Genomic DNA, 72,089 nt, shown 5'->3' with positions numbered 1-72,089 from the left:
ATTCAAACAAGACTCTTATTCAAATTCCAATTCGAACATCCAAATCTGTATACAAATTCAATCTGGTTCCAACTTGTGGCACTTCATTTGTTAGCAAAGGGTATGAAGGAATACCTGGAAATGAAAGTCAAAAGGGGGTGAGATCAGAAGTAAAAACAACAACAATCACCAGCAGCAACCTAACAGTCCCAGTTTTAATTCAGCTATTAACCCCAGATAGTTCAATGAAACAGTATATGGAAGATGGTTTCAGCCAATTCGAAATTGAAAACCAAAAAATAGAAATCAATGAAACAGTAAATTCCAGTTTTTTTCCAGTATTTTCAGAATGTTTTCTTGTCTCCCTCTCTCAGAATCTCTTCCAAGTTTTCTTAGCTCTCTGCCCCTGTATATCCACTGTATTCAGAGTGTATATCGAGTGTATACCGCGCTCTCCGCCACCTTTTTTTTTTCCTCTCCGAATTTCCTAAACTTCTACCCTCTTTGAATGTTCTCCCCCTCTGACCATGATTTTCAGCCCTTAAATGAGCATTAAGTTAGTACCATTTCCATTACTCATTCCCATTTTTCAATTATCTACACTAGCTTAGTGCTTTTATTTAATTTAGTAGTGCATTTTCTAGACCCTACCATTGTAGAAGCTTCCTAAAGTTAAGTAAACATTACCCTTATTGAACAACCCCTAAACCAAATTATTCTGCCAAATTAACTTAATTATCTCTGAATAATAATTACCACACCTAATTAAATACCAAATTAAAATAAAATTACAAAAATTCGAAATTAAACAATAAAAATGCAAAATACATTTTTGTTTTTGTGATTTTTTCAATTTTGTAAAGTAGATAAATTACTAACTGATTTAAAAATGAAAAAATTAAATCCTAGATGCGAATGCAACATATATTTTGTATTTTCAAGATTATGTAAAGATAAAAAATAAGGTACTATTTTTGTATATTTTTATTTAAATTTATGAAAGATACGTAAGCTAAAATATTTTTTGTAATCTTTCATTTTTATGACGAAAATAAAGTAAAGAAGTCAAAAATAGTTGAAATAGCTATATTAGGCCTACATTAAATATTTACATGCTAAAATATAAAAATCTTGGGTAAGGTCAAAAATCACATGTCTACAGCTGCCCCTCTTTGACTGAAATACAAAGAATGACTAGACATGTTTTTTGACCCGACCCTTTTATTGAGGAGACAAAAAAGCTAAGAGGAAGGAGAATGTGACCGAGCCCTGGTATCTGAGCTGCCTACATATCCTTGGCTATAAAGGAATCAGGTCACATGTAGTTCAGAAAGTTTCGGTAGCTGGGACTACCATGAAGCTGTTGTTTTACTGTTACTGTTGTTGCTGCTGCTGATACTGCCTACTGACCTCCTTATTACACCATGACAAAAAATGAAGAAGCTAGACTAAGCTATAATCTATGCTTTACAAAGATTTATTTCCAAACTTGATCTTGTGACTGATGTTGCCTTGTTGCTTTGTGCTTCCTACGTTGTTTCTTTACTTCCGGCTCGACTTGTGGTCTTCCTTCTGATTTCTGCTGGGGATTTTTGTTGTAACCCTCCGCTTTACTGACTTCAAACTTTAATGTATTCCTCTATTTTATGGGCGGGCTCCCAACTTCAAAACATGAAAAATGTAAAGACTGAAATGTATTCCCTGCTCTCCAGGCGGGCTCCTGACTGCTAAACTTGAACTGCTTCTCCCTGTTCTCCAAGCGGGTATCTGATTGCTAGACTTGAAATATATTCCTTGCTCTCCAGGTGGGCTCCTGACTGCTAACTTGAAATGTATTCCCTGCTCTTCAGGCGGGCTCCTGAATTCAACCAAAATAGACGAAAACAAAGGAAATTTTTCTGCCCCAGTTTGGGTATCTGGGAACATATGTAAGTGTAAAACGAATCACATTACCAAATATCAATAAGAACTTGAAAACTAAAACTTGAATTGTACTCCCTTGTTCTCCAGGCGGGCTCCTGACTGCTGAACTTGAATGTATTCCCTGCTCTCCAGGCGGGCTCCTGACTGCTAACTTGAACTGTTATTCCCTTGCTCTCCAGGTGGAAGCCTGATTGCCAAAACTTGAATTGTATTCCCTTGCTCTCCAGGTGGGCGCCTGATTGCCAAAACTTGAATTGTATTCCCTTGCTCTCCAGGTGGGCGCCTGATTGCTGAAAATTGACTTGCTTCTCCCTGTTCTCCAAGCGGGTCCCTGATTTCAACAAAAATAGACAAAACAAAGAAAATTTTCTGCCCCAGTTTGGTAGTTGGGCGCATATGTGAGTGTTAAACTAAATCATATTAACAAATATTACTAAGAATTTGAAAGTTATGTCCCATTATCCAGGGGGGTCCGGAAAACTCTTAACTAAACGACAATTTTAAATCTAAGCTATATCTTTTAAAGGTATGACTTCCGCTAAATCTTGTTATCTAAGAGGGTCTTTAACTACTCCCCATTATCCAGGAGGGTCCTGACAACTCTTAACTAAACGACAATTTTAAATCTAAGTTGTATCTTCTAAAGGTGTTACTTCCGCTAAATCTTGTTATCTAAAAGGGTCAGTCTTAAACTATTCCCCATTATCCAGGAGGGTCCTGACAACTCTTAATTAAACGACAATTTTAAAGCTGAATTATATCTACTGAAGGTATGTCTTATGCTAAATCCTTTTATCCAAGCCAGTTTTAAACTACGTCCCATTATCCAGGAGGGTCCTGACAATCAAAAATCAAGTCTTATCTTAAGAGTGACAATTTTACGGCTAAACTATATTACCCTACAACAAAACTTATGTTAAATCTTGTTATCTAATGGAAATCTTAAAGCTAGGTCCCATTATTCAGGAGGGTACTGAAAACTCTTAATTGAATCCTATCTTAAACATGCAATCTTTGAAACCAACTTATATTCCTTTGGGGTACATTTATGCTAGATTTTTCTATTTATGATTGTTTCGTTTTTTTAAACTAGGTCCGATTTTCTAGGAGGGTCCTGACAACTCCTAGCTGAATTCTATTTACAGAAAAAAAAATTAAACCAACTTATATTCTTTTGGGGTACATTTATGCTAGATGTTACTACTCATGATTGTTTTGAATTTTAAACTAAGTCCCATTTTCCAGGAGGGTCCTGAAAATTTCAAATTAAATCTCACCTTAAGAGTGACAACTTCAAAGCTAAATCATATTTCCTAAAGGTAAAACTTACGCTAAATCTTATTTTCTATGAAGGTCTTAGAACTAAATCCCATTGTCCAGGAGGGTCCTGAACACTTAAAACTAAATCCCATTATCCAGGAGGGTCCTGAAGAGCCGAAAATGAACTTACCTGAGCCATGCTTTCTTTCTGGAGGATCTCTGCATGACGAACAAAATTCCTTGCCTATGAACCATGCTTTTCCTCATGGAGGGTTCCTACAGATCGAACAAATTTTCCTTTCCCCTTCTCAAACCGCCTTTGTGCTGACAAAATTTGGGCACGACATTTGAAAAAAAATTCAATCTTCCAAGATTTGATTTGGACACAATATTTGTCCCTATTTCAAACAAAGAAAACTTGTGAGTTTATAAATATGGTGGTTGCTTTGTGGCATTGACTTTGAAGGCGATTGCTCCTTCACTTCCCATGATAACTTTGGTTTCAACCTGAAAGACCTTGCCTGTTTATTAACTGACCACTTTCTCTGTCACCCTTATCATAGAAAATACCTCTGATCCGTTCAGAGCCAATACCTTCTATCTGTTGCATTGCTCATGAACCGACATCTACCAAACCTTTGTGTTTCACATGATCCCCACGGTACATTGATTATTACTAACTTCAATGTACATATTGTTCTTTCCCGATTTAAATCACTGGCCTTGGTCTTGAGGTCTATTGCTCCATTGCTTGCCATGATAGCTTTGATTTCTGCATGGAAGATCTTGCTTGTCACTGGTTTACCACCATTTTTTTTCCTTGTATTTCACATGGATCCCAACGCATGTTGATTGTTACTAACTCAGTGTATATGTTGTTCTTCCTTGACTTAAACCACTGGCTCTGGACTTGAGGTCTACTGCTCTCTCGCTTGCCATGATAACTTTGATTTCTGCTTGGAAGACCTCGCTTGCCACTAGTTAACCACTTTTGTCAATCTTAACACAGAAGATACATTTGATCCGTTCACCTAATACCCTCTATTTGTTGCATTGTCTATGGATTGATATGTACCAAAGCTTTGTATTTCACAAGGATTCCAAAGCAAGTAGATTGTTACCAGTTCGGTGCGTTTGTTGTTCTTTACTGACTTATGATGTTTTGATGTGCTAGCCAGATCTCATTTTGTGCACTTGGAAAGCTGGTGGAAAATTTTGAAGTCATTTCTCACTTGTTTGGACCAAACAGACTCAGAAAAAGGAAGTAAACACGACAAAAGAAACAGAGTAAAGGACAAGGGAAATAGATGATTCCTAACAAGAAAACTACAAATGAGAAACCTATCAGATTGGATACCAACTCTAACGACCATGACATGCACCTGTGGCCTATTCTGTCAAGCAAGTCTGATGTTCAACTATTGTTGTACCCTCTAAGCCGTGAAACTGGGCTTCAATGCTCCGATTATCCAATCTGATTTACAATCCTTATTCGACTTGTAGTGCCCAAAGGGTTTTCACCATCAAGCCTCTCTCATTTGATTCTTTCTATCAACTTTTGTTGCCTCAAGGTGCCCGTGAAGGTTTTCACCAATAAGACTCTCTCATTTTTATTTATCTCAACTCCCATAGCCTTACGGTGCCTGTGAGGGTTTTCACCGATAAGACTCTTTCATTTTCATTACTTTTCCTTCTTGGACCAGTTTTTCACCCTGATATGAATCACCTCTATTTTCTCGACTTGGCATCTCTCGAAGACTGATCGGAAGGTCTTTTTTTGGACTGTAATGTGGGATTTTGGATGGGTTAGAAAGAAAGGGTATCAAAGGCTCAAAACAGTTCGACATGAGTTTAAAATTACAACTTTTGGAATCAGATTTCTTACAGCAAACACAACTTCTGCCCCAGTTTCTTTGCTTGGGGACTTTTGGATTTTTATTTTGATGGGACCGAACCGTGAGGCTGCCTACGTATCCTTAAAAGGAATCAGGTCGAACGTAGTTCATGACATAGGAAATTACTTTGTTATTGTGTTTTCTCTTTTCTCTTTCTTCTCTTTTTTTTTCTTTTTGCTTTTTTCTTTTTCTTTTTATTGTTTTTCTTCTTCTTTTCTCTTTTCTTCTTTTTCTTTTTTTTTCCTTTTCTTTCTTTCTCTTTCCTTTTCTTTCTCTTTTTCTTTCTTCCTTTTCTTATCTTTCATGCTTGTGTTTCTGATATTCGCTACTGATTCCGAAAGAGGGGTATGAAAGAAAATAAATAAGGCTCAAAAGGGGTGACGAGGGATAAAGTGTTTAGATAGCAGAACAAAATGCCTTCGTCATTCCAACCTTCAAAACATGCCAAGTACAAACAACACAATTGAACAAACCAAGGAAAACATTCGTAATATCTTTTGGTTGCACCAAACTTGATGACCGTACCCACACATTCGCCTTCTACATTTGTTATATACAAAGCGCCATTGGACAACACTCTCACTCTCATTACCACGAACGGCCCCCTACAAATTTGGGACAAACTTGCTTTTATCTTCAAATTGATGCGGTAGGATGCATTTCAATAGGGGTTTTTTATGTTCTATCTGCCCCAGTTTCACACAATTCGGGCTTGAAGTGATCTCAAAATGCCTTTACTTATTTCCCTCAAATGTCCCTACATCTTCAACATTGTTTCATTGCTTCGTGATTAAACCGAATTTTAAAACCAGACTGAGAATTACGCATGCATGTCACATCATTAGAGTCAACAAGAAAAGGACTATAAAAGGAAAAAAGAACTAAACAAAAATGACTAGAAATAATAGAAAATAGAAACTTGCATTAGACAGATGGTGAAAGGGTTTGGACAACATAACAAACAAACTAGACAGGGGTTACAAACCTAGAACAAACCTAGAAAACACTAAGTGAGATAATATGACCAAAGGAACTAGACAAAATAAAGGATAGAAGGATTTGAGTCACAAGACGATGTACGGATTACAACCCTGCAATAACCCGGACAACAAAAGTGACAACAAACTAAACCACCAAAAGCTCCTCTCCAGCTGATCAAGAACTGGAGCGTCTTTCCAATTACCAAGCATGGTATCTTAGCTACTGAATTCTGCATCAGCAATACTAGGACTTCCACAAGTCTTCATCACATTATTCTTAACAAATTGCTTTTGGGTTCCTTTTGCCGGTTCGTTCTTAAGATCAACCCCTGATAGCGCTGAGATCTTAGTAGCACGTGGACCTCCAAGGCTCCTAGAAGAATTATCACATTCCTTTTCAGAATAAACCATACCCACCATATGCGTCTCATTATGCACAGGCGATGGACTTTGGCTAGTGTTTGCTGCATCTGGATTTTGTATGACAATGTCGCCTACATCAATAAGCTTCTGAATTGCTTTCTTCAGATTTCAACACTTCTCTATGTCATGCCCCGGGGAATCTGAGCAATATGCGCACGTTTGAGAAAAATCAAACTTCTTTGACAGAGGGTTTGACATTTTTATATGAATCGGTTTCAACATGTCCAATTGCTTCAACTTTTGGAACAAACTGGCATATGATTCTCCAATAGGGGTGAAAGCCTTTTCTTTTTTCAGCAACCTCTCATTCTTAAATGCTTGATTGGGCCGGAAACCTGATCCAGGGGGTTTTTGGCAGGCTCGTGGGGGCGAGTAAGACATTTGGAGAAGTGGTGTGGGCCATTGCGGGCCTTGTGGTTGTGGAGCATATGGTGGTGCATTGTGGACAGGGTACTGGGAAAGTGATGTACGACTTTGGGAGTTCTGTGTGGAGAAGTAGCATTGGGGAGGATTACAAGAATATCCACGAGGTCGACATGGAGGCTGAAAGCGTTTAGCAAGAACGACTACTAGACTCTGTCATCGGCGGGGCTCACCAACATCTTTTCTATCAATGGGAGGACTATCCTGAGCAATTTGTTCGTTCCATCTGAGCCAAAAATCCCTAAAACCTTTCTTGGGTTTCTTTTCCATTTGAGATAGGGAGGAACGATCTGGGACAACACTTGATCTGTATTGAAAGTATCGGACAAAATCTTGAGCCATGTCACCCAATGTAGGCTACTTACCAACATCTAGACGATTATGCCATTCCAAAGCTGCCCCAGTCAGGCTCTCACTGAAGTACGCCATCAACAAATCATCTTTCTCGCCAACACTTCTCATTTTACTGCAATAATCCCTCAAATGGGATACCGGATCCCCACACCCATCATACAAATTAAACTTTGGCACTTTAAACCCCGCAGGCAGACGAACGTCGGGGGACATAGACAATTCTTTGTAATACATGCTGCCCTGGTATCCCATTCCTTGCTTGTTCTTTAAGGACTGTTCTATGCCTTTCGGCCTCCTGGGTATCCCATCTCGCCCTTTTCTTCCTGTGAACTTTTCATTTTCAACATGAGGTTCATCCCGCGGGCCCTGCTTGTATGAGTTAGGAACCTTGTGGGCAACCTTTGAGGGGTAATATTGAGCACCGTAAGCTTTGAGTGGGTGTTCATTGTTGGGGATGATGGATAAGACAGGAGGCCAATTTTTGGGAAAAGTAATTGGAAGATGAGTGACGGAGCTACTAGGGTGGTTGGGAAAGTCATGATAAGCGGGTGGATCTGGAGAGTATGGGGGATCATCTGGCACTGTGACCGGTGTTTGGGTAAGAGTAGTATTTAGGAAGCTAGGTGGTGGCGGGGGTGGTGCCTTCCCAGTCATCCAGGCCTGATACATGTCCGTCATGTGTTGTCTTAACATCTTTACCTCTTCAGCCAACTCATTGTCCTGTTCAAACAACTGCTTCCGGGCACCAGTATCAACCAACTCAGTTTTGTTGTTGCCTGCCATTGCCTGCCATTGCCTTTTGACCTTATGTTGTAGAGAAGAGCTACCACATTAAAAAATCACAAACCAACTACCCTTCTGCTATGGATATAACAAAATGAAGCCATAATGTTAGTGTTAGGGTATTTAACATAAGATAATCTCACTTTATATGCAATGTACCTAGCCACAGTTATCGGTTCTAAAATGACTTTGATGGTACGAAGGTCAGTTGGCATCATCCCAATTTGTCCATTTCAATCCTCTCTTTTCTTTTCTTTTCTAGCACTTGTTTGATCATTTTCCTTCCTTTTTTTCTAATTTCACTCTTTTCTTTCCTCTCATTTCTCACATCCCACAATTTCATCTTTTTTTTTTCTCTCTTTTTTTTTCCTTTTTTCCTTTTTTTCCTTTTCTTTTAACAGTAAAAAAAAATGATTCGATCGAACCCTAAGTAGGTTGCCTACGTATCATGACACCGCATGAATCAGATCTTTGCGTAGTTCGGGAAGATCGAGAATAAAGTAAACAAACTAACGCTTCCATTTTTCTTTCTTTTCTTTCTTTTTGTTTCTTTTCTTTTTTAAAACAGGTACTCAATGAGAAATTATCAAGGAAAAACCCTAAAAGAGAAAAATATTTTTTGATTCTTTTTTTTCTTTTGAAGGAAATCTAAGGAATAAACCACAGAAAGACATTTTGAATCCTCATTTGATATCCTGACGCAAGATCTCGAAGCAAGCAATGAAAAAGATAAAACAAAATATTTTTGGATTTCAATTTTGATTGCCTAGAGGAAAAATTCCAATGATAAACAAAAGATAATGTATTTTTTTATGTACAATATCCTAAAGTTCTAATGAAAATAAAAGATTTTTTTTCATTTTTTCACTAATTTCCCGAAGAAACACCTCAAAAGAAAATCTTTTTGGATTTTCGAATTAACACTTTAAAGAAAGCTTTTAAAGAAGTACTAAAAGAAATTTTTTCCATTTATAGAATTAGTATTCTAAAGAAAATTTATAACGAAATATAAAATGTAACATCTCTTTTTTTTTGGATTTTTACTTGTAATACATTTCCAAATGCAAAATAAGGAATACAGTAACAAAAGACTATACAAATATAACTAGACAATACAAACTCTAACATCACCTAAAAGACTAAATACTACTATACAGGACTAAAAAAATAAAACAAAAACAATTGACTCAAAAATATTAAATGGCTCCTCGAGCAGCTCCTGAATGCAGTGATTATGGGGTATCTGTCATGTTCAAACTTCGGTAAATAAATTCACACCTGTATGAGAAAACTTTAAATCAACACTATATGAGACAATAACACTCCCTACTGGACACATGCAAGACATGATTGAGGCTATTTTTGCAAAATGACTTATTTGGCCAAAAGGTGGCTAGAAGTGCAAAATTTGGCTATGACCCCGCAAAGCCAAGAACCTAAGATTTACTAGGAATATCGGACCCTATGTGGGTTTCCTACGTATCCCATCCCGAGAGACGAGAATAAGGTTCGTGTAGTTCGGGCTGATAGGATACGGGCGAGAAGTAAAAATAACAACTAATTTAGAGAAAATATGTTTTTTTTCTTTCTCTTTTTTTTTGAAAAAAATGATGAAACATGTAAACTCTTTTTTTTATTTTCTTTTTCCCTTCTTTTTTGATTTTTGAAAAATGATGAAAAAGTATAAAAATCTTTTGAATTTTCCAAGCTCTTTTTTTTCTTTTCTCTTAACAAAATGTAACAGAAAACATAATTAGGCCCCACTCGCTTTATCTTCACACTTCACCCTCTCTTTTTTTCTTTCTTTTTTTTTTATTTTTTTTTCATTTCCCCTCAACAATCATTAGTCCGCCAAATGACCCTTTTACCCTCGAAGAAATGCAACATGTAGCACATAGGATGCATCAAGATGGTCTGTTATTTTGGGTACACCTGACCTAGACGGACCCAACCCCTGTGTTGAGTCCCCAAAGTCAAAATGCACATAATGCAAATAAGCGTTCCTACTAGGGATCCGGCATGAGGTATTGTTATACTAGGTTTAAAAACCTGGGTTTGTTTGTTCTAGACTTGACATACCCGAGCGGACAACTCGAGCCGAGGGGGGGCAGCGTACCGGGAATATAAAAGCTTCACCGGCTTTGCAACTTGTCCGAACCTCGTTCTAAAATTGGGATATGACTCTAACAGAAAAGAAGTCACACGAAGTGCACACTTCCTAGATGATTTAGAAGACTTAGAGAGAGGAGGGTTTTGTAACAATTTATATACAGTCCAACCAAATATCAAAGCGGTAAAAGCAGCATTTAGCATATTAGGCCCAACCATGTAAATAAAACTAGATAATAAATAAAGCCAAATATAACAATTATTCTAAGCTCGAATTCTTGAACACTAAACCAGAGATTCTGGGTTCGATCCCCAGCAGAGTCACCAGAGCTGCACACCTCCTTTTTACCTACACCCGAAGGAGTGTATAAGGGAGTTTTTCCAATCAAAGGACAATCGAAACGGGATTCGTTTATTTAAAGATTCAGAGTCGCCACTTGGGATAATTTATGGTGTCCCAAGTCACCGGTTCGAATCCCAAATCGAGGAAAAGATTGACTCTGTATTGTAGCCTGCGAACCAGAAATCCAGGTAAGGAATTCTGTTAACCCAGGAGAAGGTGTTACGCACTCCCGAATTCCGTGATTCTATCATGGTCGCTTAACCATTTATACTTGGCTTAAATTATTTAATTATATGTTTAGAAACTACATGCATTTTTACCTTTACCATTTTTAATTACGTGATTTACTCGTACTTAACGAATTATTGAGTTACGTATACGTATACTCGTGTGGTTTGGCGTGTCAAGAGTCATGTCACGCGTACGTGTACACAATTCACAACACTTAATTTATTTAAGAACAAAAAAACTTAGTCAATGTCGCGCGGATGCGGACCTTACTTTATTTTTGAAAATTTGTAATTATGTCACGCGAACATGTCCACAATCACGATAATATTTTAAACAGCCCTAAAGGTTTCTCTAGGAATATTTATTATTTTACCTCTACATTATGAAATTAACACAAGAGCCATTTGTTACTAAGTGTCTAACTATGGCTTGCCTCAAATTTCCATTTTTTAAGACCCTAATTATTTAACACTAAAGTACTTGAGAAGTCCCTTCCAAACAACAAGCCTTTATTAAACCATTTTATTAGCGGAAGGGCCTGAATATTTTGGCAACGCCGGCTGCAAGCAAGGACTTCAGGATCAAATCCCTGAAGCCACACCTACCAGTGATCTCTCATAATCTTTTTAACCGTTGAGGAGGGGAGAAAACGAGTCGGGGCATGAATAAGAACTTTATATATATCAATCAACAATAATCCCCTTTTAAACTAAGGCATAAACTATATGGAAACATCAATTGATTACAGTTAAGACCAGGCAATCTATACATACATAGTCAAAATTTCAGTAGAAGCTATTGTTGTATACAATCTATACCTTGAGCATAGTTGGACAACTTAACACATGAATCATAACAAGAAAACAAAAGTATAAACAGCAGAAGCTAATAGAATTTAATATTCAAACAAGACTCTTATTCAAATTCCAATTCGAACATCCAAATCTGTATACAAATTCAATCTGGTTCCAACTTGTGGCACTTCATTTGTTAGCAAAGGGTATAAAGGAATACCTGAAAATGAAAGTCAAAAGGTGGTGAGATCAGAAGTAAAAACAACAGCAATCACCAGCAGCAACAAAACAGTTCCAGTTTTAATCCAGCTATTAACCCCAGATAGTTCAATGAAACAGTATATGGAATATGGTTTCAGCCAATTCGAAATTGAAAATCAGAAAATAGAAATCAATGAAACAGTAAATTCCAGTTTTTTTTTCCAGTATTTTCATAATGTTTTCTTGTCTCCCTCTCTCAGAATCTCTTCCAAGTTTTCTTAGCTCTCTGCCCCTGTATATCCAGTGTATCCAGAGTGTATATCGAGTGTATACCGCTCTCTCCGCCCCCTTCTCTTTTTTTTCTCTCCGAATTTCCTAGCCTTCTACCCTCTTTGAATGTTCACCCCCTCTGACCATGATTTTTAGCCCTTAAATGGGCATTAAGTTAGTGTCATTTCCATTACTCATTCCCATTTTTCAATTATCCACACTAGCTTAGTGCTTTTATTTAATTTAGTAGTGTATTTCCTAGACCCTACCATTGTAGAAGCTTCCTAAAGTTAAGTAAACATTACCCTTATTGAACAACCCCTAAACCAAATTATTCTGCCAAATTAACTTAATTATCTCTGAATAATAATTACCACACCTAATTAAATACCAAATTAAAATAAAATTACAAAAATTCGAAATTAAACAATAAAAATGCAAAATACATTTTTTTTGTGATTTTTTCAATTTTGTAAAGCAGATAAATTACTAACTGATTTAAAAATGCAAAAATTAAATCCTAGATGCGAATGCAACATATTTTTTGTATTTTCAAGATTATGTAAAGATAAAAAATAAGGTACTATTTTTGTATATTTTTATTTAAATTTATGAAAGATACGTAAGCTAAAATATTTTTTGTAATCTTTCATTTTTATGACGAAAATAAAGTAAAGAAGTCAAAAATAGTTGATATAGCTATATTAGGCCTACATTAAATATTTACATGCTAAAATATTAAAATCTTGGGTAAGGTTAAAAATCACATGTCTACAACAGGGAGTATGAGAATCATCTTGGGAACTTGCTGACTGAAGTTAATGATATTGAAACTGGTGAAGGTTCCAATAATTTTTATATGCAATCCAGTGGCTAAGATATCGAGCTTGATAATTGGAAAGACACTCCTTTCTTGGCTAGCCAGGGAGGAGTTTTGGTGGTTTATTTTGTTGTCATTTTTATTTTTCGGGTTATTTCAGGGTTGTAATCCAGATATTGTCTTGTGGCTCAAACCCTTCTTCTTCGTATTTTGCCTAGTTCGTTTAGTTGTAGTAATTCGTCTAGTGTTATCTAGGATTGCTCCAGGGTTGTAACCCATGTTTATTTTGCTTGTTTTGTTCAAACCCTTTTCACCATATGTCTAATGCAATCTCTTGTTTTCTATTAGTTCTAGTCAGTTTTGTTTAGGTCACTTTTCCTTTTATAGTTCTTTCCATGCTGACTCTGGTGACATGACATGCACGCATAATTCTCAGTCTGGTCCTAAAAGTTAGTCTAATCATGAAGTAATGACACAATTTTGAATATGACAAAAGAGGCATTTGAGGAAACAAGTAAAGATTCACGCATTCTGAGATAACCTGAAGCTTGAATTGAGTGAAACTGAGGTAGTTAGTCTGGGAAATCAAGAGGTTGATAAGGGCATACAACAAGGAAATGTCTCTCAAGCAGTTTGAGGTAAATCAGTCAGTGCTTAAATGCATTCCTCCACATCAAGATAAGGTTGAGTCAAGTCTGCTTCGAACTGACAAGGGTCATTCATTGGGACAAAGGTACTGCCCATTGGCACCTTTTGTTTGTATTGATGTCCTCGATAGATATTGTGTATGATTTCTTTGCTTATCTTCAATCGCATGTTTGTATTTGACATTTTTAAAGTTTGGTATGACGAAGGCATTTTATTCTGCTACCCAAACACTTTTATCTTTTGCTACCCCTTTTGAGCCCTAATTTTTTGTTTTATACCCCTCTTTTGAAATCCGAAATAGAGTTAGGAACTAGAAAAAGAAAAGAAAAAGAGAAAAAAGAAGAAAAAAAAAGAGAAAAAGAAGGGAGAAAAGAAAAAAAACAACTTTGTGTTTTGAACTATGTTCGACCTGATTCTTGTCACCTCAAGATACGTAGGCAGCCTTACGGTTCGGTCACACCAAAGAAAATATTTTATAATCCCCCAAAGTCAAAGATTTGGGCAAATTTACTTAGAAATCCCATAAAAAATCCAAAAAAAAATTCCAAGACTCCAAGAAACTGGGGCAGAAGTTTTAATTTGGCCAAAAGAGTTGATTCCAAAAGTTGTAATTTTGAACCCTTTCATCTTAAATTATTTTAAGCCTTCATGCCACCCTTTCTTTCCAACTCTATCCAAAAGCCTACATTATGTTCCAAAGAAAGACCTTCCGACCAATGTTTGAGGATGCCAAATCAAGTGTGTGGTAAAAGTATGATCTTCTTACATCATGGGTAATACCTTGTTCTCAGCACAAAGAGAGAAAATGATAAAATGAGAGAGTCTTATTGTTGAAAACCCTCATGGGCACCGTAAGGCGACGGTGAGTTGAGAAAAAGAGCAAAATGAGAGAGACTTAATGGTGAAAACCCTTTAGGGCACTACAAGTCGACTGAGGATTGTGGATCAAATAGGAAAATTGGAGTGTTGAAGCTCAGTTTCACATCTTAGAGGCATAACAAGAATTGAAAATTAGACTCTCTTGAAAGATCAGGTCGCTTAATCCAAAATGCATGTCATTGTCAGTGGAGATGGCCTTCAAATTAAATTAGTTTCTACTTTGTTATTTTTTCTGAGTAAAAATATTTTCTTGCTAGATGCCATCTCTTCTCGTTTTTTCTCCTTATTTTGTTCCTTTTGTTTTGTTTGAGTCTCTTCTTGAGTCTGTTTGGTCAGAACAAGTGAGAAATAACTTCAAAATTTGCTACTAGCTTTCCAATTGCACAAAACGGATTTGGCTAGCACATCAAAGTGGCCTAAGTCCGGAAAGAACAGTATGCACATTGAGTTGGTAAAAATCAACATGCTTTGGGATTCATGTGAAATGCAAAGGTTTGGTAAATGTCAATTCATGAGCAAAATGCAACAGATAGAGGATATTGGGATCGAATGGAGCAGAGGTATTTTCTGTGATAAGGGTTGAAAGAAAATGGGTAGTCGATAATAGGAAAGGTCTTCCAAGTTGAAATCAAAGTTATCTTGGCAAGTGCAGAAGCAGCCGCCTTCAAGGTCAAGGCCACAAACTAACCACCATGTTTTAAACTCACAAGTTTTCTTTGTCTGAAATAGGGATGAAGGCTATGTTCATAACAAAGCTTGATTTTTTCAGGTGTAATGCCCCAATTCTGCTTGCGCATAGGCTATTGAGAAGATCACACATCACCCCTAGGAGAAGCACATCCTAGTCTGGGCCTTTCAAGTTATATTTTGTTTTAGGAGACGCACTTCCTAAATTGAGATTTTACCCCTAGGAGTTGCACTTCCTAGTCTGGGTATTTCAAGATATATTTTTATTTTAGGAGATGCACTTCCTAATGTTGGTCTTTTAAATTCATCCCTAGGAGACGAACGTCCTAGTTGGAGTCATTGAAGTTTTACCCATTAGGAGACGCACTTCCTAGTAGGGGTCTTTCAGATTATACTTGTTAGGAGACGCACTTCCTAGCTTTGGTCATTTAAATTCATTCCTAGGAGACGCACTTCCTAGTTTTAGTCATTGAAGTTTCACCCCTAGGAGACACACTTCCTAGTCTGGGTCTTTCGGGTTATATTTTTGTTTTAGGAGATGCACTTCCTAAATTGAGTTTCACCCCTAGGAGACGCACTTCCTAGTTTTGGATTATTTAAGTTTATTCCTAGGAGACGCACTTCCTAGCTTGAGTCATTGAAATTTCACCCCTAGGAGACACACTTCCTAGCCTGGGTCGTTCAGGTTATATTTTTATTTTAGGAGACGAACTTCCTAAATTGAGATTTTACCCTAGGAGACGCCCTTCCTAGCTTTGGTCATTTAAATTTATTCCTAGGAGACGTACTTCCTAGTTTTAGTCATTGAAGTTTCACCCCTAGGAGACGCACTTCCTAGTCTGGATCTTTCGGGGTTATATTTTTGTTTTAGGAGATGCACTTCCTAAATTGAGTTTCACCCCTAGGAGACGCACTTCCTAGTTTTTGGGTCATTTAAGTTTATTACTAGGAGACGCACTTCCTAGTTCGAGTCATTAAAGTTTCACCCCTAGGAGACGCACTTCCTAGTCTGTGTCTTTCAAGTTATATTTTTGTTTTAAGAGACGCACTTCCTAAATTGATATTTTACCCCTAGGAGACGCATTTCCTAGTTTGAGTCATTCAAGTTTTATCCTATGAGACGCGCTTCCGAGTTTGGTTCATTCAAGTTTCTTCCTTAGGAGACGTACTTCCTAGTTTGAGTCATTCGAGTTTTATCCCTAGGAGACGCACATCCTAATCGAGTGTTTAGTTTTACTCTCATCATTGCATCAATAGCATATGTGATTTACAGTTTTGCTAACAACTCACAAATCTTCCTAGTGCAAACTGGGGCAGAAATTTTATTTGTTTTGTTGTTTTGATTGCAGGCACCACCTGGAGAAAAAGGGAATTCGTCTCAATTATTTCAAGTTTCAAGTCAGTAGCAGGCGCCCACCTGAAGAACGAGGGAAGTCATTTCAAAATTCAATTCAAGTTAGAAGTGGCAGAAGCTCGCGGTAAGAATGTGAGTCGACAATTCTAGATGACCAACAGAAGTAGTCTCAATCCAGAATAAAAGAAGAAAAAAAAGAGAAAAAAAAGAAGAAAGAAAAGAAAGAAAAAGAAAAAAAGAAAAAAAAAGTATCTGAAATGCAGAATCAGAGATAAGATATGGATTGCTCAAAACATGACCGAGTCACGAGCTTCGCATGTCCCGTCATGATCCAAAAAGCTGAAGAAGAATGAACTAGCACCTGCAACTAGCAAGCGTCAAGGTTCAAATCTAAAGTCTACATGAAGAACCATTCAAGATTCAAGATCAAGCTTCAGAAGACTTATAAATAGGAAATTTGTAACTCATAGTTGATAGACTTAGTTAGTCTTTTTCATTTTTTGACTTTGATGTAATAACAGGATCGCGGACCGGAACCTCGACGGAACGGCACCTCAATCGGCTCTCCACCTCGGTATACTCCATCATTGTTCCTACTTCTGAACTACACGCGGCCTGATTCCTTTATAGCCAAGGATATGTAGGCAGCTCAAATACCAAGACTCGGTCACATTCTCCTTTCTTTTAGTTTTTCATCTCTCTAAATAAGGGTCGGGTCAAAAAACCTGTCTCATCGCTCTTTGTCTGAAAACTCTTCGTGTTTCCAGCCAGAGCGGGGCAGTTGTAGACATGTAATTTTTTACCCTCCTCAAGATTTTACACATTTTAGTATTAAATATTCATTTTAGGTAGAATATCACTATTTTAATTAATTTTGACTATCTTACTTTATTTTATCAGGAAAAAAAATTACAAAAATAGTTTCATTAATGTTTTGTAGCCATACTATTTTACTCGGATTTTTATTTTTATATTATCTTAAAAAATACCAAAAATAATTTTGTTTTAACGGTTAGTTTTATTTTAATAGTTATCTCTATTTAAATCGGGCTAATTAATATTTTAGTAATATTTTTATCTCTGTTTTTATTTTATAAGCAATAATTGATGTGGGGTGGATAGATTTTTAATTAATTAAGCCCATTTTAAGTACAAATCTGGCCATAAAGGCCCAAAGTGAACAACCCATTCTCTCAGCCCATAACCCGATCAGACCTAACTATAACCTAGGGATACTCTTCTTCTTCCTCACCTCTTGAAAAACATACAAGACCTAACAAAAAACCCTAGAGACCAAGACAACTTTAGTCGCCCACCACACCAACGACCCCTGCTTCTCCATCTCCATCTTCATCCGAACCCTAATACTATCTCCTCACTGCCGTCGCCGCCTCATCTCCTCACTGCCACCACCTCCGGAACTGTGATTCCAACCACCCCACTGCTCCTCCTCGCTTCTTCTAACCTAACAACCACAAACCAACCCCCAGTCAGCCATCTCCTCAAAAAGATCGAACGACCTCTTCTTCAAACGCACACTGCCGCAACGCACAAACAGAGAAAGAAACAACTCCAGTTGCATTACTACCTCCTCACACCTCTCACCAGCCCCGACCCTCTCACGACACCACCCACACACACGCACAATGTCGAAAACAGAGGCAGGGAATGAGAAAGCAAACAGGACAGAATCTGGGAGTGAAAGAATGAAAATAATTTGAAATTAGTTCTTGATACAAGTTTTATTTTCCATTTTTTTAAAAAAAAATCAGAAACAAAAAAGGGGGTTCTGTTTCTTTCCTGAATTTCTGCCTGAGATGGAGTTCGTTTGATTGAGCCGAGTTTGTTTGAGGTCGCCATTCGGGTTTTGGTCGAGGTTTCTGTTTGTCGCTTCAATCCCATTTTAAGTCTAAGTTTTTCTTTGTAGTAGATTTATTGTTTGTCCCATTTGATCTTTTAGTGGAAGATGATGTATTAATCGAATTTTGAAAGGAAAATTGCCCATTATGAGATAGCTTTTGTGTTTCCAATATTGCATAAGAAGACTCGGTTATTTATCTTTGTGCTTGAGTTTTCACCAAGTTAAACTTGTTGGTTCAAGCTTTTCCATTAAGCTCGTACTGGAATTTTTAGTCGGACTGTGCTTGGGTTTGGTTGTTCGTGTTGGTTCCGGTTCGAGTTTAAGGATTACGTTCAGCTTAGATCTAATTAATGCCAAAAAGGTCCTCGCTCTCGTTGAGGTTCAACTCTTCAACCCTCTACTCATTTAATTCTAGCTGAATGTTAATTTCTTGTTTGGTAATTTGATTATGTGATTTGTTTAGCTATTGTCTCCGGTTCTGAGTTTGTTCATTTAGTTATCTGCCCGTGTGTTTACTCGAATTGGTTACAGTTAAACATGATTTTATCACAGTAAATAAATTGAATTGCTATCCATCAATAAAACTACCTCAATTTTACATAAGCTAGGTTTGGGTGCTAAAATTTATAAAATCAAGCTTTTGTTGTTTGTTGCTTTATTCTTTGCATATATATATAGCCGCTAGTAGCATGCTTAAGCCGTCATCACTTGGGTAGGCAAGCCTTAGGATTCTTGTTAGTTTTGAGGCAAAAGGTCGTTCCCTTAGATAAATTTATCTGGGGAATGCCCCGTAGACTTTGTATATATTTATCCGGGGTATGTCTCGTAGTATTTGTATTCGGAGACCGAAAATAGAACTTGTAGTATTTTTATTTGATTTTATTTTATTTTTTATTTTTCTTTAATTAAGGTGGGGACGACCTCGAGCCTCTTTTGTGTTTATTTTCCTTTTTTGTTATGTTACCTCAATTTGAATATTTTAAAAGCCAACTAGATTGAGAACGCAACCGTGACCTTCACGGGATTTGGGGAGTGCCTAACACCTTCTCCCCGAGTCAAATGAACCCCCTTACCCAAATCTCTGGTGTGGACGTAGTTTTGGAGTCCAAAGTGTTTTAAAGGAAAAATTATTTTTAAAAACGGTGACCCGGCACACCGAAACCAATGTCAGGTGACGACTCTGAAATATCTTTTACAACACAATCCTTTGTTACTTTCATAATTGAAAACCCTTTTGAGATTTACAAATCTTTTTTTATTTAAGAGGTTTAGTGAGGTTTTAAAAAAGGGTGTGACACTAAGTTTTAATTACATGACTAAATAATAAAACATTAAGTTGTGCATTTTCAGTATCTAAATAATGCAAAACTATTTTAAAAAAATATATATTCAACACTATTGGCATTCCTTGTAATGAATTGAATTCCTTGTAATGATTTTGCTTTCGGCTTTATTTGAGTTACTAACTTTTATGGGCTATACAACATATTTGACTATTCAAAAATACTAAGTTCAAGTTGAAATAATATATTAAAAGAGAGAACTAAGAAAAAAATTAAGAAATATTTATTAATTATACTACAATAAATTTTTATGCATAAAATATTTTTAAAATTTGTATACATGTAATGTCGGATTGGTTTGATTTCGGTTTAACTCTTTTTAGTTAAAACCAAACTGTTTAGGCGTAAACAGTATAGTTGAATTTATACGTTGTTTCTAGACAAGTAAATTAATTTTATCCTGAAATAATAGGAGAATTAAATAAATATGCAATGCTTAGCTTTGAGATAAAGATAAAATAGCAGAAACAGTAATTCCGAGAGCATGGCTTCCGGGTGCAACAACAATGGAATCGAAAAGTAAGAAAATAAAATTGTATAAAACATTGAATAGATTATAGTGTAAGTTTGCCAGAAAAATCGTGCCCTTGTAATGATAATAGAGTTCACTATTTATAGCTGCACCTAGGAAACAAGGTCCTAGGATCATGCCCATCTTTAATGTCAATTATGAGGGCTATTGAAGAATTTATAACAGCGGGCATGGATGACAAATTCTTTATAACAGGCATTGTACTAAATGTTGTAAAATATTCTCCATTAAATACTATCGGGTGGTAGGCATCTATTGGATCTTTATGAGCTCCATTCTTTCCGGTAATAGATGTAGGAATTGTCTTCGGTTTTATGTATCCTCTACATTCGTCTCCATGTGTCACTCCTTTACGGAATCACTTAACATAGCATATTTTACCCTATACATATAGTCCCCCTGCTTTCCGGTGACATAACTTTGTGTCACCGGGAAGTTGGTAGAAATATTCTTTTTGGCGGGAACTTCACTGACCCTCTCTGAAAAGTTTATAACGGTTGATTAGACGCACGTCTCTCCGCATTTAATATCTCGAACATGCGTCATCCCATGATTCAACATAACTTTTGTTGGCTATCGAGGTAATTATGGTCACAAGTTTAGATGCCTAAACCTTTACTTATACTCATCAACTTTTTTAATTTATATTTCATAATACTCTGAATTTTCTAAGACTTTCTTTACTCAACTCATCTTTGGACTTCAGCCTTTCTTTAACTTCCTTCTTTGAGAAAAAACTCTTTCTCTGATAAGAAATGGAATCCTCTTAAATAAAACCTAGTTCTTCAAAGAACAAAAGCAAAGCTGATGATGTCGCTCCCCCTACAGTGAGTACCATTGTCCTAAAGAACCTGATTACCACCAAAGATTTTAAAGAGAAGTTTCCTTATGCTAACTCTCATACATGGGCCATTGCTAGATACGCTTCCTCCATCAGTCATTCCAGTATTCCTGCTATGAAGGAAGATTGTCGCTGCTAGGATTTAGACATTATCGCTCCTGAGCTGGCGGAGCGGATAACCCTACCCAATGAGAGTTTTACATATTTTTATATTTATACCTTTACTTTGGGAGAATTTTCTCTGAGTGGAGAGCTTGAATCCGTCATTGCGGAGTTCTGTTTTCGCTATCAGATCTGTTTAGCCCAAGTAAATCCTTCTGTGTGGATGACAATTGCTTGTCTTCGGCGCTTGTGCCAAGAAACGGGAGAGGAGCTATCCTTTGATCACGTGATTAACCATTATTGCCCAAAAAATTTCCGTAGGGGGATGATAAACTACAGCAAACGCGGCCACCATGCTCTATTATCTAGGATGGATGATGACAACGATCGTGAGTAGGTAGATGGATGGAAAGGATGAGGTCGTTGCTAGAATGATATCATTTGTGTCAACTCGTAAGCTCCTTGTTTAATATTTCTTTCATTAGGAATTTTCTCATATCCTTATTGATCCTCATTCCTTTGCCTGTTTCAGCAACTCGATGGGTTCCACCTAGGGTTGAAGGCTTGGATCAGTGGGTCCAGAAAATCTTGGACGTCACTACGCCCAAAACCTACAGGTGGAAAGAACTTGGCCTTAAATAGAGGGGGAAGGACAAAAATTATAGTAACTTAGACCCATGCCGTCTTTTCTTTTTATGTGATATTGATTGATCCTTTCTCTCTTCGCCGAATTCAGGTCTACCCCAGTGTGAGGCCCCGGAAAATTTTGCCAAGTAATTTAAGATTTTGTGGTGCCAAGGTAGGCTAATTATTTTATTTTGTTTGCAAATAAGGATTTATGATATAATGGATACCAATTGGATATGTTAATAAGCGTATAAGTCATATTATAAGTGAATTAGGGTCTAAAGAGAGGCCTAAGCCTAAGCCAAGTTGGAACATTTCATAATAGACTAAAGTTGTAAATGAGTGCGCATAAGACCTCACTTTGGACAATCATATATCCAGTTATATAAGGACTTGTGTGATTCACAACCTATCAAATTAAATGCCTTTGAGTCTAGTTTCCAACGCATCAAACCGTTCATCATTTGGAGGTGTATACAGAAAGTTACGACCATTTTACTGGGCGTGTATCATTAGCACAGCCTTAGCGCGGCCATTAGCGCGGCCGCGCATATTGCGAAGTATTCTGCCTCGTGAGCGCGGCCTTAGCACGGGCGCGCTAGTAGCAGACCCCTAAATACACCTAAGGACGGGAAAGGAGAGGATTTAAGTCATTTTTCAAGACTAGGGCATCCTCTCCATCACCCGTCCGGTCAAGGCTTCAATTACATACCTAAGGTGAGTTTTTAAGTGTGTTTTCATGGTGATTTTGACCTCTCAATCACTAGTTACAATATGATTTTGATTGGATTTCATAGGATTTCTTCAAAATCTCAAGAACATCCCAAAGTTGTCTTTCAAGATTTGGTCTACAAGAGGTAATCTTTTACCCTTAGACTTACATATATGGAGTTATTATGGAATTATGAGTATAAATCAAGTATTGTAACTCATGGGATGGTGATTGGAAGCCATAGGTGCCTAACCTAGGTTGTGTTGGTGTTGTAGGGATTGTGAGATGGTTTATTGAGGTATGATTCTTAGGTGTAATAGTATTATGTATACATGCATGTACAAATTAGGTTTGTGGGAAGATTGTTGAACATAAATAAGTAAAGATTGGGTTGGGGAAATGAAAGAAATCTTGTTAAAGAGATTTGAAATCAAGATGCTCAACTAGTGTTTGATAAAATTCTCAAATGAGCTAGAATTATGAATATCTTCCTAATTTGTGTTCAATTTTGTTATGTCTCAAAATAGATTGAAGTTGCTAGAATTTCCGAAATATCATAGTAATTAAAGGAAAGCTCAGGAAAGGTATGTAGGCTAAACTTTCTCTCTCGAAAGTGAATTCCATATTGCATCGTAAGTTTAAGTGTGGTTTGTTTACCAAAATGGTATGGCCTTGAGTCACATTTTAAATGGAAGTTAGTATACTTATTGGGTAAGAAAAACTCAATCTGCTTAATGCTCCTAGTTGCTCTTATGTGTACAAAATGTCTTGATTGAATATGTCTTGTTGTTGATAGCCTATAAAGATGCTTGAAAAATGACATAAGTGAATTGGGAATGTGTTAAAGATTATGTAATAGGCCTCGACCCGACAGTTATGAACTAACTTCAAAGATAGAATTGCTTAAGAGCTCTTGTGCTCAATTCACGCCCATAAGTGGCTATTTATCACTATTGCTTTGATTTATAAGTATATCCGGTGTGATTCGAGATCTTACATATCTATGTGTTTAAACTGTGCAACGTCATTTCTGGGAATGACTATTGCAAGATAAAATGGTGTATTGTTGTTAATGATTTCAATGTGAGTTTTTACTGCTTGTTGATGTGCCCCATTCCTTTGGGAAGAATCCTTTGTGTTTAAAGTTCCATTGCTAATAAACTTGAGGTGTATGGTTTCGGAAATACTCTATATGCCCATGATTCATGTTTCCTCTCATGTGTACTTGACATATTGACTTGCATGACTTGTTATTAAAATTGATATCGATGTGAAACATGTGAAATATGAAATACGACCACTATGCCAGGAATAAAGAATCTTGTGAATGGCCGAATGAGCCAAGGAAATACTGTTGTTGTTGGTGACTGGAAATACTAATTGGAATATAAAATGTGAAAGATATCGAGGTAAGCATAATTGTATTCATGCTATATTTGAATCCTTGTATTTATACTACAATTGTGTACAATATCCAATCAAATCAAAAAAATGTTTTTGGGAGTATAATTAGCAAAACCGAGGAAGGGTGGGTCATAAGGCTCATACCTGAAACTACACGTGCCGGTGTAAGGATGAATTGTGGATATTCCCCTTAATTGGGATGAACTTGATAATATTTGTGAATTGGTAACGCCAACCCACACGGCATATGGGGGAAGGCAGCCTAGCCGATCGGTCCGTGATCGGATGCCATGCCGCACACATGGTGGTATTGTGTTGGGAATCAAAAACTGGAAATTTAAAACTAGAAATTGTGATTGTGGTACATGTCTCCAAAGGGATGACCTAGTTGATCGAGCCGTGATCGGACTCCGTGCTAACAAATACGGTGGTATAAATCATATCGATGCTAATGATCTCCCAACCAAAACAATTATATATATTATTTTATTTTATTTTTGTAAACTAGAAGACTTACATGTTGCAAATTGGAAGCTTGTATGTTGTTGACTCGACTTTTTGTTTCATATTTCTTTGTTTGTATGGTTATTCTATTCTGGAAGAGGATTTTTAGCCTTACATACTAGTGCTATTCGACGGCGCTAACGTCCCTTTTGCCGGTGGCGCTGTATCGTTTAATGATACAGGTGGTTCCACAGCAGGCGACATTGTCCAGTGATAGTGGTATTCTCTTCCCAGCAGTCTTGGTGAGCCCCACTCCACTCCAGGGTAATTTCACGTATCTTTTGTTCATTTTCCAATCACGTTTTGAGGTATAGCCGGAGCCTTGTTGCCGGTGTTTCCCTATTACTCGTCTATTGTATTTAGAGGCTCCGTAGACTGTTTGTAGGTGGTGGTTGATGTTGGGAGTACAGACTAGAAATGTTAGTACTTGATAAGCATGTTTCTCATTAAACTTGTAATATTTTTGAAAACTTTAAACGAAGTCATTAACGGAAATGAAATGAAAGTTTCTAATGGAAGATTGCTTAATGTTTTGATAAAGTGGGTTAACATTCCCTCTTTATTCATGAACTAGTTTGGGTAGAATGAAATCTAATAGGCTTGCTCAGTTGGGTTTATTTGGTTGAGCGCCGGTCGCGTTCCACAGTTTTTGGGGCGTGACACACAGGGCTCGATTGTCATCCCCAAGGAGGACGATTTGGTTGATCCTGCTGATGTGGCGAGGCTGCTTCGGGACGCGCTTACTTGAATAGGTGTCTCTGAGCCTGCTTCAGGTACAAGTGTTTCTTCACGGAGTCCCCGGCTGGAGAACAAGCAACCAAAAATGAGGAGGTTTCTCTACATAGAAGACAACGATCCTTATCAACTCAATAGAATGCTCAACCTGTTGAGTTAGTTACACCAACCGAGGATGATGTCTCGGCATGATCCCAGTCGATGCATCCGGTATCGTGAGGCTGAGTACTAGCCCCCTGTCGTCTTCGGCTGGTGAGCAACCAGCAACCAGCACTGCATTTTTTGCAGTTGTTTATCACCCTTCAACCCCATCAGCTTCATCACCTTCATCACCTTCTTCACCTACTCTTCCACCAGCAACTGCTACATCATCTCCACCAGCCGTATTTGTCCGAGAAGAGGATGTTCCTCTTCCCTAGTCCCTAGTTTATGGGATTTTAGGGCAAAATTATGTCACCCTATCAAAAGATCTACAGAGGAGGAAGAGCGTTACTTTCTCGGTTTCCACGGATGTAATACATTGTCCCGGCCGGTGGAACTTGCTAACTACTTAAAGCCTTTGGCTTCAGAAAAAGATTGAGAGAAAATACAGGCTCTCTCGGGAGAGTTCTTGTTGAACAATGCTATGCATAATGCCGCAGCATTATATTCTTCATTTCATTTGTCACTTCCTCTATCTTTGATTTAGCATTATTATTGAATTTGCCTTTCTTGTTTAGCAGGCCAATTTCCTTGCTTTCGAGGGCCTTCAGAGGTTAATTAGGGAAAATGAGGAACTTACGTCCGAGCGGGATCAATTTTTGGTTGAGTGGGACCAAATCGCTGCTCGCCTCTCAGAACTAGAAGCCAAAGTTGCTGAGATTGTTGTGTTGGAGGCTCGTATGCAGTAAAGCGAGCAAGAAGTGGAGACCCTTATTTAAGAGATCGCTCCGCTGATTGTCTATTTTGAAGAAGATAGGGCCTAATGGCTTAAGTCCATAGTATCGTTCTTGCTGCATCCGATCGAGAGGCTACCTCCGTTGAAAGATTGACCAATTTAGAGGTAGCTTTAAACTCCAAAACTGAAGAGCTTGCTGCTGTTGAGGGTGAGATATGTCCGGTTGGAGGAGAATTATAAGAGGACCATCAAGCATAATAGAATTTTTAGCTCTACTGTCCGTGATCTCGATGTTAGCCTCCGGTCTGTGAGGTCTGTGCGGGAGAATCTTTCTACTAAGGTTACCAACTTAAAGAAGAAATTCAGCACCGAGCGACTTCCCTCATTATTGAGAAAATGTATTATATGTATAGCATGAGGAGAAAAAACTTGGAAGTGGCCAAAGCGGGTGTCATAGATTTTGATGCCGAAATTGCTAAGGCCCTTGAGTTGGAGTTAGCCGCAAAAATAGGTCTTCCGACTAGGCCTGATGCTACTGATTTTTCTAGCTCTGGTTATGAGTTCTTGGGGACTGGAGAGGAATCGGAAGGTGATGATGACATTGAGGGATAAAATGGTGATGTCCAAGATATCGAACCGGCGGAGGATCAACCCAATTCCTCTGGGGGTGCAGATGCTTCTCTTCCTCCCTGTTCCGGAGATGCAACAGTTTAGCTTTTTATTTATTTTCCTAACTTTTGTACATGTGCCATTTCGTCACTTTCATTTTGAATAAAAACATCTTTTGTTCAAGTATTGCATGAGTCTTTCTGCGTTCTTTTGTTTCAATGTTTATGTAGGTTTTAATCTTTGCATTCCTTCTTGCTTAAGTGTTTTGTGCAAGTTTATTTCTTGCGTCTTTTTTCATTTGCATAGCTGTGCAAGTTTGTTTTTTGCTTCTTTTTGTACAAGGGTTCGGGTGCATTTTTCCCCGAAAGCATTTGGATTCCGAGCATTAGTTATTCCGAAATCAACCTTTTAACGTGATGGTTTTCATAAGAGAGGGCCCTCTTATATTTATGGTGCTCTTGAAGAGGACGTCTCATATTCATTACGGTACTAACATTTGAAGTACTTGTTTAACTTTCAAATGACAAGATCGATTCATCGTTTAGACAAGAAACAAGATAGAAATAAAAGGACTTTACTTTATTCCTTCCATTTTTAAAAAGTACATAAGCATTCGTTATACTAAAAAAGAAATGTCTGTTTTCTTGTGGCTAACTTGTATAACTTGTTTCTACGGGGCTGGTCGGGCAATCCCCGGTGCCGATGATACAACTATGTTTCCAGTTTTCGTATTCTGGTTGATGTGGCAGTCATTATTGTTGTATGCCTATATCATCCCCCGAGTGTTCGAATGCAAAAAATGCAGATTTGAACACTAGAAGTTTTGCACCTTCGAGGATTCCACTAATGAATTGCTAGATAATATTCATTTCGGTAACAAACTCCACTTCCTCTTAGGAATTTATGTTATCGAGCCAAAGACTATCTAACAATCCCCTAATGGTTTGCACGTGTGAACGGTCGGGTAACCTTCGTTCGATAGCAAACTTAACTTCCCAGTAGGAATTTTGCTATCGAACGAAAGATTATCTAACCGCCCACGGGGTTCTTCGTTTGCGTGCCTTGTTATTAGAAGGTCTTATTGCTGCTGTTGAAACTTTTCTTCATAGTATGCTTTCCGTTGTTGCCTCGTTAACAACCATGCCAGAAAAACCCGGTTGGGAAAAAACTGGACAAAGAGAAAAAGAGTGCAGCACATACTTTCAGTACAGGTGACGTTCATCATCAATAATATCTTTTGAGGTGCGCCACATTCCAGTTGCTTGGCAACTTTTCTCCATCCTAATTCTCCAACTCGTATGAACCTTTTTCGGTGACAACTAAAACTCGGTAGGGGCCTTCCCATGTTAGACCTCACTTCCCTGCATTGCGTTCCATGGGTATTTTGAGTTACTTTCCATAGAGCCAAGTCTCCTACTTTGAAATAATAGAGGTTGGATCTTCGATTGTAATATCTTTCTATTCTATGCTTTTGGACTTCCATTCTTATATACGTCATGTCCATGCGCTCATCGAGTAGCACCAAGTTGACTAGCATTGCTTTATTATTTGTCTCTTCACTTGCCTGGAAATATCTCAAGGTAGAATCCCCTACTTCCACCAGAATTAAGGCTTCTGCTTCGTACACAAGGGAGAAAGGAGTTTCTCCTGTGCTCGATTTGGCTGTTGTTCAGTATGTCCATAGCACTCCAGGCAGTTCCTCAGGCCATTTACCTTTGCTTCCAACCTCTTTTTCAGATTTTGTATAATCACTTTTTTGTTGATTCCTCTTGACCATTTGTGCTCGGATGGTAGGGCGAAAATGTGATTCTTTTGATTTTCAAGTTTCCAAAGAACTTTATGATCTTTGCGCCTACAAACTATGGCCCGTTATCGCAGACTATCTATTTTGGTATCCTAAATCTGCAAATTATGTTTTCCTTCAAGAAATTCACCGCCTCACATTCGCCGATCTTCTCATAAGGACCTTCTTCAACCCACTTAGAAAATTAGTCAGTTAAATTAAAAGAAATCTTACCTTACCAGGGGCTAGCGGCAGTGGTCCTATGATATCCATTCCCCACTTATGAACGACCATGGAGGCAGAATTGATGCAATAGTTCTATTGGTTGACATACCAGTGGTGCGTAGCGTTGACACTTATGATATTTTTGCATGAAAGCTTGAGCGTCTTATTCCATTCGGGGCCAATAGTATCCTACCCTTACAGTTTTAGTACTAAGGAATTTGCGCCCGAATGATTTCCACATGTCCCTTCGTGGACTTCTCACATAACATAATTAGCTTCGGAGACTCCCAAGCATTGGGCCAGTGCGCCTTGGAAATATTTCCTGTATAGTTGGCCTCCTTTGAAGCTATATCACGTTGCTTTGGCACGTAAAGCCCGGGATGCCTTGGAATCTTCAGTCGACTTCCCCTGTTCGAGATAGTCAATGATCTTATTCCTCCAGTCCCAGACCAAATTAGTGGTATTCACCTCAGAGTAGCTATATGCATCTAGAATTGAGTGTTGAGCTATGCTACCATCAATCCGATCCCTTCATTTTCGTTGACAAACTGAGGTTAGATAATGCATCCGCTTCTATATTTTCTTCCCTTGGATATGCGTAATTGAACACTCCCAGAATCGATTAAGCAGAGTATGAACCTTCATTACATATTGTTGCATGCACTCCTCTTTGGTTTCGAAGATCTGGTAGACCTAATTTACCACCAACTGGTAGTCGCATTTGATTTTTATGACCTCGGAATCTAGTCCACGGTCCAAATCAAGTCCTCAATCAAAGCTTCATACTTAGATTCATCGTTAGTCAATAGAACAGTTCTTATGGCTTGCCTTAGGGTTTCTCCCGAAGGCGTGGTTAACACTATGCCAAGCCCCAACCCCTTTACATTTAAAGCTCCGTCCGTAAATAAGGTCCAAACTCCTAATGTCGATTCTGACCCTATCCCTGCTTCTTTGGTTGCCAGAGGCAGCGATCCCAGACTGAAATCCGCCACAAAGTCGGCCAAAATTTGTGACTTAATCGTAGTCTTTGGTTTATACTTTATGTCAAATTCACTTATTTTGATAGCCCATTTGGCCAACCTACCCGAGAGTTCGGGTTTGTGAAGGATATTCTGCAGGGAAAAGGTGGTTACCACAGCTATCGGGTGACATTAGAAGTAAGGCCTTAGCTTCCGAGCGGTGACTACGAGAGCTAAGGCCAGCTTCTCCAAATGTGGGTAGCCAGTTTCTACTCCTATTAAAATTCTACTAACGTAATACATGGAATATTGCGTACCTTCGTCCTCACAGACTAAAATGATATTACCACCAACTCCGAGACTACTAGGTAGATTGACAAATTTTTACCTTCCTTCGGCTTTGATAATAACAGAGGGCTTTATAAGTACCCTTTCAAATCCCTCAAAGCCTGCTGGCATTTTGGGGTCCGTTCGAAGTTGTTTTTCTTTATGAGCAGTGCGAAGAAATGGTGACATTTCTCTGATGGCTGGGAAATGAACGTGCTCAAAGCAGCCAATCTCCTTGTGAGCCTTTGAACCTCATTTATGCTTGATAACTGGTCGGGGATGTCTTCGATGGCTTTGATCTTGTCAAGGTTTAATTCAATCCCTCTTTATGACTCTAGAATTCCTAGGAACTTGTCGGAACAGAACCTAAATGCGCACTTCTCGAGGTTAAGCTTCATGTTATGCTTTCTTAGGATGTCAAAAATTTATTGAAAATGCGTAAGATGATCACCTGCGTTCAAAGACTTAACAAACATATCATCTTTATAAACTTTCATGGTTTTTCCTATCTATTTTTCAAACATCTTATTTACGACCTGCTGATAAGTGGCTGCAGTGTTGTTTAGCCTGAAGGGCATCACATTATAGCAATATGTGCCAAATTTCATTATGAACGAAGTCTTTTCCTAATCCTCTGGGTTCATCTTAATTTGGTTGTACCCGGAATAAGCATCAAGGAAACTCATTAACTCATGCCCGGCCATTTCATCAATCATTTAATCGATATTTTGTAGTAAGAACGAGTCCTTTGGGCATGCCTTATTCAAGTCTTTATAGTCTACGCACATGCAAAATTTATTGTTCTTCTTAGAAACTACTATTACGTTAGCTAGCCAGTTCGGATACTTTACCTCTCGGATCGAATTGATATCAAGTAGGCGAGTCGCCTCTTCTTTGACGAAATTATTTCTGGCCTCGACAATAAGACATTTCTTTTGTCTTACCGGAGGGATTCTAGTATCCAAATTTAGCTAGTGTTCGGCCACTTCCATAGGGATACCTGTCATATCCTCATGCGACCATGCAAAACAATTGGCATCAAATTTAAGAAATTCAATAAAGCCACACCTCACCTCGGGGTGCAGTCCTATCCCCAAGTGGAATTTCCTCGCCAAGAACTTTTCAAATAATGTGACTTGCTCGAGTTCTTCCACTGTAGATTGATGAGTTCAAAACACACACCTGAAATATGCTCGCTAATCAAATATAGTATAGTATAATATCGTATCCACGGGGATTGGAGTTAAACAGTGTTCTCGTAGTTTCTAGTGCTATCCAAGATGATCAACAATTGAGATTTATGTTATTAATACTAGAATTAACTAATAATCTAAAGCTATTGACTAATGACAATCAAAACAAAGAATAGGAAGAGAAGGTTATCAATGGGAGAAAATTGGGTTTTGATAGGATAGGTGCAAGATAATTGTTCGGGATCTAATTCTAGATAATTCACTTCTAATGCTCAAGTAAGTCTCTCGAATTCACTCAATTATTAGTTCAAACATTTAGTAGAAACTCCTCTTTTGATTAAGTCTCAACCTCCTGATATGAACCAATTAACGCTCTGTGAAGATATGTGAGAATGCGTAGTGGATTGGTCTTCAGGGGAACCTCTCTCGCTAATCCTCTTAACTAGGTTTAATTAATGATCGAGGCTAGCCTCTTTTGATTATTAAGAATAATTAATGAAGTCAACCAACAATATAATGCAAAGCTATCATAAGTTATGCCTCTCTTGATTACATGAACAAATGAATATAGATGCAACAATTAAATCATCAGAAAATGCTTCACTACAAAAAACTAGAATTATAATCCACAAACAATCATCGGTACACCAAATCCATCAAACCCTAAAGGGAACTACTCCATAAATATGGAGTAATGCATCACATATATGATCAAAGTATAGGTCGAATGTGTATCAAAAGTTCAGAAAATAATATTTTTTGATGTATTTATACCACGTATGGTCGGGCCCAAACAAAAATACCTTCTTCTAGCCGAAATAACACACTATTTTTCACAACCCGCTCACGTACTCTAACATAGAGGTCAATGACATTACCTTTCCTTCATGAATCAAGTACCCTCACACAACAATAGAGAGTAGTTCCACACAATAAATTTCAAGAAAAATTAGGAACTCACGATAGAAAATATTAGCTAGCTCTCAGAAATAATATTCATATGCCACAAAAGACGTACCATAGGCTTGCCTGTAGTGTACTACTCTACTAATTGAGCTCATTCAGTCAAGGATCAAGTAGGACTTTATTTGGTTGTAATGTAGGTTGCGGGATGGGTAGGATACATTTAGATATAAGAGTGATTACACCTCCATAAGCACTTTAATGCATAATTACTCATTGAAAACCCCACACTTATGTCAAACCATAACTCCACTTTCACATCAATATACATCAGCTCCCTACTTCTTTGAGCATAATTACATCAAGATTTACCACTATCAAGGAATATATGCACAACAGTACAACTATTTTTTTCTTTTCTTCTTCACTTTAAGTAGCTCTTACTTTTTTAGAATATTGCACATTTCTCCTTATTTTAATAGTTCCACTCTAAATCCAAACCAACCACCCCACACTTCATTTTTTACAAAGTTCATGACAAATTCAAGTGCTCACGGGAGGTGCAAGGTTCAAATAGATGGTCAATTCAAACAAATGGGCTAGCTTGTAATGTGGTTATTGTTACCAAAGAAACAGGATTACAGGCTCAAAGGGGTTAACTAAGATACATAATAATTAGGTGGGTAAAAGCACAACTGGCTCAACAAACAAACGCCTATATCACTTCTAAGGCTGAATAAAACCACTATTTTTCTTTGCAAATACATGGGGAAAGTTCTAGCGCAATGCACAGAATAACACAAAACCTCACACATACCTGCACATAACTCACTCAGGATCAGACTCATCAAAACACTCTAGTCAAAGAAGTTAAGCAAAGTTAAGATCATACAATTTAAAGTGCTTATACAAGAGCCAAAAAGTGAGCATAAGCGTCACAACTAAAGCACTCACTATTCTCAAGGCATGATAAAGTCAAGAGATATTACATTCAATTCAAATCACCACACAAGGTTTCCTACTCCTAACTAAAAAAAAATTAACTATACTCGGTTCAAACAAAACCCTTGGAAAAGAACAATGGTACAAATAAAAATTAAGGGAGAATTATTACACTACCTAACAAAAGATAATCTATTTGTCATTTTCCTTTTGACTTTAATCCCTCAAGAAACTTGTTGATGATATCCATCGTCGGGAAAAATAAAAAAATTATAAATTTATGTTTTTTAAATTTCTTTTCTATCTCTAGCTACTAAAACTAACAAAAGCAAAACTAAAACTAATATACATACATACACATATACCCCAACCCACACTTTAAGTTGCGGCATGTCCCCATGACACATAATTAAAAAGCATACGGTAAAGGAAACTTCCCTGAACATCTAGTCGGGGTCTAAGTTGAAGTCAGACTCCATTCCTCACGCCCGAACTAATGCACACATCCATGCAGACAACTTCTTCTCAGCCCTCTTAGGGTACACCCCACACTTATCTTTCTCACTCACTGCAGCCTTCTCCTTCGAGCCCTTCAATTTCCACTCAACGATTGCAGCTGGTTTTTCCTTTTGTGCCCCCTTGCTACATCCATCTAAAAAGTCACAGTATTCTCACCCACTCTAAGCATGACTTTTCTTTTTTGTATATCTAATATTTCTCTTCTCGTTACCAAGAATGGTCTTCCTAGGATGGGGGGACCTCCTTATTTTCTTCAGTTTTTACCACCATAAAATCTACATGAAATACGAACTTATCCACCCGAATTAAGACATCTTCCTCTATTCCCTTGGGTATTACAAACGTTTGGTCTACCAGCTGCAAAGATATTGGTGCAGACCTTATCTCTCCGATCTCCTTCTCTAGTTTTCTGTAAATAGATAGAGGCATAAATTAATTGAGGCACCAAAATAAAATATGGACTTATCAAAATTAATATTGCCTAAAGAGCAAGGTATAGTGAAACTCCCTGGATCTCCACACTTTTAGGGGAGTTTATTATGCAATATCACATTGTAATGTTGTGTGAGCTTGACCCACTGAGGTCTCTTTTATCTTCTCTTCTTTGTCATCTCCTTCAAGAATTTAACATAAGGCGACATTTGTGAGAGCACTTCTATAAATGACAAATTTACATGAACTTATTTTAGAACATCCAAAAATCTCTCAAACTGCTTGTCTAGCTTCTCTCTATATAGCTTTTAAGGGAAAGGTAAAGCAAACATATGCTCGCTCTCAACATGTTCCTCACTTCTCGAAGTTTCTCCCTTCTTCTTTTTCTCAGATTTTGTCTCGCCCTTCTTCTTCTTATCAACTTCATTTTTCAGTTTCTCCCCACTTTCTTTTTCAAGTATCACATCTTTTTGGGTCGGGTGGGATCTTTCAACACTTTTCCACTTCTTAAGGTCACAACATTCACTGTTTCTTTGGGATTTCTCTCAATATAAGCAGGGAGCGTTCCTGTAACCCTTTCAAATATTAGAGTAGCTAGTTGCCCAACCTGTATTTCCATGTTTTGAAAAGATGTGCCCAATTAGTTGATAGCTACTCCATGGGCGTCCAATCTCTCATCTGTCTTGATAATGAAGGCCTTCATTAAATCTTCTAGACCAGGGTGATTGGTTTTGTTGATGCTGAAATTGCGACCTCTGTTGATTCATTAAACTAGGAGCTCCATGTCCTTGAAATATGTGGTTCTTTTGTTGCCATGCATTATCCCCAGGTGAATTATATGAAATATCCGGGTGCTTCTGACCCATAGCATTAAAGTTATAATTCCCCACATCCTCAGCTTCCTTGTTTCTTTAGCCATAGCATCAAGTTGTACCTACACAGATGTATTAGCATCAACTTGGTGACCATCAGTTGATTTTGTTCTTTCAGCATTCTCAGAGGGCCACTGAGTTGCATCTTCTGACAACTCATCAAGAATTGTAACTATCTCGTCTGGAATCTTCTTCATCAATGGGCCTCCAGCTGTATTGCTCAATGTTCTATGTGAGACAGGTGTCAATCCATCCTAAAAGTCCTGGAGTTACATCCAGAGTTCAATTCTGCTATGTCGACACTTCCTGACTATCTCCTTAAATCTCTCCCATGCTTCAAAAACTGTTTCATCTCTTTCTGACAGAAGTTATGGATTTGTCTTCTAAACTTGCCCGTTTTAGCTGATGAGAAATATTTATGAAGACATTTTCTGTTCATATCATCCCATGTTCTAATCGATCCCGTAGTCAAGCTTTGAAGCCACTATTTTGCATCATCTTGAGTGTGAAAGAGAATGCCCTTAAGTACACTGCATCCTGTGACACCTCACTGTATTAAAAGGTGATCATAATTTCCTCAAAGTTCATTAGATGTGTATATGCATCTTTGTTTATCTTCCCTCTATAGACACGATAGTTCTGAAGAGTTTGAAGCAACCCTTGCTTCAACTCGAAATTGTTAGCTACAATTGGAGGTGGTCTCACACTCGAAATTGTTCCCTCTATGGTCTCACACTTGATAGTCCTCTCAAGCCTGGGGGTTATATTTCCGAACCGGTCGGCAGCCAAGGGTTGATTTTGAGCAAATATCCGAGCCCTCTCTTCTTCATAGATAATCTGTGCATATGTGATAGTTGCTTCCTCAGCATCCCTTGCAACTTTTTCTCATTGTTGGGCTACCTCTCTTGCAGCCAAATTTACATTATCATCACCATTTCCAACCATAGTTTCTTTGGTTGAGGATTGCCAAACCTATTCTGATGTTTTTGTGAGATCTTTCTCCTTCCTCAGCTGTCACAGTTGTTTTTTATCACTGGCTCGTATAGTAGCACTTCTTTTGTAGAAGTTCAAGATGTGCACCAATCTTAACCTGTGACCTGTGCACAGTCAAAGAACACCAAACGTAAAATGAGAAAAATTAAATAAAAAGAAAAAATTCCTGAATTAGTACTACAAATTATTTCAAACACTATTGATTGCCAATCCCCAGCAACGATGCCAAAATTTGACGAGCTCAAAACACACACTTAATATATGCTCGCTAATCAAATATAGTATAGTATAATATCGTATCTATAGGGATTGGAGTTAAACAATATTCTCATATTTTCTAGCTTGATTGCTATCCAAGATAATCGATAGTTGAGATTTATGTGATTAATACTAGAATTAACAAATAATCTAAAGCTATTGACTAATGACAATCGGGAGTAGGCACGGGTTCATGTAATTGCTATGTCGTATGCTCCTTCCCTTTATTACTGGAGACCGAAATCGCATTCATCTATCTTGTCGTCGGTTGGTCGCCTTTTATCTATTGAATCCCCTCGGTAGTTAGGAATTCCAGAATTTGATGATACGTTGATGGAATGTCTTTCATATCGTGCAATCATGGTCTTCCCAAAATAATGTTGTAACCCATATCACTGTATACAACCTCAAAAAGGGTCGTCTTCATCAGCCCCTTGGAATTTGTGGGTAGCAGGATCTTTCCTCGAGTTGTTACGCTTGCGAGGCTAAACCTGGCGAGGAGTTTGATGGCTGGAAGCATGCTTCCGATAAGTTTGGCTTCCTCCAATACCCTTCATTGTATGATATTGGCCGAACTTCCTAGATCCACCAGAACACGTATGATTTTAAAATCTTATACATTTAAAGAAATTACCAATGTGTCGTTGTGCGATAGCAATAATTCATATGCGTATTCCTCCGTGAAAGTATTGTCTTCCTCAGTGACTTCTCAAAGCATCTTCTTGTGGGTTATTGTTACCTTCGTTTTTTTTGTGCCGAGAAGGTAACCCTGTTAATCTCATTCCCCTCGAATATCATGTTGATTGTATGGCTCAGGGGGTCTTCTCTTATTTTTGAGGGCTCTACATTATCACGGCTGTGACCATAATTATTCTTGGACCGATCACTTATGAATTCCTTGAGATGGCCATTTTCAGTAGTGTTGCCACCTCTTCACGCAGATGTCGGTAGTCCCTAGTCTGGTGGTCATTCGTCCTGTGATATTTGCACCACAAATTAGGGTCCCTTTGGCTAGGATTAGACCTCATCGTCTTCGAGAACCGTGGTTCTTTAATGTTCCTCATAGGCCATACCAATTCTACTACATTGACATTGAAGTTGTATTCTGAAAGTCTAGGGTGGAAGGATCTCAGAAACCTAATGTTTTCTTGTCCTATAACGATTTGTTTTTTTGGTCGCGATCAATTCTTCTATCGGTGGGAAACCTGTCTTCCATCCAGAACCTCCACCGCGTCCTTCAGCCTGTTCATAAGGTAAAAAATTACCCCTCGAAGATTGTCTATCCGTGTCGAAGTCATCTTTTGATTTCTCTATATTCTTCTCCAAACTTTTAGCCGATGTTGGGAAGCCAATCTGATCATCTTCAATCCTTATCTTGGACTCATACCGATTGTGAACATCCTTTCAAGTCATCACTTAGAACTCAAACAATCTTTCCTTCAATATTCGGGAAGCATCAGAACTTCTCGGATTCCAACCCTTGGAAAACGCTTCAGCCGCCCACTCATCCGGGACAGCCGGGAGCAACATCCTTTCCTTCTGGAACCGGGTTATGAATTTCTGCAGTAACTCGGACTCTCCTTGTGCAATTCTAAATATGTCGTCCTTCTGGGACGGCACCTTTCTGGCCCCTGCATGAGTCTTAATGAAAGAATCTATGAGCATCTTAAAGGAATCTATGGAATGCTCGGGCAATATCGAATACCACATCAAGGCTCCCCTTGTGAGAGTCTCTCCGAATTTCTTTAGCAAAACCGATTTGATATCATGGGGAGCTAAATCGTTCCCTTTCACCGCCGTTGTATAGGTGGTAATATGCTCCTGAGGGTTTAAAGTCCCATCATATTTTGGCACGTCAGGCATTTTAAACCACTTTGGGATCAATTCTGGTGTCGCGCTTGTTTGTACAGTAACTGAGTATACTTTATTGATTATGACCATTTTATTACCAACGGGCACTCGGGATTTGGTCCATGCGGGCGTTCTCTTTCCTCATAAACCGTAATAGTTCGCTTTTGAAGAGATCTCTCTCATTGTTGTGACCGGATCCGCTCCCCCGTCCCTATTGAAGTCGACCTCACCTCTCAGGGTGTTGTTATCGTCCCTCTGCATTGTTTGATTTGCGGGATCACCAGGAGGAACTAGACCTCGCTCGTTCGTGTTATTGGAAGCACCTGATAACGCCTGCTTTAGTTCTGTCATAACCTTATTCTGTCGTGTGATATGGCCTAGAATCACCTCTTATTGCTCCTGGAGGACCCTTACCGCTTCAGCGACATGTTCATCTTTAACATCATCGGGTGTTGCCTACCGAACATGTCGTGGGTACCACCTACCATGGACCGACGTGGCGTCATTCCCTTAATCGCAGCTATCATTGATTGAATCCTCGTGTTGAGGTTGGTCCTCTCCGATCTCAAGATTGTGTGTGTTGTTAACACCATTAACTACCAATTTCTTTGATTTTTGCTAAGAGCAGATAATCAAAACACGTTAGTAGAAGAGGCAAGTGCCAACTTAATTACACGACTATCTAGGCCCCACAGTGGGCACCAAACTATTTACCCGTAAAACAGTACAGTTAAATTTATAGGTTGTTTTTAAATAAGTGAATTAATTTGATCTGAAATAATAGGAGAATTGAATAAATATATAATACTTTGCCTTGAGATGAAGATAAAATAGCAAAAACGGTAATTTCGGGAGCAGGGCTTCCGGGTGCAACAACATTGGAATCAAAAAGCAAGAGAATAAAAATGTATAAAGCTTTAAATAGATTATAGCGTAAGTTTTCCAGAAAAATTGTGTCCCTTAAAATGACAATAGAGCTCATATTTAATGTTGCACCTAGGGAATGAGGTCCTAAGATCATGCCCCTCTTTAATGTCAATTATGAGGGCCATTGAAGAATGTATAACGGCATGCATGAATGACAAATTCTTTATAACGGGCAGTGTACTAAATCCTGTAAAAATAATCTCCATTAAATGCTACCAGGTGTTAAGCAGTTATGGCATCTTTATGAGGACTATTATTTCTGATAACAAATGGAACAATTGCCTTCGGTTTTAGCTATCCTCTGCCTTCGGCTCCACATTTTATTCCTTTAGGCAATCATTTAACATAACATATTTTACCCTATACATGCACATCATCTTATATAAGACCTTATCACATGGGGCAAGTATTGAAATAATACAAAAATTAAGATAGCTGATTTAAATTTTTTTGAAAATTTGAGCGCGAGACAGATAAGAGAAAAATCCACCTATGAGATATCTGAGACCATTGCCAAGTATATGTGTTAGTTTGTGTCACGACCCCCAAATACCCGATCGTGATGGTGCCTATCACATTACTAGGCAAGCTAACCCAAACCATCAATCACATCGAATTCCTTTTATAAAACCATTTTTTCCAACATAGGTTTAAATACCAGTTTTCATAAGAAGTGTTTTAAAAATAGCTAAGATCATACGGAAACCAATAAAACATAAGACAACACAACCCAAACATCTTGTGTCACGAGTCTAGAGCCTCTACTACATAACTGACTGTCTAATATAACATAAGTATAGAAAATGCGAAAAAGAACAAGATAAGAAGGAGAAAACAGGGCTGCGGATGCCATGCAGCTACCTGGAAATCTCTGGCAACCTCTGGATCAGCTGAGGACCCTCACTCTGCCACTCGGGCAATTGGATCTGCACACAAGGTGCAGGGAGTAACGTGAGTACACCAACTCAGCAAGTAACTAAAGTAAATAAGATATGAAAGTAGTGAAGAGCAGTTCGAATAAAACATACAACTAAATAATCAACAGAATATCGGATCAATGTTATAGTTTAAAAACCAATTTTGTCATAAATCAACATTTTCAGTTTAAAACACTTGAAATCATATACTTAGCAATATTTCCAATAGAGGCTTATTTAAAAGAAGAGTGAAATCAGTGAAATTGTCATAAACGGACCCCTTGGGCAAGGAATTACTCTGAATATGGCCCCTCAGACAGCCTCTCAGTCTCTCCTAACTCAACTCTCGTCACTCAGAACTCACTCTCAACTCTCGGCTCATTACTATCTCATAATAATAGAAATCTTAGTAACCGCTGCGGCGTGCAGCCCAATCCATATATTTATAGTCGACTACACTCACTGGGGGTGTGCAGACTCCGGAGGGGCTCCTATAGCCTAAGCGTCATATCGCTGTGGCCTGCAGCCTGGTCCAATATATATATATATATCGCTGCAGCGTGCAACCCGATCCATATAAGTATTGCAGCAGCATGCAGCCCGATCCATAGCTCACATATATAAAAATATCCTCACAATTCTGTTCTCAACCTCTCTCAGTCCTTAACCTCACAGCCTCTCGGGCACAACAATAGAAATTAGGGAACTCAGCCCAAACAGTCCTCACGATTAGGAGTAGAGTAATAAAACCAGTTTTAAACATTTGAACAGGTAGAACTTAACTGAGGATATGCTTCTAGCAAGTAAAGTGAGGAAAACAGTCAAAATGTCCCTAATTGTTTCTACAGGTCGGCACAAGGCCCCAAACATGGCATACAGCCCATAATACAGTATAAATATGCAAAATACGGAATGATATCATATTTTCAAACTAAATATGCGGCTCAATAATTGCTACGGGATGGACCAGTCACAATCCCTACCAGTGCACGCCCACACGCTCGTCACCTAGCATGTACGTCACCACATTTATCAAAACAAGTCAAATACCGAGGTTTGTACCCTCAGTTCTAGATTTACAATGGTTACTTACCTTGAACCGGTGAAAATACTACTCCGCAACGCCTTTGCCCCTCGAATAGACTTCACTCGCATCGAATCTATCCAAAATCAGAATCACGACGTCAAAATACGCTAAGGGAATGAAGCCCAAGCGAAAACAATCAAATAATACCAAAAAACTCGAAATTAGCCAAACCCAGCCCCCGGGCCCACGTATTGAAACTCAATAAAATCACATCACCGGAATCCTTATCCTCCCACGAGTCTATACATATCAAGAACACTGAAATCGGAGTCCAACTGACCCCTCAAATCCTCATTTAAAGTCTATTGATCTCAAGCCCTAATTCCTCAATTTTAGGCATAGATTCCATGATTTATTAGGTAGATTTCACAATAGAATTGAGTTTTAAGTCCAAAATTCTTACCTCCAAATGTTTCCCCTTGAATTCCTCTTCAATCTCCTTCAAAAATCTCCAAAAACGACCAACTATGGAGGAAATAAACCCCACATTTACGGACAAGACAACCTTTTAAACTTCTGCTCGGGCCTGAAAATCCTACTTCGCGAACGCGGTCAAAGTCTCACGTTCGCGAAGCACAAAAATAACTTTGACAAAAATTCTCTTACGCGAACGCGACAAAACCCTTGCGAACGCGATGCTTTACCCAGACGAACCTTCACGAATGCGTTCCATCCATCGCGAACGCGATGGGTTGATTCCATTGAAGCTCAACCTCTCAATTCCTTCTTCTGAACGCGACTACATGCACGCGAACGCGATGCACAATCTCGTAGCTCTTCGCGAACGCGTAACCTGCCTCACGAATGTGAAGGCTAAATTTCCACCTCCCTTAGCTGACTCTTCGCAAACGCGAAGAGTAAATACCTGCAACTGCTGAACCTGCAATTTCTAATTCTTAACTTCAAAATGATCCGATTGGCCACCCGAAACTCACCCGAGGCCCCCGGGACCTCAACCTAAGACACAAACACATCCCAAAACCTTATTCAAACTTGTTCCAATCTTCAAAATACCTCAAACAATATCAAATCAACTAAAACACATCGGATTCAAGCCTAAGTTTATAAAAATCTTCCGAATTCCGCTTTTGATTAAAGACCCAACCAAACCACATCCGAATGACCTGAAATTTTGCACACACATCCCAAATGACACAACGGAACTACTGCGACTCTCGGAATTCCATTCTGACCCCTATATCGAAATCTCGCCTACCAACCGGAAATCGCCAAAATATCAACTTCGCCAATTCAAGCCTAAATCTACTCCGAACTTCCAAAACTCATTCCGATCACGCTTTTAAGTCATAAATCACCTCCCGAAGCTATCCTAACTATCGGAACTCACATCCGAGTCCTATAACATATAAGTCAACATCCGGTTGACTTTTCCAACTTAATCTTCCTTAAAAGAGACTAAGTGTCTCAAACCTTACCAAAAGCGTTTCAGATTTGATCTGACCAATCCGATACCACAAAACACTGATAACGAAGCATAAAGAAGCATAAATGGGAAAAATGGAGCGGTAACTCATGAGACGACTGGCCGGGTTGTCACAGTTTGGTACACCACTTAAACAATAGAGGTGAAGGGTGACTAGTATCTTGATAGATTTGTAATCTATTAAAATTTTACCTAGGGGTGAACACAGGTTTGGTTGGTTCGGATTTTTCAATTATCAAACCAAATCAATTATATCGGGTTTTCAAAATCAAACTAAACCAATAAAAGTCGGAATTTTGAATCTCGATTTTTCTAGAGTTTTTCAATTTTTTTGAATTTTACGGGTTTTTTCGGGTAAAATCTTTATAGCATAAGATATATAACTTGTGCTCCAATATTTCTTTGGTCCTAGTAGGATAAAATCATATAAGATGTTACCCAGGAAAATAACCCAAAATAATATGAGATGAATCATGATATTGTACTAAAATACTCAACAATAAAGATAATAAAATTATATAAAATAAATATTATTAATTAATAAGCCATAATAAAAATAAATATAATCTAAAAGTATTAAGTTATGCTAAAATAATTACAACTAATAAGTGCTAATTATTAATTACATAACTAAACAAGAAAAAAATAAGCTACGTATTATTTCTATCTAAACCAGTGCAAAACTTTAAAAAATAATTTTCAACACTATGGTCATTCATAGTAGCAGTATTGATTTGGTTTTGGCTTGAGCATTATTTGAGTTACCAACTTTATGGGTTATAAAACATATTTGACCATTCAAAAATCCTAAGTCCAAATTTTAATAATAATATATTAAAAGAGAGTACTATGAAAAAGTTTAAGAAATATTTATAAATTATATTATAATATTTTTAAAATTTGTATATACATATAATGTCGGTTGGTTTAGTTTTAATTTGACTTTTTTTTTTAGTTAAAACCAAACCAAAATTAATTATAATCCGGGTTTTTTTCCAACACCAAACCAAATCATAGTCAATTTTTTTTTATCTCACTTGAATTATCGATTTAGTGCAATTTGTGTGGGAGGGTGTCTAGTATCTCCTAACTGTTGAAGTTTCGCACAAGGAACAGATTCTATGTAGTGGTGCAACTTACTCCTACAAGAAGTAAAGTGTGGAATTGCTTCTAGAATAAGCTAACTTTGATTGCAGCAATTATCTTCAAGCTAACTCTCGCCTAAAGTAAAATAAACTCTAATTATATCTCTCCCTTATAAACTTGGATTCCAGGTTAACAATATCCTCCAAGATCCTCTGTTATTTGAGCGGTTGTTAGGTCATATAATACAAAAATATAAAATTTCATGTGAAGTGAAAGTGCTAGGAACTATACTAGAACCAATTAGCATAACTAATTAAATCTTTAACTTGTAACAACCAACCTAAAACAACAATATATTTATTACTCATCAAATCTACCGGTATGCGATCAAAATCAAGGAGCCCGATTTCGAAGTCTTAGATTGGGCTATGAATTCGAGCCGGGAGACTCGAAGTCGGGGGCAGATTCAGCTAAGGGATACCTACCTCGAGGAAGTTGATCGAAGGCCTGACATAGCCTGCATAATCTCGAAGTCAATCAAGAAAGAGCGGGAACTTCTTTAGGACACGTGGACCAGCGTATTAATTATAGGATACGGGTTGTACGAAATGGTACAGGTCTGTAATAGGCCGTTATACACCTGTACCAATATGATTCTTTACCTTTATGAGCAAGGTACTATATTGGAGTTTTCTCCTCCTATATAAAGGAAATCCCAATAATTTTTAAAGGGGAGATCATTGACAGCGATAGAACATTCTTATTCTTTCCTTGTTTAACGTGTTCAACAATTATTCTTCAGCTTTATTGTCTTTACTTTATTGTTCATACTTCATTGGTCTTAGCTGACTTCGAGGTCCCTGGATAAACGAGCTCGAGGCACCTACTGTTTCGACAACATTGATTTGGTTCATTATTCCTTCTTACTTAAGCTCAATGTCACCTATTTAATCACTAGTATAAGAATATATCACTTATCTTTAAAACCACAAATTATCTTTAATTGTTACTCACATTTTTCGAGGTAAACAGTTTGGCGCCCACCGTGGGGCTAAGGATAATAGTGATTATTTTAGTACTAGTTTTCTGATAACACACGTTATTCTTCACACTTTTTCTTGTCAAAGATTTTTTGATTTCAGGCCAAACTATGTCTAGCACACAAATTGCACATGCTCATGACAGTGAGGGACTTGGAGAAAACGGTGCCATAGGGCTCGGTGTACCACCCATAAACCCGTAGGGAGTGCCTAACGTGGAGCTTGTTAGCATCAGCTCACACAATGCTCTAAGCACGAATGCAGGTGCAGACCCCATAAGGAATGCACACAGGGAAGCCCAGGTTAGAGTCCAGGAAACACGAGGACTAGAAGAAGGAGGAGTCAGCCTCCACATGATATTTGAGATGTTGCAGGCTCAGCAAGTCGTCAACTCTCAACTCCAAAGTTAGAACAGAACTCCTAATATCGCCAAACCAATAAACACACGGCATGAACCAGTGTTAGAAAGACCCGACGAAGGCGGCTAGGGGACTGACACCACGATCATGAAAATGCTCGAAGAACTGACTAAAAGGATTGAGTCAGGAGAAAAGAAGATAGAAGACAACGATAAAAAGGTGGAAACTTACAACTCCTGTGTATACCAGATACCGGGAGCACCTCCAGTTTTGAAGGGCCTAGATGCCAAAAAATCCATACATAAACCTTTCCCCTCGAGTGCGGCTCCAATGTCTATTCCCAAGAAGTTTTGCATGCCTGATATACCGAAGTACAATGGAACAACTGACCCTAATGAACATATTACTTCTTACACTTGTGGAATTAAAGGAAACGACTTGAATGATGATGAAATCGAGTCAGTATTATTAAAAAAGTTTGAACAAACACTATCAAAAGGAGCTATGATATGGTATCATAACTTAGCTCCTAACTCCATTGATTCGTTTTCTATGTTGGCGGATGACTTTGTGAAAGCACACGCCGGGGCCATAAAGGTAGCCACAAGAAAATCGGACGTATTTAAGATAAAGCAAAGGGACGGTGAAATGCTAAGGGAGTTCGTGTCCTAGTTTTATATGGAAAGGATGGAATTGCCCCCCGGTCTCCGATGACTGGGCAGTTTAGGCCTTCATGCAAGGTTTGAATGAAAGAAGTTTGATAGCGTCTCGACAGCTAAAGCATAACTTGATCGAGTATCCAGCTGTGATTTGGTCAGATGTGCACAATCGGTATCACTCAAAAATTAGTGTCGAGGACGACCAGTTGGGATCCCCCTCGAGCTCAGTTCACCCTAACAGATTCGCAGCCAAGCCCCCGAGCGACACAGACCGGGGATCAAGATTCAACAAGGAAAGGCATCCACCGTACGTCGAAGACAGAAGGAACATTTCGAGGCGTAATACACCTCGGAATGATCAAAGAGTAGATCGAGGCCAAAGCCCACTGGGATTCATAGGCAAAATTGGGTCCGACAGGCACTTAGGACCAGTGGAGGCCCCCAAATTATCAGAATACAACTTCAGTGTCGACGCCTCAAGTATCGTCTTGGCCATTAGCAAAATTAAAGATACTAGATGGCCCAAGCCCATACAGACAGATCCTTCTTAGAGAAACTTTGACCTAATGTGTAAGTACCATGGAACTCACGGGGCATAAGACCGAGAATTGCAAACAGCTTAAAGAGGTGGTAGCTCGACTATTCGACAAAGGACACCTTCGAGAATTTCTCAGTGACCAGGCCGAACACCATTTCCGAGAAAGAGATGCAAATAGGAAGAATGAACCTGAATAACCTCAACATGTCATTCACATGATCATCGATGGAGCTGACGTCCCACAGGGACCTACATTCAAACACACTAAAGTGTCCATCACAAAGGAAAAATGGACTTAGAGCTATGTGCCCAAGGACGCCCTATCATTCTGCGACAAGGAAGCAGAAGACGTACCCCAGCCTCACAACGACGCCCTGGTAATCTCTATCCTTTTGAATAAAATTCAGGTTAAACGTGTTTTAGTAGATCCAGGTAGCTCGGCGAACATAATCAGATCGAGGGTCGTGAAGCAATTCGGCCTACAAGATCAGATTATACCCGCATCCCGGGTGCTAAACTATCACAACCCAAACCGATGGGCCGCGACAGGCACCCAGTACCTTACTCAACCGAGTACCAACGTAACATATCTTTCTTATTATATCATCATACATATGTGACATAAGAGCCTAATAGGCCAACATAATCATTTATAAACTCAAAACATAGGCCGACAAGGTCGTACAATCCTTCATGTATACAACATATGTCTACAAGCCTCTAAGAGTATATAAATGTCATATAGGTCGGGACAGAGTCCTACCATACCAAACAATACAAGTCTAACTCATACTAACCAAACAAGCAACTTCGAAGCAAATAGAGCGCACCAACATCTTCCGCTAAGCTGATAGCCTAGTTGAAGGGCTCTCGACCTATCTATCTGGACCTGCGGGCATGAAATGCAGCATCCCCAAGAAAAAGGGACGTCAGTACGAATAATGTACCAAGTATGTAAGGCACATAAATAAGTACATAAGAGACATGAAAGAAATATAGGGTACATGACTCAACCTATAAGTCTGAATAATTTTGTAAATCATAATTTACTTTTACCGTCATGCATATGCGTATGAATGTCATATCGTGCATTGGTACATGTTTCGTAACATCATCAGCCTTTGACTACCTCGAAACTCACTAGAAGGACCCGAAGACCTTTCTCTCTTATTCTGGGCCCTATCATGCTCACGATCGGCACTCTGTTTCTATTTACGCTCCTCTACACCCTGAGCGTATGCCTAAATACGAGAAATATTCATATCTGGCTGATGTGAAACCGACATACAATTGTTAAGCAAGTGAGGCTCTAATACCATCATGAACCGGTTAACTCGATCCTCCATCTTAGATACAATAGTGGGAGCATACCTAGCCAACGAATCAAAATGAAGACTATACTCCCAAACACTCATGTTTCCCTGCCGAAGGGTCAAGAACCTATCAACTCTGGCTCACCTAAGCTCCGGTGGCAGATAATGACGAAGAAAAGCTTCTGTAAACTCCTGCCATACCGATGGAGGGGCATTCTCACCTCTGGACAATTCCCAAGATTCGTACCAATTAACTGCAACATCTCGGAGTCTATAGGAAGTTAGCTCAACTAACTCAGTCACGGTGGCCTTTATTACCCGTAATATCCTCTGCACTCTATCAATAAATACCTGAGGGTCCTCATTCGGGTCTACTCCAGTGAATACCGTAGGGTCTAAATTAATAAAGTCACGAACCCTCTCACTCACGGACCTATCTACGTGACCAATACCTGCTTCCTAACGTCGAGCTTGTGCAGCTACTAATCGAGTCAATGACTGAACAACATCTCTCATTTCCTGACCCAGCGCATCCGACTGAGGTGCTGAATGTATAGGGGCGGGCGCTGGAGCTGGTGCCCTTCGGAGCTCTTCTAGAAAAGGCGGGGTATGTGAACTCTGAGATGGAACCTCACCATAAGATTCTCCTCGAGCCTTGGTAACTCGTGGCGCTCGACTAGTAGTCTCACCAGCCACAGACTTTCCCTTCTGGGTGGCCGTACTCTTTTGAGGCATTGTTGAAAATGTAACGTATTGTTAGGAACATGAATTCTGGTATTACAAAATCTGAGATAAAAAGAGAGGATAACATCCTATATGTCCTTTAGCCTCATGTTTATAAGTGTGGTGCATGACACACCCATAAACAAGACTCTACTAGACACGGTTTATAGACAACCTAGGACAGAACTACTCTGATACCACTTTTGTCACGACCCAAACTGATGGGCCGCGATGGGCACCCGGTACCTTACTCAACTGAGTACCAACGTAACGTATCTTCTTATTACATCATCATATATATGTGACATATGGGCCTAATAGGCCAACATAATCATTTATAAACTCAAAACATAGGCTGACAAGGCCGTACAATCTTTCACATATACAACATATGTCTACAAACCTCTAAGAGTATATAAATGTCATATAGGTCGGGATAGAGTCCCTCCATACCAAACAATACACGTCTAAGTCATACTAACCAAACAAGCAACTCCGAAGACAATGGAGCGCACCAACATCTTCCGCTGAGCTGATAGCCTACTTAAAGGGCTCTCAACCTGTCTATCTGGACCTGCGGGCATGAAACGCAGTATCCTCAGGAAAAAGAGACGTCAGTACGAATAATGTACTGAGTATGTAAGGCACATAAATAAGTACATAAGAGACATGGAAGAATTATAGGGTACATGACTCAACCTGTAAGTCTAAATAACTTTGTAAATCATAATTTACTTTTAGCATCATGAATATGCGTATGAATGTCATGTCGTGCATAGGTACATGTTTCGTAACATCATCAGCCTCCGACTACCTCGAAACTTACCAGAAGGACTCGAAGACCTTGCTCTCTTATTCTGGGCCCTATCATGCTCACGATCGGCCCTCTGTTTATGTTTACGCTCTTTTACACCCTGAGTGTATGCCTGTATATGATAAATATCCATGTCTGGCTAAAGTGAAACCGACATACAATCTTTAAGCAAGTGAGGCTCTAATCCCATCACGAACCGATGAACCCGATCCTCCATCTTAGATACAATAGTGGGAGCATACCTAGCCAACGAATCAAATTGAAGACTGTACTCCCAAATACTCATGTTTCCCTGCCGAAGGGTCAAGAACCTATCAACTCTGGATCGCCTAAGCTCTGGTGGCAGATAATGACGAAGAAAAGCTTCTGTAAACTCTTGCCATACCGCTGGAGGGGCATTCTCACCTCTGGACAATTCCCAAAACTCGTACCAATTAGCTGCAACATCTCGGAGTCTATTGGAAGCTAGCTTAACTGACTTAGTCACAGTGGCCTTCATTACCTGTAACGTCCTCTGCACTCTATCAATAAATACCTGAGGGTCCTCATTCGGGTCTGCTCCAGTGAATACCGGAGGGTCTAAATTAATAAAGTCGTGAACCCTTGCACTCACAGACCTATCTGAGTGACCAATACTTGCTTCCTGACGCCAAGCTTGTGCGTCTACTAATCGAGTCAATAACTGAACAACATCTCTCATCTCCTGATCTGGCACATCTGGCTGAGGTGCTGAATGTACAGGGGCGGGCGCTGGAGCTAGTGCCCTTCGGAGCTCTTCTGGAAAAGGCGGGGTATGTGAAGTCTGAGATGGAACCTCACCATGAGATTCTCCCCGAGCCCTAGTAACGCGTGGCACTCAACTAGTAGTCTCAACAACTACAGATTTTCCCCTACTCCAGGTATGTTAAGGCCCTCCCTTCTTTCTTTTGGCATGGTCAAAATTATACTGAAGAAACGAGCAAATACATAGTTTCTATAAATTACTCTATTCATAGAAATAGTAGGGGTGTCTCTATTCTTGATTCCCCATGAGAATTATTATTATCTTCTGTTCATGGGTCTCAGAATAATACGCTGTTGGAAAAGTTTATCCGGAAGGAATATCGAGATTATTATGCATTTTTCATGCATTTCACTCATTTATACATGTGCATTGACCCATATCCAGATGGCGTTATATACGCGTATAAATTTAAATATATGTATATGGAATATGGGAAGAGGTTACGGCATTATATATGCACCACCACCTGATCAGCTGGTATATGATGATGATGTTGCCCACAGTGGCTGAAATATGATTCAAAAGGCATTATATACGCGTATATATGTATGTATATGTATATGGGATATGGGAAGAGGTTATGGCGTTATATACGCACCACCACCTGATCAGCTAATATATGTTGATGATGTTTCCCAAGTGGCTGAGACGATATGATGGGATGTCTCAGTGGCTTGATGATATTATATACACCCATACCTATGCATGGCACGACATTTATACGCATGTGCATGATATTATAAACGTTTCAAAATTTACAGAGTTATTCAGATTTAAAGGTATTTTTGTATTCCATGTTGCATCTATGTCTTTTACGTACTTATTTTCATGCCTTACATACTCAGTACATTTTTCGTACTGATGCCCTATTTCATGGGGCCTGCGTTTCATGCCCGCAGGTGTAGGTAGGCAAGCTGACAGTCTCCCTTCTTAGGATTCTTGATCAGCGAGAGTTGCCGTGCTCCACTTATTCTGGAGCTGCTTTTTGTTTTGGTACAATACGTTTATATATATGTATATATATATATATATATATATATACACACACACATATGGGTATAACATGGCTCAGTCCCATCTTTGTACAGTTATGTTTCTATTAGAGGTCTGTAGACAGTATGTCTACTTAGGTTGTATGTGGCGTTGTCGTCTTTCAGTTTTAGATGTATAGTTGTCTATAGCAGTCTTGCCGGAGCGCCTACTATATTATGCATGTATACGTACATATGCCTTGATGGCACGTTTCCTTCACGTATGTTAATTTCGTAATGCAACAGATGTTATTTAGGTTCATATCTTAGACGCACGCTTAGGGGTGTTTGATAGGTAGGACTCAGGCATCCGTCACGGCTCATCGGTTTGGGTCGTGACATGATTAACTTCAACATGGCAAGTGAAACAACAAGGGGAGAAATTATCTTGCCTGTAAACGTAACTGGGACCATACAAGACACCAAGTTCCATGTCATCAAAGGTGACATGAGGTATACATACACAATATGAGGGCAGTGCCTTCGACTCTCCATCAGATGATGAAGTTCCCGATAGAGGAAGGAGTGAAAACAGTCCACATAGAATAGCATGCTGCAAATGAGATGTTCGCAATCGAGGAAGTGGTGTCGATACCGGAACTCCTAACCTCATAGATATCGACCTCCAAAGGTAAGTAGGTGTCTAAGTAGTAGTCACAGCCCCGAGCCTCAACGAAAGTGGAGTAACGGGTAATCGAAGGCAAAGATGGAATTCCCCAGATCCTCGAACCCTCGTTGTTCCCTAAAAGCCCGGTTCTACCAAGCCAATCACCAAAAAGAAAGGTACACCTGGGAACGGGATTAATCCCCGCTCTCAGGATAAAACTCATTTAGTTTCGTGTTCGTAATATAGATCTCATTGCTTCGCCCCGTTTAAATATGATAGGAATTCCGCTCGAAGGTTAAATAGGTAAAATAATTAATGTTTGTATTTATGATATGACTGGATAAGTCCTTGTGTGCAGAGGACCACTTTAATTCATTTGTAGGAAATAATTAACATTTCAGGACAATACGACACGAAGCTAAACCTAGAGTAGTGTTCCCTCGGAGTTGATGCGACTGAGTTTCTCGACCATCGTGGTATCAAAGCGGGGCATCAAAATCATCCCCGACCAGGTCAAGGTTCTCGGAGAAGCCATGTTTGCGGATAGCAAGACCTCGGAATCATTGATAAAGGATCCGACGGTTCGGCATGATGGAAGCTCTCAAAGGCTCGTGATCTCGACAATACCCCTTCCTGCACAAAGTCCATAGGTCGTAAAGCATGCGTTGCACTCTTTTTCCCTTAGCTCAGATTTTGTCCCAAATAGGTTTTAAAAGAGGCAATACTTATATGCTACCCGAAGAACGGCCAACAAGTATTCGAGGCTTCTCTTCAATCAACCTCGAATACTGAGGGGGCATCACCTTGGGAGGTTACATTTTTGGGAAAGATATTTCAAACCTAAGAGGGACTCGATGGGAGAACTTTATAATGGGCCAATCGGTCAAATGAACCGTGTCCATATAGAATAGTCGAGCCTTAGCAGTAGAACATGTACGCATGTATCGACTATTTGAAGAAGCACTCAGGTTATATCAAAAGTACTTTGTGTCTTATACAAGCTCTACACTTACAATCCTACGGGAAACGACTTAAAATCTAGAACATAGAAGCACCCCGAATACTCGGGGACTGCCATCGAAATTCGAATTAATAAGACCTCGAAGAGGCACCTAAAATTCGAGTTAATAAGACCTCGAAAAGGCACCTGAAATTCGAATTAATAAGACCTCAAAGAGGCACCCCTTCGAAACAAAGGCCAAAGCCAATATTCTAGGGGTTTAACTTCTCGAACATGTTCGCAAAGTTATCGGGGAACAAGTCTAAGTGATATACCCAAAGGCTACACCTATACTAAAGACTACGGTCATATAAAGGCTATGGCCAAATAATGCTACTCGGAGACGTCCGACTTCCGCTATAAATTAAAAGGCCTTCAAACACTTAGTAAAAACCGGTTAAATCAGGCTACCCTTGGCAAAAGCAAAATACAAAGGGCTTCAATAAATTCATCCCTCGAAAATTCCAAGGGCTTCGATAACATCGGCCCTTGGAAACACCTCAAGATGTATTCGATTATGTTTACACAAACAAAATCACTAATAAGGTTTCGATATGTTGAACCCTCGAAAAGCCTACGGGTGCAAAAAACATGAGCTAAGCATAATTTTCACTAAGTCTTTTAAGCCGAAATGAGGGAAAAATTGTATAGCCATTCTAAGAGGCCAAATCGGCCCAACTTAAGAGCCTAAGGGCCAATAAATAAGAGCCTAAGGGCCGATATATAAGAGCCTAAGGGACAATATAAGAGCATAAGGGCCAATAAATAAGAGCCTAAGGGCCGATATGTAAGAGCCTAAGGGCCAACCTCGAAAGGCTTAAGGGCCTAAAACTTTTAGTTCGAGACTCCGCTTTCATTTCGATTCGGACTCGAGGTTCACAATATTCTGAGCCCACAACGAGTTGATTTAAACTTGGCTCGAAAGTTATTATAAAGATCTGTGTTTATAATACCCCGAACCAATCCTCGAATCGGTCATTCAAATAAAGTTTTCCATAAATAAAGACAATGTTGGATACAGGCCATGTTAAAACCAGCACTAGCCAAAGACGAGATAAAATCCCCCCCACCCCACCTCGCGTTTCCAAAAGATGATTACAGGAAATATTTACACAAGGAAGGCTTACAAAAAATAAAATAAAGTGACCTAAAACTACTTCGGGGTCACATCCTTAGCAGCTGCATCTTCAGGAGTCGCATCTTGGAGAGCCTCATCCTCAGGGGCTTCATCCCCGTCTATTTCACCCTTAGAGATACTGGATAAATCATCCTCATTGGAAAGTAGAGCGGACGCCTCTTCTTCCAAAACCTTCTCTGATTCAATACCAGCTGAAAGATCAAAGCCGCGAGCATGTATCTCCTCAAGGGTCGTCCTCTGGGATTGTCGCCTATCATGGTCAAGGGCATTTGATATCTTAGCCTCCGTTGTAGAAGAAATCTCCCTTGCCCGAGCATTAGCAGCTTCGGCCAGCTCAGCAGTAGATTCAGCTTTAAGCTTCTCGATCTCGAGGCCCCGAGCCTGACTCTCCTCTTTCACACCTCAAAGCTGGCGTTCGAGCGAAGCTAACTACTCTCTTAAGGTTTCTTTCTCAAAGGCAAGTTTGCCCATACCTTGCCTCAACCCCAGGGCCTCTTTTCTTTCATTTTAAGCTCCTCTCGAAGCTGCACCTCCAAGTCAACCTTCTATCGAAACTGCAAAATTAAAAGTGTCAGTCGCTAAAACAAAAAGGTGCGTAAAAGACCTTCGAGAGCTGTGTTACCTTCTCCGTATACTCGGCCCAACCTTGGTATGCCTGCGTCAACTCGCCTCGAAGATCGTGGATCACCATCTGTTTCTTAGCATAGAGGGACTTGACGGCGTCCCTCTCTTCCGAAACCTTCTTAAGCTTAGCCTCACATCGGGCAAGTTCGGTTTGGGACTTGTAAAATGCCCTTTTATGGAGCACCACAGTCTTCGTAAAGAGGGAGGAAAGAAGAGTCAGAACAGCAAGAAAAACGGCACATGCATAAAAAATAGTAAACTCACTTGTTCAAAAATGAAGAAAGCATCTGGGTCGGGGCCATCTTCAAGCCCAGCAAGACATTCTCGAAAGATGTCATGCCCCTCTTGGCTCGCCTCTACTTCAGAAGATTTCAAATTCTGAGCCTCATTGATTTGTCTCTCAAAGAACTCGGGGCCAAAAGGAGAATTATCCACATTAATTACCCCAAGTGAACCACTCGGGGTATTCCATTTTACTTAAATAGGCTCAGGGTCAGGTCGTTCGGCCTCGCCCTCCAAATTTTCTCCCAGGCGAGGTGCAGTCTTTCTGGACGGAGGTTCGAGGACTTATTGTTTTGAACTCCCTTCGGAGATCTCTTAGGCTCTATAATGAACCACATCAACCGCCACTAGCTTGATGGGCTTTAAAGCATCAGAAATATTTTCTTTTGCAGGCCATCAGTAGACAACCATCATCCTCTTCTTCCTCCTGTGCCCGAAAGAGTTGGGCCATTTCTAGAGAAAAGGTCGTTGTATCGGCCTTGGATCTTTGAGCCACGCTCTTCTTTGGCTTATAAGGATTATCAAATGACTCTCTTTGTCTTTTTCTTTCTTTAGAGGGCTTCAGAACCCCCACTTCATAAGCCGGGGTCAGCCGCATTTCGACGGCGTCTCCAAGACCTACATGAAACTGAGGTAAGTGTCCCATAGCAAAAGTACAAGAGAACAAACAAAAAGAGCTCACCATGGTTTTTGGCCTTCCATCGACCCTTAGCCAGATCTCTCCAGCAATGCTCTGAGTAAGAGGGGTCGAGGACAGCTTTCGAACCCAACCCTCGAGGTCCGGGACCCCACCAAGAAACCAATCAGTAGCTGCACCATCGTAAAAGGGTTGGACCAAGGAAAAATATAAAGCCAAGGAAAAGAAAAGAAAGCAGGATATAAACCTGCTGCATACTCACGTTTCATGTTCCACTTCTCGGGGAACGACATCCGATCAGCAGGAATTAGATCAGAGGTCTTGACTCGGACAAACCGGCTCATCCACCCACGGTTTTTGTCCTCATCGATACTAACAAAAATGATTTCAAGGATCGACATTGCAATTTTACCAAGCCCCCCGCGATAAAGTCGGGGACTGTACAGTATGATCAGATGATCGAGGGTGATGGACATCCCCTCGATTTGGCTCGAAAAGAACCTGATTAAGTAAACTATTCACCAGAACGAGGGGTAGATCTGGCCGAGTGTCACTTGGTATCATTGGCAAAAGTCAAGAATAATTGGATCTATTGGACCCTGAGCCGGAATTGCAGGGCACAACGTAAATGGGTAGGTGTATACGCTCAGGTACCCCGCTTTATACATGATGATGTCCTCCTCGGAGGAAGGAATCACTATATTTTTATTTTTCCATTTGCAATCCTCCTTTACTTGCTTGAGCTCGGCCTTGGTCACCGGACAAACATATCGAGACATGGGCTCACATCGGCCTGGTGTCGAAACAGGTCTCTCGATTTTAAAATCATGTGTTATTTCACATGGAGGGGGAGTACACTTCTCAATACTAGGAGGCACTACCGGTTTACCTTTAGTCGATCGAGAAGATGATGAAGTTTTTTTCTTTTAAGGAATAGATTTAGAAGTTTTAGCCATCACTATGCGGCTGATCCAGGAAAATAAAAAATGTTGTTAGAAAAGAGAAGGGAGAGCTCAGGGAAATTGAAAAAGTCTTAATGAGACTTTGAAAGCAATATGGGAATAAATTTTGTAAAGTTGTGAGATCTATCTATTTATAAAGATTATTTAAGTGTGCCGAGGAAGCCAAAAGGTCGAACGTCAGCCGCCTCCAATTAATGATTTTGGGAATCATACAGAAAGCAACTTTTCAATCACTTCAACCACTTATGTCATGATATTGGCATCAGGATCAAGGCATCGAAAATTAATTTGTCAAAAATCATTAAGGACAGCCTACAAGTCGAGTTCGAGCAAACACTCACTCGACTATTAAGCCCAAGGGCTACCCAAGTTCGAGAAAATTCTCATTCGGGGATTATCTATAAAGCCTAAGGGCTATCTCTATTTCGAGTGCGAGCATACGCTCACTCGACTATTAAGCCCAAGGGCTATCTAAGTTCGAGAAAATTCTCATTCGGGGATTATCTATAAAGCTTAAGGGCTATCTCTATTTCGAGTTCGAGCAAACGCTTATTTAACTGCTAAGCCCAAGGGCTGTCCAAGTTTGTGAAAATTCTCATTCGGGGACTATCTATAAAGCCTAAGGGCTATCTTTATTTCAAGTGCGAGCAAACGTCCACCCGACTATTAACCCCAAGGGCTACCCAAGTTTGAGCAAATTCTCATTTGGGGGCTAACTAGGAGGCCTAAGGGTTAACTTTATTTCGAGTTCGAGCAGTACTCACTCAACTGCTAAGGCTAAATGGCTACCCGAGTTCAAGAAAATTCTCACTCGGGGACTATCTACGAAGCCTAAAAGAGCTAACTTTATTTCAAATTTGAGACCTTGCTCTCACTCAACTTGGACTCAGGAGTCCCAGTATCCCGAGCTCGCATCAAATCAATCTAAACTTAGCTCGAGGATTAACAAAGAACCTTAAGAGGTGTTATATTAGTCGATTAAAACCTAAGGGTTTGTTATGTTCCGGGTCCAGTAATCGGACTAATCGTTAGAGTTATACACTCAGATTTTTCACAAACGAAGGCAGAATGGAATTCAGCACGAATTGAAGATGAAATAGAGAAATTCTTATATCGACAAAAAGATGTTTACAAATACCATGAGGGGGCCTTACAAAGAAACAAAGAAGCAAAAACAAAAGCCAAGAACCTAATCTACTTTTGGGGGCATATCCTCGAGAGCGACATCTTCGAGAACCTTCTCCTCGGGGACTCCATCTCGATCTTTAGAGAAAATTGTGGCCTGGTGAAAAACTTGGTGAGTATGTGTCTTGTCAACACAACTATTTTGAAGACACTTCTTGAGACATTGTACCGGTGTGGGATGCAAAAGTTAGTAGATGATGGTGTCACCTCATTCCATGGAAAGCAAGAGGAATGAAGCGCACACCAGGTTGAAGTTAAGAGAGATGAGCAGCAATGTAAAGTTCACATATCTTCTGATACGGGAAGAACTTGGTGCCCTTCTCTCGTTGTTTTGGGCCAACAATAACAACAACAACTCAGTATAATCCCACTTTGTGGGGAAAAGCTTTGAAAAAAGGCAGTCATGGCATAACAAGTAAAGTTACTGCCATGTGACATTGTGGTCACAGATTTGAACCATAAAGATAGGTGATTAGAGGACGATATAGAGAAGTGAAATGGCTAAAAGTTGATGAAGAAAGAATGAGTATAGTTTTGTTCAGCCAAATAACCCATTATTTATAGAAAGACAACGACGAAACCGACGGTGCATTCATTGCTTTTGGGGAAATGCATTGGTGGTACATTTAATGATTCTGGGGAGATGAACCGACGGGACATTTCGGTCACTTCAAACGCCCACATCACGAGAATGATGTTATCGCGAGAGGCTCGAGAAAATCGATGTTCGAATCATTTCATATCATTTCATTCTAAGAAACGCGGGGACTATCTGTATGCAGTCAAAATCAAGGAGCCCGATTTTGAAGTCTTGGATTGGGCTATAAGTTCGAGCCCGGGAGACTCGAAGTGGGGGGCAGATTTGGCTAAGGGATACCTACCTCGAAGAAGCTGATCGAAGGCCTGACACGGTCTGCATCGAGGGCAGCATAATCTCGAAGTCAATCAAGAAAGAGTAGGAACTTATTTAGGACACGTGGACCAGCATATTAATTATAGGATAAGGGTTGTACGAAATGGTACAGGCCCGTACTAGGCCGTTATACACTTGTACCAATAGGTTTCTTTACCTTTATGAGCAAGGTACTATATTGGGGTTTTCTCCTCCTATATAAAGGGGACCCCAATCATTTTGTAAAAGGGGAGATCATTGACAGCAATAGAACATTCTTATTCTTTCCTTGTTTAACGTGCTCATCAATTATTCTTCAGCTTTATTGTCTTTACTTTATTGTTCATATTTCATTGGTCTTAGCTGACTTCGAGGTCTCTGGATAGACAAGCTCGAGGCTCTTACTATTTCGACAACATTGATTTGGTTCATTATTTCTTCTTACTTGAGCTCAATATCACATATTTAATCACTAGTATTAGAATATATCACATATCTTTAAAATCACAAATTATCTTTAATGGTTACTTATATTTTTCTAGGTAAACACTACCGTTTAACTTACTCTAACAATGTGCAAGTTGGTTTCAAGTTTTAAACATTTTCTTTCATCTCCTTATAATGTTATCTTTGTCTCTTTCTCTTTTCTTTTTCTTTTTGCTTATTTGTTTTGGTGACCAACAATCATTTCCAAGGAGCATATATGAAATAAGACTTCAAAGTTGAGAGGGCAGAAATGCTAGAGGTCTATATTATTGATTCGTGATCAAATTAATATGTGTTTTGGTTTAGGTTCTGTGTGTTGAATGATGATCAAATCACTTAAAAAGGTAACTATGAGTAAATATACATATTAAGTATCAATTGATAACAGGGTACATACAAATGATAAATGACCTACTATTACAAGTTAAATTCTATAAATACTAGTACAATTCTGATTAATATCTTGGATTCAATTAAAGTAAAAAGTTGACGGGAGTCTTTTGCTTTGGTCTCAAGAGAACAAACTGAATTTGTTCAATTCAGTTTACACTGAAAAATCAAAAGATTTGATATCTTGTACTCACGAATTCTCTGATAGGTTTTTGGGTAAGAAGAATCTACATGTAGATCTGTATGACCAATCAAGAAAAGTTCATTTATTTGTGATACATCATTCAAGTGAGAAATATTTTCCACTTTTGCAAAAGTGAGATAAATTTTCTGAATAACAGAAAAGAAATTTCTAGAGAGCAAGAAAAGTGCAACTTTCTGAAAAAGAAAATATTTTTCGTGGCTATGGTTACTTTTGTCAGCCTTACCTTAAAGGGTAAAATAGATGCAGTTGTAGAGCTACTTGTCCCCCCTTTTTGGGGTACCCCAAAGCTTCAATGTAAATCATATCAACGCCAAGAAATTTGCTACGTGTCATCTGTATAATGGGCTAAAGATGGATTCAAAATTTGAAGTTGTTAATTAGTTTGAGTCAATTTCCCAAAAGGTCATTCAAGTTAGTGAAATTATGAAATGAAGTCATTTATTTAGGACTATAAAGTCATTTATGTTAGCATGTCTCTTACCTAAAAAACAGGGGCGGCTTTAAAGGCTCGGAGTGAAGCGGTCGTCTAGGCCCGCACGCACCAAATTTATTTTAAATTATTATTATTATTATCACTATATATTATATGAATTACATAAATAATTAATATGAATAAAAAAGTTACAAGATTTTTTTTAATTTGATTGATGTTATCGTTTATCAATAAATTCATAAATTATGATAAAATTTTTTACTGATTAATTAGTATATTTGCTTCAATCTTCGATTTTAATTTTATCCTTTTATATAGGAATTAAGTTATATATATCGTCAATATAATGAATTTCTATTACAATGTTCTCTCAAAATGCATGAACAGAAAAACATTCATGCACTGGTTTTCTTTTAGTGTAATTTGACATATTATATTAAGTTATTTATAATTTATTTTAGATATTCACCAATAACTGCTACTTAATCGAATGAACTACAATTATCTGTTAAATTGATCATAAGGAATACATAGTTTTGACACCGTCAATGCTCAAAACTTAAGCTATTACGTTATGTACATTTATTTCTTTTTCTTATTTTTGATGATAGCCAAATCAAAATTTGTGGACCTCAACATCCGATAATCCACCACTTTATTTTTTGTGTTCTTCTTCCTATTTTTTATTTTGTTTTTTGAAATTCGCTTATTTTTGTCTTAAATAATTAATTTATTGCTTAAAAGTAAATTTTTTTGTTAGTATAAATATGTTATAAAATAAATTTAAGGGTCTTTCAATATAGTTTCGCCTTAGGGCATGTGATCCATTGAGTCGCCCCCGCTAAAAACAAAAACCAGAGAAGCTACTGGATATGGGACTTGTCACTTTATTATTCAGTATTCCCTCCGTATTAAATTAGATGCGTTACTTTCCTTTTTGGTCCGTTTCAAAATAAATGACACATTTTTAAATTTGGAACCAATTCAACTTTAAACTCTTCATTTTATTCATTTTACCCTTAATGGAAAGCTTTTATAACCACATAAATGTCATGGCCCCACAAAATCTTGACCCTTAAGCTTTTAAGACCACAAGTTTCGAAAGTTTCTTTTTTTTTCTTAAACTGAGTCAAACTACCTTATCTAAATTAAAACTGGGAAGTATATAAGTTCTTTATATTCATGCCATGTAAGAGTGGAACCCCACTGAATAAGACACTTTAGCCCCTCTCTCTCTCTCATACACACACTTAAATGCCAGCGAGATAATCCATTGAATCTAGAATTTACTTACTTCAGCATTGTCGAAAATAATGGTGGCTTCCGGCGAAAATCATATTTTTGGCTCCCACTCTAGGTCCCCATCTCTATGTTGTGATGCCACAGACCAACTGCTAAAATTTGCTCCATCAAAAATTTTACATTTCTCTTTTTCTTATTTTTATATGATAATCGGGTAGTATTTTTGGAGTAACGAAGAGTTTATTAGTTATTTCGCGAAAAACAAATTGTATATATAGAGGTATGATCTTTTGGTAGAAGAAAAATTGGGCGAATATTTAGCTGGATTTTCGATGATATTGAGTTATTATCTTTTTCTGTTTCATTTCTTTTTAGGGGAGAAGAAGGTTATATTTCGTAGAAGAAAGATTGGGTGTCACAAAAAAAATCTTATTTAGTGTGGATGCTACTCTTACATGGCATGAAAAATAGGAGAAATATATCAAATGCAGTGCCAAGTCACATATTCAGTAGCTTTTCCGGTTGATTTTATTTTGTAATAGACATGCTAACATAAAAGACTTTATAGTTCTAAAATAAAGATAAATGACTTTACTCCACAATTTAACTAACTTGAGTGACTTTTTAGGGAATTGACTCTTATTAGATTTTGTGGCGAGTTAATACTAGGTTCATTATTAAATAATTGTAGACATTTAGTAAATTTCGCATAATATATAAACAAAATCTGATCAAAAGTTCTCTGCCACTTAACGGGCAAACTGGATCTTTCCACTAAAACCATTCAAGACCCGAGCTGCGGGTACGATCTGATCTTGTAAGCTGAGTTGCTCCACGACCCTCGATCGGATGATATTTGCTGAGCTACTTGGATTCAGAGGCGGATCCACGATTTAAACTCTATGGGTTCAACTTTTAAGATTTTTAATATTAAACTCATTATATTCTTAAAGTTATGGGTTCAAATCTATTATTTTTACAATTTTAATAAATTTTTACATATAAATTTCTACTCCGCATCGAAAGTTATGGGTTCAATTGAACCCATAACTAACACACTACATCTGCCTCTGCTTGAATCCACTAAAACACGCTTAACTTGAACTTTATGTAATAAGATAGAGATTACCAGAGCGTCGTTGTGAGGCTGAGAAATTCCTTCTACCTCCTCGTCGTTGAATGATGCGGTGCCTTCTGGCACATAGTCTCGGGTCCGTTTCTCCCAAGTAATTGATACCTTAGTACGTTTGAACACGGGCCCTTGTAAAATATTGACCCCTCCGACGATCATATGAATTACATGATGCGGCTCCTCCTGCTCATTTTTCTTGTTGGCGTCCCTTTCCCTCAAATGATTCTTGGCTCGATCACTTAGGAATTCTCGAAGGTGGCCCTCATTGAATAAACGGGCTACCTCCTCTCTCAATTGCCTGCAATCCTCGATCCTGTGACTATGCATGCCATGATATTTACACATCATATTGGGGTTCCTTTGGGAAGAATCGGTCTGTATGGGCCTAGGCCATCTGGTGTCTTTGATTCTTCCAATTGCTAATACAATGTCTGATACATCGACACTAAAATTATACTCCGACAATCGAGGTGCCTCTATGGGGTTGGCGTACTTATCAAAACCATTTTTTCTTATGAGTCCCCGAAAATTCTGTCCTCGATCGCTTCTCTGATCGTTCAGGGCGGAATTGTGTCCTGAACCACTGTTCCTGCGATCTGAGGTGTACGGTTGATATCGGTCTTTGTTCGATCTTGGCTCTCTATCGATGTCCCTCTGATTTTTGGCGGCTGACCTGTTTGGGTGCACTGAACCGGAAGGAGCTCCTAATTGGTCATCCTCGACCCTGATCTTCGATTGGTACTGATTGTGTACATCTACTCAAGTTATAACCGGATATTCGATCAGATTTTTCTTCAGCTGATGTGATTCTATCGAACTTCGTTCATTCAATCCCTGAGTGAAAGCTTGAACGGCCCAATCATCCGTGGCCGGTGGCAACTCCATGCGTTCCATTTGAAATCGGGATACAAACTCCCTCAACATTTCATTAACCATCTGTCTTACTTTGAAAAGGTCCGATTTTCTTGTCGCAACCTTTATGGATCTGGCATATGCCTTTACGAAAGAGTATGCCAATATGGCAAACGAGTCGATGGAATTTCGTGGTAGATTGTGGTACCAAATCATTGCTCCCTTCGATAGGGTTTCCCCTAACTCCTTCAATAAAACAGATTCGATCTAGTCATCTTCCAAATCTTTAACCTTGGTGGTGCATGTGTAGGAGGTTACATACTCGTTGGGATCGGTGGTCCCGTTGTATTTAGGTATGTCCGGCATACGAAACTTCTATGAAATTGGTTTCGGAGCCGCACTCGAAGGGAACTGCTTTTGTACAAATTTCTTTGAATCCATCCCTTTCAAGATTGGCGGTGCCTCCGGTATCTAATCAATTCGGGAGTTGTATGTTTCCACTTTTTTGTCATTAGATTCGATTTTCTTCTCTCCTGACTCAATTCTCTTGGTGAGCTCCTTAAGCATTTTTATTATTGCAGGATTAGTCCCCGATTCGTTACCATTCGACCTCTCTGGCAATGGCTCGGTACAGTGTTTTCTGGCTCGACCCCACTCGGAGTTCTATGTTGATTTTGTAGATGAGCAATAGCGGCCTGCTGAGCTTGTAGCATCTCGAATATCACCTCGAGACTAACTCCTCCATCTCCTCTGCCCTGTGTACCTTGCCTACAAGATTGGCCTTCTCCGCGTACACTCCCTTCAGGGTCCGCGCCTAGATCCGCATTTAAAGCAACGTGCGAACTAATATCGACTGGATTGGCAACCGGTGCTCCCCCGAGATTAGCCTGTGCCACCTCGGCTCCTGGAGCAATTGCATTACGTTTACCCCCGTGAAACCCGAGACAATCGTCATCATGGGTGGGTGCGTTTTGTGACTTTGAGATGTTTTAACATGAGAGCAAAGATACTTGACAAGAACAAGCATAAAATAATGTGTGTCAGAATCAGCACCGAACAATCACTATTATCCTTAGCCCCACGGTGGGCGCCAAACTGTTTACCCTCATATTCGGATAATAATTAAACATATATTGTGATTTTAAGGGTATGTGATTTCATCCAATACCAATTGATAAGCAAGAAAATAAATGAATAAATTAGAGAATAAAATAAATCAAACCAGTATGCTAGCCAGGTCTCGACCTCGACTTGCGGTAGTCTCGAGGTGGGATAGTAAGGATAGTAAATAATAAAGCAACTCTGATGAATAGTAAGTGAAATAGCAGGAAAGTAATGAGTGTGTATATTCTTATTAGTCAACAATGATCATTGCAAATAAATAGGATCTCTCTTTATATAATAAAGTTGTCCTAAATAAGGTACACTTCTAATTATAGCAGGAAACTATATTAATATCTGATTAACCACCGTGGATTGATCCGTTCCGAGATTCACGCCACGATCCTCGACCAATCGCGGATATTTTGCCTTTTCCGTTATTAAACTATACCGATTCATTTGGAGTCGGCCTCTTTCTGGCTACGATTGACGTCGTCCTCGGTCCGAAAAGAGGCTTCGATTCCAGACCCGATGTCTTAGCTCCTTGAAACGACATTCCCATATCGAGCAAAGGATGAAATGGGGTAGCTTCGATTTCTACCTTATACAGATAGTCCCCTCGTTTCTTAGAGTAAAATGATAAGAAACGACTTTAGCCTCGATTTTCTAAAGACCCCGATAATGATGTCATCCCCGTGACGTAAGCAGTTCAGGCGACCGAAACGTCCCGTCAGTACAGTTCCCCAAGCCATTAATGCTTGCTAGTGGACGAATTTTCATATTCTGGAGTTATAATTTGACAAAAAATAGACAAATAAGACTAAAACTCGCTAAAATTACATGTTTAGATACTCGAGCAAAAACTTACTTAATAAACACTAGAAAGTTTTTTGTTTTTGTTTTGGCAGAATACTATAAACTTTTTAAATAGAAGCAAGAACTTATAAAATTTAAAAATTCAGCAAGAACTCATAAGGGAAAAAGAGTTAGCAACAATTGAAGAAAAGGAAAGAAAAGAAGAAACAAGGATAAGAAAGAAAAGAAGAAGCCAAAAATGAAAAAGGAAAGAAGAAAAAAAGGAGAATGAAGGAACAGAATAGTATTAAAAAAAGGCAACTCCTTGGGCTCGATCCCACGCCCTAAAGGCAGAAAAATAAAGCCTGGACCAGTGGCACCAAACAGACTTTTCTTACTGAGGGTGCCGCTTAGCGTACTTATATTGTTTTCTATATATACTTACATACACATATAGTGATCAGCCGAGGTGCGCGGGTGGCGTACCACCCCTTTCCTCCTTAGTAGATCCGCCCCTGCTGATTTGGGCGATCAAAGTCATCCAAACAGGAGAAACGTCTCAATTTCATGCTTTAGTTTATTCTGACGTTTCTTAAACCGTCATCAATACGTAGTTTGTGATATTCCTAGTGTATGTTTCTTCAAGTATTGCTTAGTTTTTCTGTATATAAATGTTTACTAGGTGTGATGATTCTTGTCCACCTAATCTGTAAAGTTCAATGATAAATTCGAAAACATGAAAAATAAAAAAATATCCTAATTTTCGCTATATATTATTGGGAAAGAAGTGTTCCCTATATGTACCATATAGTAGTAACTTTGTGTTACTATTACATCTGAAAAGGGGTGCTAGTAGAAAAAAAATAATATCGCTAGAGATAGTTTAATCACATTCTACATAGACCACTGAATACACTATTTGTATTAGGAGTGGGTATGGATCAGTTCAGTTACGTTTTGATTGTTATCATAAATTTATAAATAGCTAAACCTATAAATGAGCTAATAAGATATAAATATCAAATGGGGAATCGATTAATTAATTAGTTATCGATCATTAATAGTTAAGTTCTTGGTTTACCCGATAAAAGGAGTAATGCCTTAAATGATCAAGAAGAATCAATGAGTTTTTGTTCAGGAGCTTCATGAGTTCAGCAAATGGAATAGTAAGTTATGCCTTGACCGATTGGACGCGTTAGCAGTTCGTCCATAGACTGTATTTTGTAACATGATAGCAGGCTTCTGAAAATAAAAATAATATGAATACTTAGAAGGCAACAGAGTTGGCTAAAGTGCATCTCCATATGTCATAATGCTGCTAAAATAGTTAACAAAACCTCTTTATTAAATTAATAATTAACTATACCACAAGCACAATTTTCTTAGGCAAAAAAATACAGTGGCTTGAGTAATTTACATAAAAAATAAAAGACAATAAACTACAAGCATCCTATTGTAGCAAACAAAATAAAACCAGAAAATAACAACCTTCTATATCCAACGAGAATCTTTGAACTTTTGTTATCTTATTTAAGATAGAAAATATAATACTATCCAATATGTATCTTTAGAGTCTTGCGAGCAGCTAGATGACACTTCTCAGTCGTGAGAAATTAAGAATGAAGGTCTCTATGCCCTAAGGTGCCTTTGTATATCTAATTGGTAAAATTATAATTAATTTTAATAAAGTTTATTGGGTTATTGGTTAAACCATTAATAGAATTGGGTTAACCAAGTCCCGAACTAATAATTCAATAATCAAATAAAACTAAACCATTGTGGAAGCATTTACCTAATAATCTGATACAAATGATCTAGTAATATTTTTCGGTTCGAGCTATTAGTTTTACCTAAAATATACCCAGTCCTAATTTGTACGTAGGTGCGGCACCATAATAATTCAAAGTGTTAAGAAGCAACTCAATAGACCAAAATATTAGAGGGAAGTTGTTTCAAAGTATCTTTTTTGGTGGAAAATAAATCTTTATTCAATCATCCCAAACCAACATACAGATTTCACATCATTCTTTCCTCTATCCTTTCTGCCATTTCTATACCTCAGCTATATTCCAATCTATCTATATGTTCCTATACATTTCACATCTATCTATCTATATAGTTTCTCGATCCAGCTTATCTCTTTCTTGATCTTCTTCTGTACAGCTTCCAAACATCTATATTTGCATGCATACTGTATTTGCTCCAGTACAACTTGTGGTCTTGGCACTTTTTTCATCCAAACTACTTCATTTCTGGCTTTCCATATGTGATAGATGACTGCTGCCAACACTGCCTGTGTGAATGATCTTCCTATTTTCCCTTTTGCTATTCTTGTCATCCTTCTCCATATCCCTGTCACCTCTGTGTTCTTAATGTTCATCCCAAGACATTTGAGCACTTCAACTAAGCACATCTTAAAGAATGTGCATTCAAAGAATAGGTGGTCAATTGATTCTGTTTTTCCTTTTAAGTATATGTTGTGCCAAAGTCCCACATCGGTGAAGTACCAATTTTGGTTGGTACTTCACCCTATAAAAGAAGGCTTGATGTTTAGGATTTAAACACACCTCTCGTTTGCCTTCTCATCTTTTTAAGCATTTGTATCTTCTCTCTTTAGTATTATTTCACTTGTATTTTATGAGTGGAATAAAAAATTTGTTATGTCCGAGGAAGTAGGCAAAATTAGCCGAACCTCGTAAATTCTAGTGTTCCTTTTATTGTTGTCTTATTGTCTTATTTATTATTTAGTGGCTGCCATAATTTTTGGTATAGTAGTTGTGACTCATTCACACTATATACATTTGGCTTCCGCAACAATTGGTATCAGAGCCAAGGTACTGTATAAGTATGCTCTGTGGTTGCGGCATAGTCTGATCTTCCATATCAGAAAAGATTTATCTTGGTAACTGAGTCAAGGTTCTATCTGAGTATGCTCTGTGGTTGCAGCTTAGCCTGATCTTCCATACCAGAAAGGAAATAATCTTGATTTGTGTCGTCAGCTATTAAATAATATTTGTGTCAAAATGGGAGACAATAAATAAGAAGAATCAACATCAAGTGTCAATAATACGTCATCGTTGGCATCTTCGCTTATGACAAGTGTTGTGTCAAATGCGAAATTTGCGGTAGAAATTTTTGACGGGTCAGGATATTTTGGGCTGTGGCAATGCGAGGTTCTAGATGTCCTTTTTCAACAAGGGCTAGATCTTGCCATTGAAGAAAAGAAACCATATGTTATTGGAGAAGAAGATTGGAAAATTATCAACCGTGTTGCTTGTGGTACCATTCGATCCTACCTTGCTAGAGAGCAGACATATCCATACACAAAAAAAAACTTCTGTAAGTAAATTATGGATAACACTAGAGGATAAATTTTTGAAGAAAAACCGTCAAAATAAATTGTACATGAAGAAAAGACTGTTTCGCTTCACCTATGTTCCTGGTACCACAATGAATGAACATGTCACCAGTTTCAATAAGTTGGTCACAGATTTGCAAAATATGGATAAAACTTTTGATGATGGTGACTTGGCTTTGATGTTGTTGGGGTCACTTCCTGATGAGTACGAGCATCTTGAAACTACTCTACTCCATGGAAATAACGAAATTTCTCTCAGTGAAGTTTGTTCGGTTTTGGACAGCTATGAACAAAGAAAGGGAGAAAAACATAAGGGCGGAGAAGGAGAAGCAATGGTTGTGAGGGGTTGTCCTTAAAATAAAATGAGGACAAAGAAGGGAAGATCCAAGTCAAGATCTAGACCTAGCAAAAATGAATGTGCTTTTTGTCGAGAAAAAGGGCACTGGAAGAAAGACTGTCTGAAGTTGAAGAATAAGGTCAAACATAACAATGGAAAGGCCATTATGGATTCAAATGTAGCTGATTGTAATGATTTAGACTTCTCATTAATTACAACAGAGTCATCAACATCATCAGACATATGGTTGATGGACTCGGCTTATAGCTATCATATGTGTCCCAACAGGGACTGGTTCGTGAATTTCAAGAAGGAGAATATGGAGTCATCCACACAGCAGACAACAACTCTCTTACCTCATATGGCATTGGTTCAATACGATTAAGGAACCATGATGAAATGATTAGAACATTAACAGATGTTCGATATGTACCGGGTTTAAAGAAGAATCTCATCTCTGTAGGAGCCCTATAATCAAAAGGGTTCAAAATCATTGCAGAAAATGGAGTGATGAGAATGTGCTCATGTGCACTAGTGGTAATGAAGGCCAATCGGAAGAATAATAACATGTACTACTATCGTGGTAGTACATTAATTAGGAAAACGACAATGACATCCAGTGACGACAAAGAGGCAGAAGCAGCCAGGCTATGGCACATGCACTTGGGACATGCTGGAGGAAAATCCTTGAAAACTCTATCAGATCAAGGATTGTTAAAAGGAGTAAAGACTTACAACTTGGAGTTTTGTGAGTATTGTGTCAAAGGGAAACAGACAAGGGTTAAATTTGGTACAATGATCCATAATACTAAAGGCATTTTGGATTATGTACACTCTGATGTTTGGGGTCCTTCCAAAACACCTTCATTGGGTGGGAAGCACAATTTTATGACCTTTGTTGATGATTTTTCCCGAAGTGTGTGGGTGCATACAATGAAGAGGAAAGATGAAGTGTTGGGAATTTTTCTCAAATGGAAAACGATGGTGGAGAGTCAAACAGGCAGAAGGATCAAGTGTATTCGCACAAACAATGGAGGTGAATGCAAAAAAGATCATTTCAATAAGGTTTGTGAAAATGATGACATCATCTGACACTTCACTGTCAGACATACATCACAACAGAATGGAGTGGCAGAATGTATGAACCGGACCTTGCTGGAGAAGGTACGGTGCATGTTGTCCAATGATGGCTTGGGCAAAGAATTTTGAGCTGAGACAATTACATATGCATGCCACCTCATTAATCATCTACCATCTGCTACTATTGATGGCAAAACACCATTTGAAAAATGGTATGGAAAACCTGTTGTAGATTATGACTCTTTGCACGTATTTGGCTCAACTGCATATTATCATGTGACAGAGTCAAAATTGGATCCAAGAGCAAAGAAGACTATTTTTATGGGGATTACTTCTAGAGTCAAAGGATATCTCTTATGGTGTCCTATGACAAAGAAAGTAATATTCAGCAGAGATGTTACCTTTGATGAATCTGCTATGGTAAATAAGGTAATAGAAGATACCAAACAAAATGAGGGTGCTTCTAAGTAGGTGGAGTTTGAGGGAAAATTTATTTTTCCTACACAAGAAGTAGAGGAGGAAACAAATGAAGATTATCCTCTGAAAGAAGAGCCAGTAGAGAGGGAGATTCTAACTCAGGAACCTCAACAACAACTTGAATCAATAGCAACTAGCAGGCCAAAAAGGATAATAACAAAACCTGTTCATCTCATAGAGACGGTTGCTTGTGCCACCTCAATTGTAGTTGATGATGTTCCTACCACTTATAAAGACGCAGTCCAAAGTTCAGAAGAAGATAAGTGGAGGATTGCCATGAATGATGAAATACAATCCCTTCATCATAATCATACATGGATATTGGCCAATCTCCCGAAGGGAAAGAAAGCAATTGTGTGCAAATGGGTATTCGCAAAGAACTAATGTGAAATCTAAAGAACTAATTCGCAAAGGACATTATACGTAATGTGAAATCTAAAGAACTAATTTTAGACATCACGTAAGTTTTTTTTTATTTTTTTATTTTTATACTTTGATTAATAAAGATCCTTGCGTTAGTATACGAAAATATGAATTAAGAGAACTAATTATACAGAACTCAATCACTCCTATTTGTCATAAAGATTGATTTGGGTCCAGGTGGAACATAATTGACAATTGAGGATTGATAATATCCTCCATCCTTAAAAGGAAAATAAATACCTCCCTTTAATTATACAACCAATCTGTATCTTTTCGTGAAAGGCATTTGGGACCTTTTCTTGGTCCCGCAATAATTATATCCCAATTTCATGAAGCTTATTATGTTTTGATGTACCTCATATTAGTTTTGGTGAGCAACTAACTGCAGTTAAAACGTATCTTTATGAACAATTTCGTAATAATTATTTACTTCTTGGATTATACCTAAATAAAAAAAAAACATTTCTCTGAATTTCACGTGCCAATCAAACTAATCTAATGAACTTGTGTTTTAAAGTAAGTTCAGTGATCAAGATGTAATAATTTGAATATATTGCAAAGGTTTGAACCAATTGGTTTGCTTTCATTCACTCATGAAAAAATATTTTCATGAACTCGCAGCATTCATCCTTATTTGAGTTAGGCATCCATCTATTTTTGCTATTTTATGAATAATTTGGATTTAGTAAATATTAATAGGCTTTTACAAATATTTATAGCCATCATAATAACAACAACAATAATCCAGTAAAATTTCACAAGTGGAATCTGATAGACTCAAAAAGATGAAAAAGATAATATATCAGTACCATTAACAGAAAACATAGAAATAATAACAATATCATAAGTACCAAAAATTTATAGCCATTATGCAATGACAAATATTAAAAAAGTATTCAAATGTTAATAAACTCCCCAATATAAACATTCTCATTAAAGGTGGTTTCTTAACAAGTTACTTATAATAATGCAAAGCACCCAACCATGCATAGAGAAACATAATTGTAGACAAAAAGGAATTATCACAAATGGGAGACATGAGAATACATAAGTATATATGTGAAATGATGATTTAGTACCTTTTGATAATGATGCATCGAGAATGGTTTGTTTGGTTCAGTTTCAATCATGTTAAGTGAAAGGAAAATGTAACGTCATTTTCTTCCAAAGTGGTTCTGTCAAAAAGAAAATAAAGTCTCTCAAAAGGGTTCATCTACTTTCACTTTTTTCTAACTATTTATTGGAGATGACAAAAGGGTGTTTTTTGTTGGGGACCATAGGGCCACGAGAAAGAGCTGTTTCTTGATTATATATATACATAGATATGTTTTCTGTAGAATGCAAGAAAATTATTCTTAAATGTTTTGGTTTTAGTTATGTACATATATATTGTATGTGTTTTGCTTTGTGTAAAAGCTTTTGAAAGACGGTTGGATTGTACTTTTAGATTTTTTAGTTTTTCTTCTTTCCTTTATTGGGTCTTGAATAGCAGATATGAGATCAAATTTATCTAAATAAATAGTCTTGTATGACTAATTATTATTGGAATAGAAGAAAGTGATACTATAAAACTTTACTACTAGTATGTTTTATTTATTGATCTACTGAAAATTCTACTACAGATTTGTAGAACCATATCTTATATTTTTGGGTCCACAAAATTATGAGATAAAAAAAAAAATCTTACATAACAAGTGTCAGTTGTATGAAGTACAAATAAAATTATTACAAAAAAGTTTTATGGTGTGCCTCACACAACTGGCAATAGTTGTGTGAGGCCTATTTTTATCTTATAAATTTGTAGACCCATATCTTATATTTTTGGGTCCACAAAATTGTGAGACAAAAGGTCTCATACAACTAGTGTCAATTGTGTGAAGCACAAAATAAAATATTTCATATAACTTATGTTAGGAAAAACACAAGGTTCAAGTTCTTCAACCAGTAACGGAGCTAAAATATCAATTAA

At 38.4% G+C, this 72,089-nt stretch overlaps 1 protein-coding gene and 1 non-coding gene across 2 annotated transcripts; one reads left to right on the top strand and one right to left on the bottom strand.

The window, feature by feature from the left end:
- Positions 1-34,943: 34,943 nt before the first annotated feature.
- On the top strand, positions 34,944-35,049 carry LOC138881969 (small nucleolar RNA R71). Its single transcript, XR_011403407.1, has one exon. It is a non-coding gene; the product is annotated as a small nucleolar RNA R71 (small nucleolar RNA).
- Positions 35,050-35,688: 639 nt separating this feature from the next.
- On the bottom strand, positions 35,689-49,367 carry LOC138872091 (uncharacterized). The gene is made up of 4 exons (XM_070150097.1): positions 48,873-49,367; positions 48,680-48,779; positions 47,820-47,916; positions 35,689-35,755 (listed from the first exon to the last, which is right to left on the bottom strand). Exons 1-4 carry the CDS (start codon positions 49,365-49,367, stop codon positions 35,689-35,691), a joined length of 759 nt encoding a protein of 252 aa, XP_070006198.1.
- Between the last annotated feature and the right edge of the window lie 22,722 nt (positions 49,368-72,089).

Source organism: Nicotiana sylvestris, chromosome 1 (assembly GCF_000393655.2).
Source record: "Nicotiana sylvestris chromosome 1, ASM39365v2, whole genome shotgun sequence".
NCBI lineage: Eukaryota > Viridiplantae > Streptophyta > Magnoliopsida > Solanales > Solanaceae > Nicotiana > Nicotiana sylvestris.
The sequence above is the reverse complement of the archived record's forward strand: the minus strand, read 5'-3'. Positions and strand labels throughout refer to the sequence as shown.

Bases quoted from the DNA above. Each gene is read 5' to 3' on its own strand.
- LOC138872091 (XM_070150097.1), bottom strand. From the start codon at position 49,367: ATGAGAGATGTTGTTCAGTTATTGACTCGATTAGTAGACGCACAAGCT. The intron at 47,917-48,679 runs GTAAGTTTCGAG...TTTTTATCTCAG, and splicing joins AAGGTCTTCGAGTCCTTCTG to ATTTTGTAATACCAGAATTC. The intron at 35,756-47,819 runs GTGAGACTACTA...GACTGTGCACAG, and splicing joins GAAGGGAAAGTCTGTGGCTG to GTCACAGGTTAAGATTGGTG.